The sequence below is a fragment of the Eucalyptus grandis genome, chromosome 5, assembly GCF_016545825.1.
Source record: "Eucalyptus grandis isolate ANBG69807.140 chromosome 5, ASM1654582v1, whole genome shotgun sequence".
NCBI lineage: Eukaryota > Viridiplantae > Streptophyta > Magnoliopsida > Myrtales > Myrtaceae > Eucalyptus > Eucalyptus grandis.
In genome coordinates this window covers 52,746,732-52,806,401 of record NC_052616.1, presented here as the reverse complement: position 1 = coordinate 52,806,401, position 59,670 = coordinate 52,746,732, and the positions used below count along the sequence as shown (strand labels likewise).

Here is a 59,670-nt window from a genome sequence, read left to right as displayed (position 1 = left end):
CTGAAGAGTTGTAGCTACTTATAGATAAGTTTGACGTGCAATCATAAATTATGGTCATAGAGCCTAAAATCGTGGAGATATAGTTGTAATCTTTAATTTGAAAATTAACCACTTAGATAGGGTGACATTTTGCAATACACTATATAAGCCACGTTGAATCATTCGAAGGAGGACACAATCAACCACGCAAACTATGCATCTTTTAGCTTATCCATGTATTTTTCAGTTCTAGAATTTACTTTGTTCTAAAGTAATTAGTTGTAGATCTTGGTTACACTTTCTACTTCCTGTGCCAAAGAACCCAATTCAATGATGTCGACACCTATTTTTAAACAACAACAAAAAAAAAAAAAAAAAAAGAGAACTCGAGGGAGGCTGGGTTGGGCCAAATCCGGCCTTGGCCCAACTTGCCTCTCCCTTTTCTTCTCTCACGCGCACACGGCCCAGCCCAACTTCCCTCTCCCTTCAGCCCGACCCGTGCCCCAGCCTTCTCCCTCCTCCAGCCATCTTCGCGCCCAAAAACCTCCAGAAAAAAATGAGTAGGAGAAAAGACAATAGCAGGAGCAAGGGAGCAAATGAGGAGCAGAAGATAGGGGTGGAAAAGACAAGAGTAGAAGAAGAGTAAGAGGAGCACAGATCACGGCAGAGAAGAAGGACCAGGGAGGAAACGAGAGAGAGAACAGCAAGGGAGAAGGGGAGAAACAGAGAAAAAAAGAGGAGGGAGACATAGCCTTTGGAGGTCAACCAAGGAGCCAAGAGCCCCTAGGATGCCTTGCCACTACCAAAGAGCTGCCCGTCAGTCACTAATCACCACCATTTCCTTTAGAGCTTCAGGTAGGCATTTTGTCAAATACCTAGTGTGCGTGTGCTTAACCAAACTGGCCAACGCTCACGTCAACTCTTTCGAGCGAGCTCTAACCCTCCTACTGTCCCCCTTTGTGTTTCCCACTATTCTGGTACGCCTCACTACCCCTTTCGACTCGCGCTCGAGTCTCGACCAAACTAGAAACCTCTTAGTCTGATCGTGCACACCACCTACTAGCACGATCAATAGGCCGCTAGAAGGGACGCCATCGTCTGGCCAGAGGACAAGCGTCGTCCTTCCCCTCATCCAAGGCGGCGCCATCGTGCTTGAGCTGGAGAACCGCCCAGGTACGATGTCACCTCTTGCGGACCAAAGGAGGGCAAGCTGAGTAAGGCCAGATCAAGGATCTCGCCCGCTCGACCGCTCTCACCCTGCAAGCCGATGGCCCAGAGACAGTCTAGGTTGTGGGCCTACAGGCAGCCCTTTTGTAAAAGGGGTTGGGCCCATCGATCAGGCCCAACCTGCAATTAAACATGGTCAAGCCTAGCCCATTTGGGCAGGCCGACCGGGCCCAAGCGAATATAATAAAAAAAATTACTTTTTAATTTTAAAAAAAAAGTTAAAAAAATTTCGAGAATTAAAAAAAAAAAATGTAGGGTTTTGTTAGGAATTGTCATATCTTGCCTTCTTTGTGTAATTAAGCCTTTATTTGCTCGTATGCTCATATATTGATTATATCGCATGTTTAATTTGTATATTTTATTATATTTAATTGCACGTATTAAAGTTTACTACAATTAGGATTTTGGTTGCAAATTGCTACTTTAATAATTGCGTACACGCATGATCACCTCATATGTTAGTAGATAGGTATAAAATCAATCAAAATGCTTGACAAAAATCTTTTCTTTTAAAATGAACAAGATTAGGTACCCAAATGGCACTAATTGGTTAATTAATATAATCAAGTCCTTGACCCTAAATTTTCTAGTTGTGTAGGAAGTGATGTACACTCTCATACCTCACTTGGTTTCTAGTCGATCCTAATGGGCTAATGGCGACTCTTTATTGCGAATTTCTTGAAAACAACCCAATGTCATGCGAGGCATGAGTTTGGGAGAGCCCAAGCCTAATCTTGGACCATAGGCTTGTCTTTTAGGCAATACCCCTACACCTATTCCTCCCCCCCGAGGGGTAGGTTACAACAGCTTGGCAACTCCGCTAAGGACTTGGTTTAAACATTAGAGGACTCAGGCCAAAATTTATCTTGTTCAAAAAATGTTTTTCTTTAACAGCGAGGATATCGGGTATATCCCTAACACGAGTGTTAAATGTTTTTACAGTTGGGAGTTATAAAGGGAGGAGTGATTGTTAACCCCTTGTCTTGCAGGTTGGGAGTTGGGAATAAATGTTTATGTTTTGAAATTATGAAGTGATGCTTGCTCATAAATTGTCATGTTTGCGTTCCCTGCATTGCACTACACCATGACACACTACTTGCCGCCAGACCTAGGCCGCATAGGATCACTTATAATGGTGTTGAAGTGGATAACACTCCGACTAAAACCATGTAGTACGAGTCGCCCATCTCAACCCTGAAATTTCTTTCTTGATGTCAAAGGTCCCTATCCTGGTCTGCAATCACGTGACACGGGTTGGTTCTTTGACGAAGCCAGAGTCATAGGAAACACGACCTAGCCGCAATCTTGTTGGTTCAGTCCAATAATCCTATGGGTCCATTTTAAGTCGTATAGAGTATAAATCGAACCACATCCCATGTGTATGTCTATGTAATAAAAAATAAAAAATAAAAATAGAAAGAGAGAGAGACGGATTTATTTACGAGAGAAGCCGTCCCCACCGTAAGTATCATTCTTCTTTTTATTCGCTTTTTTTAATTGAATTTTCATTTAGAAATTCGCGGAGACCAATCGAACGTCCTCAGTTATGTAGGCTCATAATTGAAAAAATTGGCAATTACTCTTGATAAGTGAACATTGAATGCAAGTTCTAAACATTTGATTTGACCCCGTTGAACACATAGTTTTGTTTAAATTTTTAGTTATGGACTCAAAATCACATCTTAAAAGAAAAAAAAACTTTCAAGATGTGATTATAATGGGGCACAAAAATTGAAATTGCATTTTTATTCAAATTCTCTCCTTCTCACATTTTGGGGCTAAAATGCAAATCACATTTTGTGTACAAATTTCTCAAAATTGAAGTCACTTCATTTTTCTAGGAGTAAAATCACAAATTAATCTTTCGAAAATCAATGCCACTTTTGCATATGAAACTTTTGGAAAAGAGTGGACATTCGATTGATAGCCGTTGATCGATCTTTTAATGATGCCCCTTCTCTTATGATTAATCTTGGTGACATACCAAAATCCCATAATAGGGACTATGGGGCATGAGTTGTTGTCTCGATTTTGCTATAAGAGGCGACCTCATTGAAATATCTATTTTTCATTCACATACTAACATTGTCATCTTTTTGCAGGTTAGGCGGGATGCTCCTTGACATTCTCGTGTTTGACCCCATAGAGAAGTGAATTCTAGAACTAGGACGAGTTGATTTTTACTGTAATCTATGCAAGAGTTTCTTGTATTTTATCGTTATTTTTATTCTTATTAAGAATCATGTTTTCCATTTTGAGTTTTGATTGTGAATCCAATTGATGCTTTGTAAATCATGCAACTCACATTTTTTAATGATGGAATTCAATTTTGTGAAAATCATTTAAAAAAAAAAAAAAGAACTTAGAAGTGTTTCAAACGAACCTTTATGTCTACCTTCAAAATGTTCTAAAAATGAATTTCAAGAAAGCTTTGCTTAAGGCCCTCTCTTCACGTGGTCACTTTCTCAGGTAGAATGAGGAGTTCATTTGAAATTGGCATCTGCCCCTTTTACAAGATAAGGGTGTAGGCTCATGGAACTCAAGGAGCAAGCATGTATCGAGGCTTTGTCGATGCCAATCTTCCAAGTTCTTGACTTGTAAACCCGATAAAAATAGCGACAAATGTTCCTTTTTTGGCCTTAAAGCAATAATCCATTTGTGTAAGCCCATGACCGAGCCTATATTGCGGTCCTTTTAAAAGACATTTTTGATCGATCAGATTGTGCTCATTGCAAATGTTTCTAGAAGCCTTCAACATAGTTTATGTGAGATACCCTCAAGAACCAATTATCTCCCATATGAATGGATAGGATCAAGCAACCATTTTATCGAAAGTATGTGAGCAATCCTTTCTGACTAAGAAGCTCTAGTTTGGCATGCTTAATTAGCCTTTTCATGAATAGAAATCGTTTTGATAAGAACTTGTCTCCTAGAGAATTTGATGATTAATGATGCATCCCCAAGCAAGATGACAACTTTGTGCCACATGATGCTAATTGACATCGAATGTTTCTCAAAACAATCAGACTTAGATTGATTAGCTTGTTCAATTAATATTGCAATATTAAAAATACATCTCTCAACGCCATCCCTAATGACATTTGCTCAAGTTGAGTTTGACGAGATTCCCCAGGGAAGCCAAGCAGTTTTCAAAGGATTAGTGGATGCTTCCCTAAAAACTGCAAGGTTCATGGTCAACCATAAACCATGTCATCTCCAAATATTCATTGTCAGCCTTAAACCATAACATCTCTAAAGGTTCATGGTCAACCTTAAACCATATCATATACAAAGGTTCATTGATTTTCCTCGAATCATGCATTTTCAACCCAGTCGAAACCCGTTGTTACATGGTGAGACTTCATTTCTTTCTTCTTCTTATAAAATGGTGTGCTTCTGTAGCATGAAGTTTATCTTTCCTATGACACGGCATGCTTCTATAGCCCAAGGTCTCTCTTTCTTCTTATGACACAGCATGCTTCCGTAGCCCGGGGTCTCTCCTCTCTTTCTTTTTTATGACACAGTGTACTTCTATAGCTTGGAGTCTCTCTTTCCTATGATACAGCGTGCTTTTGTAGCCCGGGGTCTCTCTTTCTTCTTATGACACGGTGTGCCTTTGTAGCCTGGGGTCTCTTCTCTCTTTCTTTTTTATGACACGGTGTGCTTCTATAGTCCAAAGTCTCTCTTTCCTATAATACGACATACTTCTGTAGCCCGGAGTCTCTTCTCTCTTTCTTCTTATGACACAACGTGCTTCTGTAGCTTAGGGTCTCTTCTCTCTTTCTTTTTATGACACGGCATGCTTCCGTAGTCCGAGGTCTCTTCTCTCTTTCTTCCTATGACATAGCGTACTTCTGTAACATGGGGTCTCCTCTCTCTTTCTTTTTTATAACACGGTGTGCTTATGTAACTCGGGGTCTCTCTTTCTTCTTATAACATGGCGTGCTTCTATAGTGTAAGGACTCTTCTCTCTTTCTTTTTATGACACGACGTATTTTTGTAGCTCGGAGTCTCTTCTCTCTTTCTTCCTATAACACGGCGTACTTCTGTAGCCTGGGATCTCTTCTCTCTTTCTTCCTATGACGCAGTGTACTTTTGTACCCTGGAGTCTCTCTTTCCTATGACATGATGTACTTATGTAGCCCAATGTCTCTTTTTCTTATGACACGGTGTGCTTCTGTAACCTGAAGATTCTCTTTTTTATATCATAGTGTGCTTCTGTAACCTAGAGTCTCTCTCTCCTCTTATGGCACGGTGTGTTTTTATAGCTCGAGGTCTTTCTTCCTCTTATTGACACAACGTGCTTCCATAGCTTGACCTGGTGTCAACCTATGCACCTAAGGTCTCTCTACCATCGAAATAATTTAAGTATCTTCTGTCTTTGAATACAACATCTTTGAGGTTATATTTAAAAAGGGACAGCTGTTGACACATATTTTACACAAAAAACAACCAAAAAAAAAAAAAAAACAGAGAGAGAGAGAGAGAGAGAACTCGAGGGGGACTAGGTTGGGCCAAATCCGGCCTCAACCCAACCTGCCTCTCCCTTTTCTTCTCTCACGGGCACACGGCCTAGCCCAGCTTCCCTCTCCCTTCAGCCTAGCTCATGCCTAGCCTTCTCCTTCATCCAACCATCTTCACGCCCAAAACCTACAAAAAAAAGGAGCAAGAGAAAAGACAACAGAAGGAGCAGAGGAGGAGCAAAAGATAAGGGCGGAAAAGACAGGAGCGAAGAAGAGCAGGAGGAGCACAGATTACGGCAAAGAAGCGGGATCGGAAAAAGGAGCGACCAGGGAAGAACAGAGAGGGTGAGAGAGAGGAAACAAGAGGGAGAACAACAATGGAGAAAGGGAGAAACGAGAAAAAAAAATGAGAAAAACAGAGCCTTTGGAGGTCGACCAAGGAGCCAAGAGCCCCCGGAACGCCTTGCCACCCTTGAAAAGCTGCCCGTCAATCGCCGATCGCCGCCATTTCCTCCTCGGAGCTTCAGGTGCAGGCATTCCGTCGAACGCCCGGTGTGCGTGTGCTTAACCAAACCAGCTGGAGCTCGCGTCGACTCTTTCTAGCAGACTTCGACCCTCCTTCCGTCCCCCTTTACGTTTCCTACTATGCTGGTATGCCTCGCTACCCCTTTCGACTCGCGCTTGAGTCTCGACCAAGCCGAAAACCTCTCAATCCAATCGTGCCCACCACCTACTCGCCTAAATGCTCAGTCGAAAGTTAGTTTTTGTTTCCTTCATTTAAAGATCCAGGGCAATCAATAGGCCGTTGGAAGGGACGCCATCGTTTGGCCGGAGGACGAGCGTCATCCTTCCCCATCCAAGGCGACATTGTCGTGCTTGAGCCAGAGAACCACCCAGACATGGCGTCACCTCCTCTCGGTTGCGACCGGGAAGTCACAAACCGAGGAGAGCAGGTTGAGCCGAGCCAAATCAGGGGTCCGGCCCACTCGGCCCCTTTCGCCCCGCAGCCGATGGCCTAGAGACGGTCTGGGTTGTGGGCTGCGGGCAGCCCTTTTGCAAAAGGGGTTGGGCCTAATCGTTGGGCCCAACCCGTAATTAAACAAAGGCCCAACCAGCCATGGTCGAGCCTAGCCTATTCGAGCAAGCTAACCAGCCCGCCCCCAATGCCAAATCCGGGTGGGTTTGACCGACTCGCCTCGACCCGAGTCAAGCCCGAGTCGGGTCGACTTGACCCGACCCGGCCCAAGTAAAAATAATTATAAAAATATTGTTTTTAAATTTTTTTAAAAGAATTTTAAAAAATTCAAAAATTAAAAAACGTAAGGTTTTGTTAGAATTGTCATGTTTTGCCTTCTTAGCGTAATTAGGCATTTATTTGCATGTATATTGATTATATCGCATGTTTAATTTGCATATTTTATTATATTTAATTGCACGTACTAAAGTTTACTGCAATTAGAATTTTGGTTGCAAATTGTTACTTTAATGATTATGTATCCACATGATCACCTCACATGTTGGTGAATAGATATAAAATCAATCCAAACTGCCTAACAAAAATCTTTTCTTTTAAAATGAATAAGATTATGACCTAAGTCTTGACTAGGACGCTAATTCATCTTAAAGGTAGCCTAAACACACACCTCATACAAACTTACCTCGCTTTGGCACAACCGTGCATATTAGCATCTCTCACATGGCAATATTAATGCAACAAGCATAAATAATAATCAAAACACATTCTATAAATTTCGTATGCATTGCCAACACACGTGTTCCAATTATTATGACCTCTCGAGCCACGACCAACACAAGAGTCGATGGTCTTTCGGCATAATCGGGCTTTGTCTTGCCCTATTGGGCACGGCATCATCTAGAACTCCCGCCTAGATGACCTTCTATAAAGGAGCATTGGTCCGGCCTCAACCGTGGCTCGGCATCCGAACCCCAACGAGCATCCGATAAAAATCGAGCATTGCCCCCAAACTCCCGTTAGGTGACAAATATGATTAAATGAGTAGAATCGAGCATTGCCCCCAAACTCCCGTTGGGTGACGAGTTCAATTAAATGACTACTCAAGCACACCAACAATCAAGCCAATTTTAGCCCAGAACAAAAGAGTTTGTTTTCAAATAATCAACTTTGGCAAATTTTCGTACTTAAAATTCCAATAAAATACTTGTACACGATCACGTATTTGAAATCGGCCCGTCAAACTTTGTCTACTTTTATTTTAAAACTGCATTGCTCCATTTCACATGTAATTTCACATGTAAAACTCAGCCTCTCAACTCGATACCTCAAAATCCTCTATTTTTTTGCCCATAAAATCTTCTTTGAAAATAGTAATCAAAGCATATACATTAAATAGCCAATAACATGGCATAACAAGCTCAAATAATCAAAATTATGCATATATCCAATAAACAAGCATAGAATTCTACCTAACGGCTAATCTGTCATTAAATTACGCTAATCGTGATTAATCAAGCTAAGCATGATTACTTAGGCTAAGCATGATTAATTAAGATAATTGCAATTAATTAGGCTAAACTCAATTAATTAACATAAATATAATTAATTAAAAAATTAATCATAGTTAATTAAAATAATTATGATTAATTGAACAAATTATGGTTGTTGCGACCTTTTCCGAAGGTGAATTACCCAAAAGAAAGCTAATGGATTACTAAGTTCGAAGACTTAGCACAGATCCCCCAATCCTAACAATCGCAACTTGACACTAAGAAATTAATCCATTTAAATGTGCAATTATACTCAATTTGGAGCCACCACTAACCAATTAAGGTTGATTAGAAACCCAAGTAAAGTATGAGAGAATACTCTACCTTTGTGAACTAGAGATTCAATAGATCTAGGACATGGTTACACTAGATTAATCCAACGCCTTTTCGGTATCTTTTCATTTTAATTTCAAAAATATTTTTGCAAGTAATCTTGATTAATTTTAACCAAGCTACTAACATGCAAAGGGTGGTCATGCGGATGCACAATTAATAAAATAACATTCAATAAACCGAAGTGATAGATTGTAAGAAATTATAACTAACATTAAGCAAAATAAACTACAACTTTATTAAGGTTTACTCTCTAAAAACGTACAAAAAAAAAAAGCTGAATAAAAATGCATGCCATAAACATGAATTCTAAATGACATGACATCTATTTTTTATTTTTTTAAAATGTTAATTATATGCAATTTTAATCTAAATTTAATATGCATGATTTTAACTTTAATGATATGTGAGATGCAATTTATAGTACATAACTTGAACCATCACAATATGTGTGTAATCTAATTTACATAATCCCAAATATGCACATGCTACATGATATGGCATGGAAGATGTGGTAATTCTATATGCATGCATGTTCTTTCTATGATTTTTCTTTTTTAAAATAATGCAACTCCAATAAATTCTCTTTTCTCTTTATATATGCAACCTATGATAAATAATAATGACAAGAAATGGGATTAATTATGAATTAACCATATTAACTAACCAAGTAAATGACCTTTGTGTTTTCTTTTTATAAATAACTTAATATAAAAAAAATGACTTAATAATTTTTAGGGATAAATGCACCAAAAGTCCTCAAACTTGTCACGAAAATGCATTTAAGTCATAAAACTTGCAAAAGTGCAAATAAATCCTAAACTTGTCAAAATGTTTCATTTGAGTCCTAAAATCGACACCGTTAGCATTTTCCGTTAAAAATGCTGACGTGGCATTTAAAATTAATTTTTATTTCCCACGTGGCTTTTTTTAATGATTTTTTTATTCATTTAAAAATAGATTTAAAAACTAAAAATTAGATTTATTGATTTTATCTTATTTTCAACAAAAAAAGAAAAAAGAAAATTTATTTAAAAAAGAAAACAGTTTGAAAAAAAAAAAAAAAAATGGCAGCATCTCCGAAGGGGCCGGCGACCGTCGCCGGAGGGGTCGACGACGGTCGCCGACCCCGGGCGCGGGTGGCTAGCTCTTGCCCAACTGGGCGAGGCCTCGCCGGCCCCCGGGCGAGGGCCGGCGACCCTCACCAAGCTCGGGCAAGGGTGCCCCGATCCGGGGCACGCTGGCCCTCGTGGGGGATCGGTGGCCATCGCCCGGCCTAGGCAAGGCGTCGCTAGCCCTCACGGGGGCTGGGTGACGGTCGCCCGCCCGGGCGATGCCTCGTCGCCCTCGCCGAGGCCGGAAGCCTGCCCCCCCCAAGTGAGGGCCGAAAGCGCCGCCTAGCCCGGGCGAGGCATTGCCGACCCTCACCGGGGCCGGTGAGGCCTCGCCTTGGCTAGGCAAGAGCAGGCCCCTCCAACGAGGTTGCCATTTTTTTTTTAAATAAATTTTCTTTTTTCTTTTTTGTTGAAAATAAGATAAAATCAATAAATCTAATTTTTTAGTTTTTAAATATATTTTTTTAATAATAATAAAAATCATTTAAAAAAAGCCACGTGGAAAAATTGATTTTAAATGCCACGTCAGCATTTTTAACGGAAAATGCTAACGGCGTCGATTTTAGGACTCAAATGAAACATATTGACAAGTTTTATGACTTATTTGCACTTTTTGCAAGTTTTAGGACTCAAATGCATTTTGGTAACAAATTTTAGGACTTCTGGTGCATTAATGATGCAACGCTAATCTTTTGGCATTTTCTTTTTTTTATTAAAAAAAAACTACATGATGGGAATGCTAAGACATTAAACCTCAAACATATGACTCACTAACTAAAGCACAATATATGGCATGCATATTAAGAAATCTATATGACCTAAATAACTTTTTTTGTTCTTTTTTTTTGTTTTATTAAAGGAAAATTACCCTGACATTATATGAATATTAAAAATCAAGTGCGTTGCTTTAAGCATGAAATGTGTATGGACCTAAATTCTAGATATGGCATATGATGCATGATATGTGATGTGCACGTAACAATGAAGCATCGAAATATATGTCCTATTGATAATACACCAATGCAAATCAATGACATATTATTTTAATGCGAATAAATTACACAAAGCAATCTATAAATTTGCCATAAAAAGTCAATAATCAAAAATCTAACACGATATCTCGTGGCTCAATATTTTTTATTATTATGATTTAATATGACAAATTTCCTAATTAGATAACGATTAAATATGACAAAACAAATCAAGTCAGAATTACAAAATATGAAACTGAATATTTGAATTGAATTTAGTCTAAAGAGGTTACCTAGTCCAGGGCACGGCTTACACGAAGGCAATAGATCACACGGTAGGGGCCCCTCGGGTCGTTAATTGGCTTGCTGCAACGGTGTCTCCCCAATGACCGGCGTGGCTGGGCTAGAGTAGTGGTGAGAAAGCGCCACCGGATGGTGAGGCTGCTAAATCGTTGCTGGGAGAACGCTGAGATAAACTGCTGGTTCACCGTGAATTCGCAAGCACGACAAAGCTCTTCGTTAAAGAACCTTGACCTTTGACCGTGTTATCTTGTCAGGGCTGCTCCCAGAGAAATTATTGTTGTTCGTCCACCTGTTTGTCTATCGAAGTGGGCTATTACTTTGCTGAGTGATGGTCAGCAAACTTCTCGTGAGCAAGAACGTCGGTCTCCGTGTCAACGAGGAAGTGATAGCAGGAACTGGTCGTAGCGCTGGGTCTTCATTAGTGCAGGTCGGCTTGAGGCAAGACGAAACGGCCGGGGTGCTCGACGAAGGACAGGAACCGCAAGGAAGGGACTAAGCCTTGAACCTTCTCTAGATGTTCTCCTTTCTTCTCAACGCGGCCGCCTCCCTCTATAGTCTATCGTGTGCAGCCCTCGAAACCACAAAAACCCTTTCGCCAATTTCTTCCACCCAAAATGAAAACCTTTCACTCTCTATTTATAGACAATAATTGTATATATTCACTCAACCATCGACAATCATATTTCAAAAAGATGGGATACGCTCTACAAGAAAATGGTTCCAAAATCTAAAATCTCCTATGAAGATTTTCTAAGATAATTCACTCAACCATTGAAGATCATCTTTTGAAAATGCTCCATTATCCAAAATCTAGGTCCATTTGTTTTGTGGAAAATATCATGTTTCCGAAAAACATTTTTCCGGAAGTCATTTTTTAGGAAAATAACTCTATTTTCCGGTGTTTGGCTGAAACATAAACTTTGAATGGAAAATATTTTCCACCGTTCATTAGCTAATTTAATTTTTGAGAAAAATTATCAAAAATTGAATTTTAATATTTTTAATTGACCAAAAAATTATTTTTATTTTATATATATTTTTAAAAATGATTTTTTAATTATTTGTATTTTTTTAAAAATCTATATTTTTATTTTTTATTATTTTCTTTCTTTCTTTTTCTTTTTCTTTCTTTTTCTTTTTCTTTTTTTCTTTTTCTTTTTCTTTTTCTTTTCCTTCCTCCTTCCTCCTCCTTCCTCCACTCGCCACCTCCTTCCTCCCGCCTCTTCCTCCTCCTTCCTCCGCCGCCGCATGCCTGACGCAACCCAACGGCCGACCAAGACCCGATCGCCGAGATCCGGCGAGCTCGCTAGAGTTTCGCCAAGCTGGCGAGCCACAAGCTCATCGGATCGGCGACGGCTCAAGCTCGCCCGGATCGGGAGCCCGAGCTCGCCGCCCATCCGGCTAGCTCGCGGCTCGCCAAAGCCCAAAGAAACCTCCGGCAAGCTCGGGCGAGGCCCAAGCCACACCCAACTTGCCGGATTTGGTGAGGCTAGAGCTCCGCCCCATGCCAACAAGGCTTTGCTTCCCCAGATCGAGCTAGGTGGAACCTCGCCGACCTGGGGCGAAGCCTCACCTAGCTCGTGGCTGCTTGTCAACCTGGGGTGGAGCCTCGCCTAGCTTGTGGCCGGTTGCCCGCCACCATCGAAGAAAGATGAAAAGAAAAAATGAAAAGGAAAAAAAAAAGCATAAAAATAAAACAAAAATGTGTTGGTGAAAAGAAATAAGGTGGAAGAAGTTATGGAAAATGTTTTCCACCACCATTATCCTTAACTAATCTACCCAATGTACTTAACACCCTAATTTATGATTAGGAAGTCAACTTATGGGTTTCCGGCGACAGCGATGAAAACATGAGGCTTGCGGCCGAACGGCAACACTAGGACATGGCGGCGGTGACTCCTCAAAAATCCATCCCCAAGCTTGGGTTAGTTTGAGTAGTGGTGAACCAGCGGTGGTGGTTTGGTGGTGCGACCGGCAAGGCAACACAACGGTGGCGGCTCCTCCAAGTCCATGGCTTCCTTGGGCTCGGTTTGGGTGAAGACGGAGGTGGTGGTGGCTTGCGGTGGAGGGACGGTGGTGACAAGATGGCGCGGTGGTGGTGATGGAGTGGTGTGGTGGTGGTGGGTGGCAAGTGATGGTGGAGGTGGCGGTGAAAATGGTGGATGAGGATGGTGGTGAGTACGGGTGAGGGTCGTGTAGGCGGGCGGTAAGAAAAGGAAGGTTTTTTTTTTTGAACGGAACCAACATAGTATTAAGATGAAAAGGCCTTACATCCCGCGGCTAGAGCATCCGCGCATAATAAGTTCAAGAGAGCGGGGGGAGTTAAGGGCCCAATTACACTTCAAAGAGGTGGGATGATGGGCCTTACAAGCCCAATCGGCAACAGCATTCGCCTCTCTTCGGCAAAACCCTAGCTCGAGATTGGGGAATAGGGTTAGGAGAAAGGCTGCTTCGGCGAACAGGGAACGTTCCATCCATGGTGGCTGAGAGTGGCTGTTGAGAGTTTCGACCAGCGTTAGGCTGTCTGATTCAACGGCGATAGTTGCTGATTGGAGTCCTTGGTGCAGAAGATGTCGAAGCGATAAAGATAGGGCTTGAATCTCGACCTGAAGAGCCGAGACCGCGGCTACCCCTTCGGAGAACCCATCGGTAAGTCGTCCTTGATGATCCCCGCAAATACAAGCAATCGATCCTTTGTTGCCGCCTTGGTGAAATGATCCGTCGATATTGACTTTCAACACCCCAAGATCCGGAGGACGCCATTGATGGGATCGATTAATGACAGAACCTTGTTCCTGGTGCGGTTTGAGGTTGAGGATGATCGGTCCGCTTGAGCACCAGTTAGAGCTGCTTCTACTACTTGAAGGGATTTGGGATACGTACCTCGGAAGACGTAGGCGTTTCGAGCACGCCAGATCTGCCACAAAATGTGAGAAATAAAGGCTAGCCGAGGTAAACGATTCTCTGTCCCGACCAGTGAAGTGATCCATGAATCCATACGGGTGATATTACTGGGAAGGACAGAAAGCCGAATCTGAGGATGATTCCAAACCTGTCGAGTCCATGAGCAGAGTAATAGTAAGTGCTCTATAGTTTCTGGTGTTTTCCTTTTACACAGCGTGCAGCAGGGACTGTCTAAGATATGTCGTCGATGCAGGTTCACTCGCGTTGCCAAGGCATCATTGCAGATAGACCAAAGAAATACTCGGATTTTGGGAGCTGCAGGCATTTTCCAGATAGAGCGCCATAACCAGGTAGGGGTTTGATATGATGTTGATGCAGATGAGGTTGTGCTGGTCGATTGAGTGTGAATAAGTGCATGGTATGCTGATTTGACCGTAAATATGCCTTGCTTTGTTGCTGACCAAATGAGTGTATCTGTGGTAAAGTGAGGTCTGAGTTGAATGTCTCTGATCTGATTAATAATAGGCATATCAAAAAATTTCGATAACAAATCAATTCTCCATGAACTGGCAGATTGATCCATGAGATCAGCTACGTAGATAGGTTCTTCAGGGGCTTTAGGTCCTACTAAAATTCCCATAGGAAGCCATCTGTCTTCTCTGATTTTGATGCATGATCCATCTCCCACAGACCAGCTAATATGAGGTAATATTGCATCCCTGCCACATAATAAACTTTGCCAGCCCCATGAGGGGCGAGAACCCTTGTTTGCTTTTAAAAAAGTGGAAGAATGGAAATATAAACCCCTAAAAAGCTTACTCCACAAAGATGATGGTTGATTCAGTAGATGCCATGCTTGCTTACCGAGCATGGCGAGATTAAAACTCACTAAATCCCTGAATCCTAATCCACCAAGTTCTTTTCGAGTTTGTAGACGATTCCAGCTTTGCCAGTGCACACCAGACCTGCTTGTATCATTACTCCACCAGAATTTAGCCATTCTTTTCTCAATAACTCTACATAAAGATACCGGAATCTTGAACACAGACATTGCATACTGAGGGATAGATTGAATAACCGCCTTTAGGAGAACTTCTTTCCCCCCCTTAGATATAAGCTCCTCCTTCCATCCTTCTAGTTTGGCTTGGACTCTACTCAGCAGCCAAGAAAACATATCTCGTTTAGATCTTCCCCAATCAGTAGGTATCCCTAGGTACTTCCCACAACGCTGTAAGACTGGAACTCGCAATTCAGCAGCTAAATTTTCCTGAAGAGCAATAGGGCAAGAGGAACTGAAAAAAATTCCAGATTTATTTCGGTTGATCATTTGTCCTGATGCTAGGCAATATTGATTTAGAATGTTAGAGAGGTGCTGACACTCCAAGAGGGTACCATCCATAAAAAACACAGCGTCATCGGCGAAAAACAGATGTGATAGAGTAGGACACGATTGGTTCAATTTTATTCCCTTGAGAGAGCCCATATTCACAGCATTTCTAATTAGGATGGATAAGAGGTTTGCAATAATAATGAACAAGTAAGGGGATAAGGGATCTCCCTGCCTCAGTCCACGTGAAGGTTGAAATCTTGGTGAGAACTCCCCATTCATTTTAATAGAGAAAGAAGGCGTTGAGATACACTGCATTATGAGATGGACCCACTGTGAATGAAATCCCAATCGAAGTAGATAATCTCGGAGAAAGTCTCACTCAACACGGTCATAAGCTTTCTGCATGTCTACTTTTAGAATGGCTTTAAAATGACGCTTCCGTTGCCTTGTTTTGAGCTGGTGAATGAGTTCTTGTACTATTAGAACATTGTCCTGAATCTGTCGGCCAGCAACAAAGGCGCTCTGTTCTTCGGTGATCAGTAGAGGCAACAAAGGTTTCAATCTATTAGCAAGCAGCTTAGCGAAAATTTTGTAGATAAAGTTGCAGAGGCTAATAGGGCGGTACTGATCTAGGCTTTCCGGGTGAGGAGTTTTGGGAATCAAGGTTATAGCTGTGTTGTTTAGGGATGGGGGTAGCGTGCCACTTTGAAAAAATTGCTGTACTGCCTTGTGAATGTCTGTTTTAATGATTTCCCAATGCGTTCGGTAGAATAATCCGTTTAAACCATCGGGTCCTGGTGCCTTTGAAGCGCCTAGTTGAAAGGTAGCAACGCGGACCTCTTCAGGAGTAGGAGGAGCAAGTAGGCCAGCATTCATTTCTGCATCCACCATTCTTGGACATTGATCTAATATCTGTGCATAAGGTCTGGACCCGGAAGTGGTGTATAACTGTGAGTAATAAAGGGTAGTCATATGTTTGATCTGGTCACGATCCCTCACCCATTGCTGATTCTCATCTTTCAATATAACAATCTGATTTCGTTGCCTTCGTTGAAGAGTAGAAGCATGGAAAAACTTAGTATTGCGGTCGCCCCATTGTAACCAGTTTATTCTCGATCGCATTGCCCAATATTGCTCTTCCCTCTGCCACGCTTGTTGAAGTTCTTCTTTAATCCTCTGTTGCTGCAATTGATTCTGAGAAGTAGGTTGCTGATTTGATAAATATAGTAACTGTTGTTCTAATTCTGTTGCCTTCTGCTTGTTGTGGGAGAAAACCTGGCGACTCCACCGAGATAAAGCACTGACAACTGCACGAAGTTTGATTGGGAGAGGAGATTCCCTTCGTGAGATAGAATTCCAGGAGGACTCAATCACTGATTTACAGCCAGGATCCTGATTCCAGAATGCCTCAAAGGTAAAGATTCTCTGTCTCCGAGTTATGCTAGGATTTGTGTGAATAACCAGAGGGCTGTGATCTGAACCTACTGCAGGTAGAGCTGTCACGTCGGCGTTGGGGTAAGAGACACGCCATTCAGAAGTACATACAGCTCGATCCAAGCATTCCTTGACCAAGGCTTCGGCATCTCTGTTGTTTGACCACGTAAAGGCACAACCATGAGAGGGCAAATCCATCAGTCTACAGTCATTGAGGACTTCTCGAAAAGAAGAAAGGCGGTAAGAATCCGCTGGTCTGGAGCCTACTTTCTCCCATCGGTGTAAAATTTCGTTAAAATCACCGAAGCACACCCAAGGTAAGACATTGAAATTGCTAAAGTGGCGCAAGGTCTGCCAAAGATACTGACGTTCTTGATAGACTGCAGGGGCATGAATACAAGAAATCCGCATTGATGTGGCTTCAGAGATGTCAAAACAGGTAAAATCCAGAATATGCGGAGAGGAGATGAAATCTGACAGAGAGAGCCCTGCATTCCAAAAAAGAGCTAAACCACCAGCTAATCCAACAGGGGTGACTAGCTTGTGATGCAAAAAACCCGAAGACCTTTTCAACCGAAGGAGAACGTCATCAGCATTTTTCGTCTCCATCAAAAATAAGAGGTCAGGCTTTTCCTTAGCCAAAAGGGCTTTTAAAGATAGGACTGTCAGGGGATTGCCCAAACCCTGACAGTTCCATCCTATAAGTTTCATCTTTGATCTGGTGACTGTTTAGGGCCAGCCACCGTCGCCCGGAGTACTTCTTCAGACGCCTCCAAAATTGGTGTGTCCAACAAAAGCGAATCATCATAGCCCCCCAAATATCCTTCTGGTAGATCATAGGGATTATAGCGCCCGAGTTTCTTTGAAGGACTGATGGAGGGTGTGGGAAAATGGGGGAGGGATGATCTGCAAAAGGGGGATGGCGTGAGGGGAAGGGAGAGAGAGAGGGAGATTTTTCTCTAAAAATCTCAACATTTTCTTCTCTTCACCAAATGTTCCTGAAAACCCTCTATACCAAGTATTTTGTCCCTTCTTTTTCTTTTTATTTCCTTTTATCTTTAAAGCCAAAATTTTGGTCAACAAATTGCAACTTTGCCACTAGCTCTGGTTTATCCTTTTCCAATCTCAAATTTCCATCCGATAATTCAATGGACGATGAGACAATGTTTAATAAATTAGTTTTGAAACCCTTGAAAGTTCTCGAATAAAATTTTATGGTAAAAAATCTATCAAACGAATAAAATTTTAGAAATTTTTCACGTGGTTTACCCGCAGTGTGATGTAATCGTAAGGTATCAATTACGTTCCTTAATATAAGATCAATAGAAAAATCAGCTTACTATCATTTGATGCAAATATCGTAATCATGCAGAACCACCCACGAACCGACTATGTACTTCCGTCGAATCAAATTTATAACCGTTCGCTAATTGACTTATAATAGTTTAGTATTGACCATTATTGACCCTTATAATCGAATGGTTTATTTCTAATCAAATTCTCTTGTCTTTCGCATTTTAACCATTTACAACCTCATCCAATAGTTAGTTAACTCATAAATAATTAGTTCATAGTAAAATAACTATAAATGCATCAATGAAATAACAATTTCATATATTTCGAAATATGGGCCAAATTTCTTTCCCTTCTCGATATCTAATTCAAAATTGGTTTTCCTTTCTTATGGAACCTTAACATTAACCGCGGATGTTCTGTGGATCCTTAGTTGTGGTTAAGATTTACCTCACCATTGAACAGGAGCCCGAGAGCCCCGTTGAGGGCCACCCCACCTACTAGATAATCCCGATGGGCCTATAGGATGCGTTTCTTCTTTTAATATATCAGCGCTCAAACGCCTTAGCTCCCAGTTGGGGAAAATATATTTTCTTCCCCTTCCCCCAAAGGAACTCTCAGATTTGCAAAGCAATTTAAGATCATACTCTGGACCTGACACCCCATATAAAAGCTTATTATAAACCATTTTCAATTAAGAGAATTTTTTTCTATCTTTTATCACTTTCTTAGACCTTGTTTTCATTACCGCTAATCTTGACCCGAGTAAAACTAGCCTAGTAAAAATATTCTTACAAAAATAATAAAAATAATTTTATATTTAAAAAAAAAAAAAAAATAAAGTCCCAATCATAGGAAGCAACTTCTCCGCTAAGATGTCATGCACAGTACACTGCTTTTTAAGATATAAAAACAAACAGAAGTGACCTTCAAAAGACGAACAAGCCACAAAACAAGCACATTCAAAGAAAAGAAACTTAGAAGATGAAGCGGCACGTTGATCTTCTCTCGCAAGATGATCTCCTCTTGTCATCCCTGTTTGGCGAACGTGAAGATGATCGGAAAAAGAAGAAGGCCACTCCTGAAGTTACAGATCCTGAATTTGCTCAGGAATTGCAGTTTCAGGAGGTTTTAGAAGTCTCCCGTGAGATGAATATAAAACCTTCAGAAACAACTATTGGGTCTTCTTCTTCTTCAGTGGATGTAACTGAGGCAAATCCAAACCCAAATCAAATGCAAATCATAGACCCGGTTGAGATGGGTGTTCAAAAAGATGATGGTGACTCGTCAGAGAGCTTCTGTGAAATCTGTGCAGAGAGAAAAGAGGCCAAAGAGATGTTCAGCATCAGGACCATGTGTTCTCACACCTTTTGCTCTCTCTGCATAAGCAGGCATGTGGAGACCAAAGTCCTGGACAATGTCACCACCATCAAATGCCCAGGTTTGGAGTGTGAGGGTGTCCTACAGATTGATTCCTGCAGGCAAATCCTCCCCGAGAATGTTCTCTACATGTGGGAGAAATCGATGAGCGAGGCGATGCTTCTCGAGTCGCAAAGCTTCTATTGCCCTTTCAATAACTGCTCGGCCCTTTTGATCAAGGACAATGATGATGGGCAGGTGATTAGGGAGTGTGAGTGCCCATATTGCCATAGGTTATTCTGCGCCGAGTGCTCCGTGCCGTGGCACGCTGGCGTGTCGTGCGAGGAGTTTCGTTCACTGAATGAGGATGAGAGAGGGAGCGAGGATCTCATGGTGAGGGAGCTTGCGAAGGAGAAGAAATGGAAGAGATGCCCCAACTGCAAATTTTATGTGGAGAGGACACAGGGTTGTGCTCACATCACCTGCAGGTTTGTGATACGTTCACTGAAATCTTCACTTGGTAACGAATTATTTATCAAGTAAAAATCAAGAAGCTTGAAAAGATTAGTTTCTTTGTTGAGATTTTTCTGAAAACCTATAGAAGCTGCGGAGGCGTTGCTCATGTGTAATAATGAAATAGAAATTACAGGGATCCTCCATTTTTTAGAGGAACTGTTATTGATTGTGGCTCTTAATCACATGGCAAATGAACACATGATAATGAAATTCAAGTACATGGTCTCAGTGTATTTCATCATATTGTAGTGGTTAAATACGGAGTGTCAAAGCTTCATGATTAGGCAATTCTGTATGTAGTCTCATAATTAACCGTAAAATGTTTGATATAGCCTTACCAGTGATATACAAAGGTACACCGTCTCTCTCTTAGAAGCACTGTGACCACTTTGCTTAATCCTGTTGATCACTAGTACTGAAACTTGCTCTGATTAGTGCTTTATTTTGAATCCCACGCAAAGTTAGTGGTACCTAATTTTTAATGTTCCATTCTTCCTACTTTTCTACTGTTTTCGTGCTAAATGGTTTTAAGAATGGGAGTAAATATATGATGGCCAATCATCAGAATATAGGTTGTCAAATTATCGTGGTAAATGAACGGTTGTTCCTTGGGCTTGCAATTGCAGGTGCCAGTTTCAGTTTTGCTATGGATGTGGATCAGAATGGACTCAAACTCATGGTGGTTGCGGAAGAAACTAAGGAGCAGAAGGTACAGGAAAGAAGACCTAAACATGTATATGATCAATTGCATCTGAATTTACCCGTCAATTTGGAATCCAATTCGGGATTTTCCTTGGGAGGTATCGGGAAGGAATTGGAATAGAATAATAAAGCTTGTTATACAGTGTAGTAATGATGTGATCGACATTTTATGGTGAAGCAATATATGGTCAGTAAACGTGCTCTATGTTATTTTCTGGTGTGCTTTGTTCATGTTTGAGCTTTCAGTCACCTGTCCATCTCTTTTTCAAGAATTTCACTGAAGATCATTCAATACAAGTCACTGTAGCAAATATAGATCAATTTCACAGCGGATGCGTCACTTCCATTTGGTTCTAGAATGCCTTCCCATTTCAATCTTGTGGCTTGTTTGAATTTCTCTGAAATAACAAAAAAATTGACTGTGCCTTATGCTTTTTACGAGTTTATTTGGTCGCTTAAAATGCTTCTATAAGCACAGAGTAGAACTATTTTTTCTTCCATGAAGCAGCAGAAGTGACTGGGAGTGTGGACACCTCGCCAGCATTTCTAAGATCTGCCATTGCGTCTGCCTATACATAAGAATTGTGCTCTCTCCCCGAAACTTGTCGATCCTAATTTCCTGGTCAGGGTTTGAACCAGAGTCTTTTCGACCCCGCCTCAACATCTTGTCTCCAGTGCACATTGTTTTTACTGGTTTTAAGTGAGCAAATACCTCTCAGCTGAAGTTGCTGAGATTATGCCATCTGTTGACTACTGGGCAAAAAAAGTGAACTATAATATTACCATTTCACACTGGCAATTGCTTATGCCTCCTCTTTTCGCCTAGTCAAATTTGCTTCATGTTCCTATATCTCAAGACAAAGGTAGACCAGAAAGAGCATCAGTTAGATGGGTTTTCATTCTTCCCCTATCTCAGAAGAACAACTTTGCCGATACTGCGTTACAAGGTACTCGCACAAAATTGCTTATAAACTCGGATATGTGTTTATCATCAGTCAAGAACATGAAGAATCCAAACTAAACATACTTTAATATTTGAAGGAGGTATGCAAGATGTTGAAATTTTGTTCTAGTTTCGCAGGTTCAATGCTAAACGCTTGTGATATTCGATAGATGAAGATACATATATGTTAGAAACAAATGGTATACCCTGTCCTTTGAGAGAGCGATGTGTATAGTGGTCTTCATGTCTTGATGACATGAGCTAAAAACAAGTGCTCTTCATAAAGTTGAGGGACGTGATAAAAAGCAAAAGGTGTGGTCACGGACATTGCTTGTGCTTTGTCTTGTTCCAGCATTGTAAGTAAGAGCGTCTATCTTTCCATGTCACGATTCATGAATTTCCAAGGAATAGGAATCTTTTCCATGTAACTTTCTTGTTTAGGTCGCCTTTCTTCCTTTTCCGACACTAGAACGCTTCCGGGTGAAGCTAAGACTTTTCTTTTTCTCCTCCAATCTCTTTCATTTTAGCACTATCATGACCGATACAAGTTAGGAATCACAGTGCTCGTCTAACTAACAGGATCTGAATTGTGATTCTTGTACCAAATGGGCTTAAATAAATTAACGGAAAATAAGCCCAATTGGAAATCTCAATTAAGCTTTCTTTTTCAATGTGGCCCCCACTCCATATTCATCCCACATATAAAGCTTTCTTTTTCAATGTGCAAATCAGAGAGAGAAACCAAAGAAAGAAGGCAAGGGGGTTTTACACATACACGCTTTGGAGACCTCATCGAATCAGATTAATGCAATTTCGTAGTGCTCAGTAAGGATTCATACTCTTTGTTCATCTCATCGAATGAATTTTCACAGTTGAGCCCTGCATTCAGATCCATGTGAATTCTAAGTTTCTGACTCCAGTCTAGGAGTTATTTTGTTGTGAAATTATGTGGAAATGATAGATTGGGGTACTGTGGAGTCGTGATTTTACAGAAGTGGATATGAGTTATGATTTGGTCAAAATGAATTTATAAAGTTTTGCACCCATTGCTGTCCAGTTCCAAATTTGTATTTTTGGCCATCTTTTGCTCGTCTTTGGCCATCTCTTGAGTCAATGAAGTTTAGGATATTTTAGTACTTAAAAGGGCAATCTTTACTTTGCATACTTGAATTGGAGTTCGATAGAGAGATATGGCGTGAGAAAGATTATTACACAAAACTTTAAAATTTCATTCTGGCCAAATGGGAACTCATAATCAAATTCTATAAAATCCCTCAGCTCCACTGTACCCAAATCTATCATTCGACATAAGTTCCTAACCAACCAACTCCTAGATTGGACCCAGAAACTTGGTATCCACATGAATCCGAATTTACGGCTTAACTTCGAAAATTTCTCCAATTAGATTAACAAAGAGCACAAATCCCTATTGGGCGCTACGAAACAGCGTTAATTTGACTCATTGAGGTCTCCAAAGCGTGTATGCGTGAAACCCATTTCTCTTCTTTCTTTGGTTTTTTTTCTCTCTTCTTTTTCACCACCGGGTTCTGCACAACAAGAAAGAAGAAAGCTTATATATGGGCTGAGGATGGAGTGGACCGAAGGCTTTGAGCTTGAGCGAGACTGGCAACTAGCCATATATTTCTTTAACTTGTCGCAGTTGTAGTTCTGCCTTTAACTCTTGAAGTTTTTCCTTAAATATGAATTATGTCGATCGCATCGGCTAGGAAGATGTGACCAATAAGTGGTGAAAAATCAATAATTACCACTGTTTTTTTTTTTTTTGTTTTTTCCCTGCAACAATGATGTAATAATTCCACCATATTCTCTTTTGGAGACTAACAGAATTATAAGCAGACAGAAAAACATTGTCCATCCTGCAAGAGTTATATAGAAGTATTAGAACAGCAAAAGATCATCCGCCGGATGGAGTTTATCATTAGAAACTACATTTTTAATGTCCCTTTAAATTGTAAAATATTATGCAAATTTCAAAATATTATTAGAATGTTGTAAATATTGAAACTATATGTCAACCATTATTTAACATGAATACCCCACATGTTTAGTGCTAAAAAAAAAAAAAATCAAAGCGCGAATCCGACGGGACTTAGAAGTAAACAATAAAATCCTATCCCGAGGTGGCATCAGTTATTAAAAATGAAAAAGTCACATGTTCAGAAGTGCTACTTCATGCGTAAGAAATAGATTTGGTCAAATAGACAAAGCCTTGTCTTGCATGAAAATGCATGGTGGAGTACACGTAAAGCTCATTTGCATTCTAGAGCATTGGCTAGTGGACGCATTTTATCTGACCAAGCTTATCTTAAGAGACTTAAAAGAGATTGATTTATGTGTTATGCTTCATTCGACAATCAGAGCGAATCGACTCTTCTTGAAATTGAGGAAGTGACCAAGGGAGAGAATCGATGAGGAGAAGAAAGATCGATTTAGCCATGGTTGGGAAAACATGAATATATGATGAACCTAGACTTGTGATTTTGGAAGGAATCGTTAGAAGCACAAACATTTGAAGTGTCAAAACTTAACACAGGAAGACACTTAAATACCAAAAGTTCGGAAAAGAACACCTAAATGTCAAAATCGGAGCAAAATTAATCGATTAAGTTCCAATGGCAAGAAAATCTATCCAAAATGCTGATGTAGCATTTTTCTAGCAAGACAAGTACAAAACGATATTGTTTGCACACTAACTTGGCTAGATAAACCAAAAACAATGTCATTTTGCCTTAAATTTGAATTTTAATATAAATATTTATTAATTTAATTTAAAATTAAATCATATTTACTTATTTTAAAAAAAGCAAGAAGAAGATTGCAATTTGGCAAAGGCTATGCAAGCCCTCACCACACCTCCCCACCCTCACCGAAAAGGGCCAGTGATGGTGGGGAAAGGGTCAACCGAGGTCATCGGGCCTTAGCTAGGGGTCATCGGGCCCTAGCCAGGGGTCAGAGGCCCTTGGCTCAGTTGGCAAGGGTTGGCAACCTTGTCGGATTTGGGGGAGGGCCTCATTGAACTGACTGCAAGTTAAAAAAAAAAAAATCAAATAAGAGACAAAATGACATCATTTTGGCTCTTCTTTGATAACTTAGCTTTCCAGAGAGCCACATTAGATCTCCAACACCCTTTGCTGGAGTTGGTATTTAAAGAGAGTGCCACTTAAGTGTGCATTTTGAAACTTTTGGCATTGAAGTGTCCTCTCATGCCAAATTTTGACACTTGTACTATATTTCGGCCAAAATCATTACTATAAGCCATTTACCCCCAATCTAACCTTTGTCTAAATGTATATCATATTTTAAATATATAACCGGATCATCTGCGTTAACATGTGTTCATTGTGTGTGGTGGCGATCATCAAAACGAAATATGTGATTGAATGATATCACTTGCATTAAACATTGACCGATATCTGTGCACAACGAGAACCTAAGTGACACACGGGACAAAATGCAACTCTGTGGCAGCCACCTCTAAAGTCATGCGTTTTCGACCATCTATATATATCAACGGGATTAGCTATACGGTATACATCATTCCATAGAAAATACTGATCTATCAGTATTAGCTTTTTATATCTCTAGCAGAAGTGGTGGATTACATGCACAGTCGGTGATGTGTTTACTTAGTGTTGTTAAGGTTGATTTACTGACGGTACGTGCGGCTTCATCAAGATTTGGGAGGAAATGTAAGAGTTTTCCTAATGTGGACTACATTAATTGATATTGTAATTTACTGTTTTTACGGTTATCGTAAAATGGAGTTGATCTAAGGTGAGATAGAAGATTTCTTAATTAGTCTAATATGGGACTAGCTAGTATGGGCCAAATTGAGCCTGGCCCGTAATGAGGGGGCATGGCTGGAAACTCTATAAATAGTGCTCAAGTCTCTCATTTAACATTAATTCTCACATGTATACTCACATAAGGAGCGTTTACCTAACGCTAAACGTAAGGGGAGCCACCTCATTGAGTCAGTGATACGGAGGGTAATAGAGGAGAAGGACTTACACATGGAATATTGTGTTTTCGCTTCCGCTTCAAGAATGATGAATCCCAAAATAGGTGCATTAATCTTTCTACTCAATTATACTTGTTCTTGTTCTGATTATGGAAATCTTGGGATTACGCAATTTGCATCCAATAGAAAAATCCTGAAATAGGAGTTTGCAACATAAGCTAAGTGCAATTCGAGATGTCATACGAGAACTCTTGATGCACTAGACATCATATACTTTCAAATCTATAGGGTTTTTTACTTTATATGAGCGTAAGTTTCAATATATATTGTAGAGAAGAGGAAGCTTCTCACATGAGTAACTAAATCAGGCGTAAATGATAACTATCACATTCTAGAAATCAATTTCTATTCCATAAATAGGTTTTTTTATTTCTATTCCCATACGAGTTTTTGAAAAAAAATGCAGATTAGGTAATGACACAAAATTTTTGTTCTCGAAATAAAAACTCATTTGATAATGACACAAAATTTTCCTCTCTTAAGCAATGGCGGTGAATGAAGGTCAACGACAAGCAGTCGATAGATGGGGGCCAGCAGATGGGCGGCCAACCACCACCAGCAGAGGGTGATCAATGGTGGCAGATGGTGAGCAACAATAGAGGGGCAGCCAACTAGTAGCAAAGACGAGCGATAAGAAGAATTTTTGTTTCTCATTTATAGTCAAAAAAAGAAGTAGAAATTTTTTACTACTCATTTATGTTCTAAACCTATTTTTGTACTAAAAATTTGTTTCAAAAATAGGAAAATGAAATTGTGTTACCAAAGGGATTTATATTCCAAACCCGTCCCCAAAAAAAAAAAAATAGTTCTTATCAAAAATAAAATGGTTATCATGTGCACCCTAACTGTCCCTAGGTAAAACTTTCTGAGCGAGCTTCTTTGCCTTTACCATGTATGATCAAATGTTGGATCTATAGCCTCTCTTAAACGAATGTACCGTCTTAAAAGCAAAAAAAAAAAAAAAAAAAAAAAAAAATGCATCTTAAAGACTTCGTACCTTAACCCTAAACTTTTATCTTTAGTGGTTAATAGCCAATCGGATTGAACCCTTCATTTATGTTGAATTCTGGCCAAGGGGAAGGAGAATTCAAGAACAAAGTCATGTTAATAGCTAGGCTGCTACATAGGAGCTTGGTCAAGCTCCAAGGTTTCTGTTTGGAAGGAGTCAAATGACTTCTCATTTGCAAGTTTGTGCTCAATTCAAGCCTCGATGAGTTCATCTTTGGTATGTTTCTTGAGTTGTCGTTCCTGAAATCAAATCCCACAAAATGATTAAGGGACGTCTTATAGAAGGCGATTTTACCAAAATGTATATATACCCTAAAGTGTGTAGATCTCAACTAGAATCGATGTCACAAGATAATAATGGGCGTCATTCTTAAATTGTCATTCCTGAATCAAATCCCCATAAAAATGTGATTTTATCTAACTATGTAGATCCCATAAACTATGTGAGTATAAGAACATACCTTCTCATTTAGCATAATGTTGTGGAGATCAATCTGCTCAATGTATGTCAAATGTTTGCAGCTTTGGAAGAATTGGAGGGAATGAGCAATATCAGACATCATCAATGCCTTTGTAACTTCTGGTTTGAGTACAAATCGCGAGGTGCATCTACATTGGTCTGCTACGCAACTATGCATCCAAGAAAACGTGGCTAAGCGGCCGATAATGGCCTCTTCTCATGCTTGACAGCCATTCCATCACTCTCTCAAGTGCTGTGGCAACCTCCATTCTTGATGCATAGTGTCATTGAATCTGATATGTCATCTAAGCAAGATTACAGTTCGAGGGTGTTTGAGGTCGACAAACCAAGAAGCAAATCAAACCAGTTCTTGAAAAACGAGACCTTTGTAACCAAGTCATATTCATGGTAGCCTTGAAAAACGGGAGATTAGTGAGCCCTACACATTAATTTTGGGTTTGTTGTGGTTTTCGTATCACCAAAATTACATATTCATGATTTAATTATTTCTCTAGATTATAAGGATGGAGAACACCATAAATGCCAAAACTTGACATGGGTGAACACATAAGTGTCAAAACTTCAAAAAAATACACTTAAATGCCAAAAGCGAAGAAAAATAAACACTTAAATGTTAATGGCGAAAATTTCCGACCAAACAACTAATGTAATATTTTCTGACAAGAAATTTTAATGATGTGGCATTTCTTTAAAATTTATCCACATGACTAGATAAGCTCAAAACGATATCGTTTTGGTCCAAATTTTATTTTTAATATAAATATGAATTGAATTAAATTACAAAAACTAAATTTAAAAAGAAAAAAAAAAGTAGCAAATCAGCAATGGCCTCCACGACCCTCACTGTCGACCCATGCCCATCATCGGAAAGGGCCGGCGATGGTGGGTGATTTGGGGGCAAGGGGTCACAGCCTTCTCCCAAATTGAGCAAGGGTCACCAGCCCTTAGCCCAATCTAGGTAAGGGCCACCCTCACCCCATCTAAGGGAGGGTCGTGATCCCATGTGCCAAATCTAGATGAGGGCATGTAGGACCTCGCCTGCAGTTAGCCAAGGTCATCAGCCACTGGCCGAGGGCCAACAACCCTGACCAACCCTCAACCCACTATCGCCAACCCTTTTCGGTGATGATGGGCAGTGGCAGCGAGGGCCGTGGAGGCACTAGCTAATTTGCAACTTTTTTAATTTAATTTAATTAATATTTATATTAAAAATCAAATTTGTGGCCAAATCAATGTCGTTTTGGGACAAAGATTGCTAAGTGGATATTCTTACAAATCACGTAGACCATTTTAATTATTAAAATAATGCCATATTGAATTTTAGCAAATCTCACTAAAGTTGGCATTTAAATGTCCAATTTTTTTTTAAAAAAGGCACTAAAATATACCTTTTAAACCAACCAAAAAGAAGTATACATTTTAAAAGTTTTGGCACTTATATATCTATTCGTGTCAAGTTTTGATACTTGAGATATTCTTCTCCAGAATTATTGAGTGTATGGTTTCATTGGCTTGGGATCAAATCCACTCAGGGTGTAAGCGAAGGATTCTGATAAAAAACTCATGCCTCACGCTACTTGGGTAAAAGACAAGAACAGTTCGCTCTTACAAAATTCGTGTTGGGCCATAATCGAGCTAGAGTGGTTTTTTGGGGCCGACTACTTTTCGTGTTTTGTCAATAGGTCTGATTATAGACATGAGGATTCATGTCACATGTCCAGGCCCTGCGGCTGCCCGGCTGCGGTTAAACCTTTGTCAAATTTTGATGTCTAGGCAGTTTCGTGTCATCGGTAGTCCACAAGTTCATTGATTTTGTGTGCCGACATACACATTACAAACTGACATGTTGACATTTTGGCGCTGCATTTTTGTTGGTTCGGTCGTGGTTAATTAGGGGATCAGAAAAAAAAAAATTCTTCAATTGTATCATGCCATAATCGCATCTCATCTCGTAATTTCTAAATGAATAGACGCAACATAATACATGAAAAAAAAAAAAATAATATATATATGATCAACAACCTTGATCCAATAACCACCATCTTCAAAGAATCGATGTAAATCCTCGAGAATTTATTAATTCCTCAATCAATTAATTCTGGTCTAGTCAAGCATTTGCCCTTTTTCTTATATCTGTAAATTTCATGAACTGAATTCGTCAACGTCCCGTCCCATTTAATGGGACTACTTCTTTCCTTAAAATGGTCGTCTTGATCAATCAAATTTACTTTTGTCAAAAAAAAAAAAGATCAATCAAATTTACTTCATTTCTACTTTTTTTTCTTTAATTAGCTTGTCATAGGAGCATTTATTTTCTGAGAAAAGATAAACTACTATTTTCTCTATCTGAAGCCTCCTCTCTTGATGAATCAAAAAGTACATCATCCTCTACTTAATGCTTGGATTTAAATAATTGTTATGGATAAAGGTGCGTCTTCTTTCTTCTTTTAAACATATACTTTGAGTGGTCCTAAGCAAGACCTTAAAAGGCTTCCCATTTCAATGGATTCCTTTTCGGGTGAAAAGGGGTTGATCCCACAGGGCTCTCCGCCACAACCTCCTTCGGGGGGTTAGGATCCCACCCTAAATTCCCGCAACGCCTTCCCTAATGAAATACCTGGGCGTGGACCGTGGTACAGGAAAATCATAAACTTTAAATCAGTTTGTTTTCTTGCATACTTGTTGGGTAGGCTTAAAGCTACTATTTATTCAATCTAACCAATAACAAAACAAACTAATAAAAGATCACGTTTTTCCAATTGAAAATCGAAATTGTTATAGTTTGAGTTGAAAATGGGTCACAAATCAGATCAAATCATCCTATAGATACTCTTAGATTTCGATTTAGTCAAAGGCATATCTTTTATATGTATGTTGATACAAGAAGATTTTGTAAGGTATTACGTTTTGAAGACAACTCAAAATAGTTACATTAAGCGAATCCAACCTCAAATCGGCAGTTTCCCGATACACAACTTCTCAATTATTTTATCAGTTTAAGGTTCTCTTAGGCCTGGCAATTACTCAAACATGGATTGTTCATGAGACTTGAGAATGACTATATAATCATCACCACTTCAAGTGAGACAACTATATGAAGTCACGAATTAAATCAAATAAAAAAGAACATGAGTATAATCTTTCACTGAGCAAAAATTGATAGGTACATGATGCCATACCCATAGGAAAAAATCAGGTTAGGATGTCAAGTCCAAAATCATGAAATCTCAACTCTTTTTTTTTTTTAAATATTTAGTATGTTTAGTACAAATGTGGCTGTGTTATAGTTCTATTGTGCTACGTCAAAACATATGCGTCTCTAATTGTATGATTGAGTTATTATGATTTTATTTCTTTTCTTTTTTTCTCTTCACCCTGAAGTAAGTAAAAGGACAAGAAGGCTTAACTGATGTAAAAACAGATAAAGGTTTAAAAACACAAATTTATTCAAACATATCTCACTTTTGACCCAATAGCTACTTACATACCTCTATCTGAATGAATATTATTCACATACCTCTAAGTAAAAGCCCACATTAAAATAACCAAATTTCTCTTCTTGCATACTCATTTTAGCATTTTATACAGGGTTTCGGTAATTTGGTTTTTAAATTGGTTTTGAGTGCTATGGGTGAGCGTGAGAATTTCGCATTTGGGATGGACATAGGGACTAGGGTTTAATTAATGCAAAGGTGCAAAGTGGCCTTCAAAAGTAAAATTCAGATATGTACGTGATATTTGTAATAGTAGAGGTGTGAAAGTGGTTCTTGGGTAAAAAATGAGGTGTGGTGTAGCTATTTTCCACATAAGAATTTAGGTAATTATTAAACAAAAACAGGACGGTATCTACATCAAATCATCAAATCATTTCAAATTCCAATAAAATTCGACCTTAGATTGTCAAGATCATGGAGAAGTTTAACCGTGAGATTTTCCTTCTCGAGATCTTTTTCAAAATTGATTTTCCTTTTTCTTTCTAAACTGACACCATATAAAACTATTTCCCTAAAGCGATTTTTTTTTTTTTTTTTCGCTTATCTTTTGCCGGCATATTTATCTTTTGATCACTTTCTTTATTTTAGTTCTCAACACCGCCAATGAATAGTTTCTTGACGTGACCCAAGTAAAGCTAGCATAGTCAAAAAAAAACCCTTTTAAAAAAAAATGATAGCACTATCCAAGAAAATTATATTTGGAAGAAGAAAGTACTTCAAGAAGAAGGAGTTAAAGTCCCAGTCAAAGGAAAGAGAGCAGCTTCTCCCATAAGATTTGATGCCCTTGTGCCCTGCTCTCCGATAAGATTTTGATGCACGGTACACTGCATCTTTAAATATGGAAGCAAACAAACCGACCTTCAAAAGACAAAAAACAAGCCGCAAAACCAGGACATTTTAAGGTAGGAAACTTGAAACGAGTGTTGCCATAAATACAGTCCATTAGGAGTAGCATAGCATGGGATATGGAGCAGCGTTTGATCTTCTCTCGCAAGACGATCTCTTATTGTCATCGCTGTTCGACGAAAGCGAAGACCATCGGCATCAGAAGACGGTGACTCCTCAAGTATCGGACCCTGAGTATGCCCAGGAGCTGCAGTTTCAGGAGGTTTTAGAACTCTCCTGTGTGATGAGCATGAATCCTGCAAAAAGAGATACTGGGTCTTCTAGTTCTTCAGTGGTCGTGACTGAGGCGAACCTTAACCCAGGTCAAGTGAAAATCATAGACCCGGTTGAGATGGGTGTTCGAGAAGATGGTGGTGAGTCGTCAGAGAGCTTCTGTGAGATTTGTGCAGAGAGAAAAGAGGCCGATGAGATGTTCAGGATCAGGACCGCGTGTTCTCACGCCTTTTGCTCTCTCTGCATAAGCAGGCATGTGGAGACCAAAGTCCTGGACAACGTGACCACCATCAAATGCCCAGGATTGGAGTGTGAGGGTGTCCTAGAAATTGATTCCTGCAGGCAAATCCTCCCTGAGAATGTTCTCTCCGTGTGGGAGAAATCGCTGTGCGAGGCGATGTTTCACGAGTTGGAGAAGTTCTATTGCCCTTTCAAGAACTGCTCGGCCCTTCTGATCAAGGACTGTGATGATGGGAAGGTGATTAGGGAGTGCGAGTGCCCATATTGCCATAGGCTGTTCTGTGCCGAGTGTTCCGTGCCGTGGCACGCCGGCGTGTCGTGTGAGGAGTTTCAGTCGCTGAATGAGGATGAGAGAGGGAGGGAGGATCTCATTGTGAGGGAGCTTGCGAAGGAGAAGAAATGGGGGAGATGCCCCAAATGCAAATTTTACGTGGAGAGGACTCAGGGTTGTCCTCACATCACTTGCAGGTTTGTGATACTGTTCCCTGGAAAAATAATCACTGGGGTAGCGAACTATTTATCTAGGAAATATCAAGAAGCTTGACACAGTATATAGCTTCTTGGTCGAGATTTTTCTGAAAACCTAGAGATGTCACAGAGCTGTTGCTTGTGCGTGATTGATGAAATGGAGATAACGGGGGATCCTCCATTTTTCAGAGGAATTGTATTTGATTGTGGCTTTCAAAATTGAAATGACTTAAAAGGCAAATGAACACTGATAATGTGTGCAAGGTCTCAGCGTTTTTATCAAATTGTTTTGGTTAAAATGCTTTTGAATACAGAGTGTGAAAGCTTCATGACTAGGCAATGTTCAGTCTGTAGTTTGATAATCAGGCATGAGATGTTTGATATATCATCAAGCACCGTCTTGGTTCTAAGTCTTTCTATTAGAAGCACTGTGGCCACTTTGCTTAATTTGGTACTGATTATTTTGCAGGTTAGTTTTTCATTATGAATCCTGCGGCAGAGTTAGCGGTACCTAATTTTGTGAATGTTCAATTGTTCTGTTGTGGGCTATATAGTTTTAAGAATAGAAATCATTATACTATGGGCAGTTACCAGATTGTGGGTCCTCAATTATTTATGGTAAATGAACAGTTGTTCCATGTTGGCTTGCAATTACAGGTGCCAGTTTCAGTTTTGCTATGGATGTGGATCAGAATGGACTCAATCTCATGGTGGTTGCGCAAGAAACTAAGGAGCAAAAGGCATGGAATAGAAGGCCTAACCATGTAGTGTGATCAATTGCATTTGAATTTATGGTTGATTAGAACTTATGGTACAGAAGAGAAACAACATGATCAAGGTTTTTGGTGAAGCTCCATATAGTATATGGGTTGCACCTACTCTGCGCTTTTTCTTTTGGTATGCTTTCTTCAAGTTTGAGCTTCCGGTTATCTGATGATATTTTTTTTTAGGAATATCACTGAACGATCATTCGATACAACTCACAGTGACAAATGTTGATCAATTTATCAGCAGATATGTCTAATCCAAACGGTTCTAGTTTGCTTTCCCACTTCAACCTTGTGGCTTGTTTGAATTTTTCCTTATTTTCAACAAAAGTGACTGTGCCTTGTGCTTTTTATGAGTTTATTTTGCTGCTTGATGTTTCCATGCACACAAAGTAGAATCATTTGCTCTTCCATAAAGCACTAGAAGTAACTGAAGGTGTGGTCACTTGGACAGGCTTTCCTGAGATCTGTCTGTCTGGGTTTTTATAAGAATTGTGCCATCTCTCCAAAATTTGTTGGCGTTTTTGCCTATTGTCAGGGTTTGGACCATGCTCTTTGCAGCCCTGCCTCAATATCTCGTCTCCAATAGACATTGTTCGTACTAAAGTTTGTTACTCATTGATAGAGAAAACTGTTTTTCATTCACTAGAGCCTACCCAAAAAAAGAAAATTATAAATTAGCTACTCCTTTCAGCAGAAGATGCTGAGCTAATATCTTATGTTGACAGCTTGAAAAAGAATCACTTTCTTGACTAAAATATTACCTTTTCACACTGCTAATTGCTTATGCCTCCTCTTTTTGCCTATTCAAGTTGTATCATATATCAATTTCTCAAGACCAAAGTAGATCAGAAAGAGAATGAGTTAGATAGGTCTGCATCCTTCCCCATTCTCAGAAGAACAACTTTATCGATAGTGTTAAAGGCTCTTGCACATTGTTACTTATAAACCAAGATGTGTGTATATCATCAGTCCAAAACATCAAGAATCCAAACTCATGATAGTTTAATACTTGCTCGTGGCATGAAAGAAGTTGAAGTTTGGCATGTCTCAGGTTTCAATGCTAAACATGCATATGATATTCGATAGATGATGGTGCGAATATGTTGGAAACTAATGGTGTAAGCTGGCCTCTAAGAGACTGATGTGTGTAGTGGTCCTCATATTCTGATAGCAAAAGCTGAAAACAGTTGCTCTTCATATAGCTGAGGGAGATGACAAAAGGAAAATGTCAGCTCGCAATATTGCTTATGCTTTGTCTTCTTTTGACTTTGCAAGTGCGTCTTTCCTTTGCATGATTCGTAAATTTCAAAGGACTAGGAATCTTTATGTGTCCGCTACTGCATTTAATAATAATTTTTAGATCGATTTTTCCTTTTTCCGACACTAGAATGCTTCTGGGTGAATCTAAAGACTTGTTTTATTTTCTTCCTTATAGCTTCAATCCTTCTCATTTTAGCGTTCTTATGACCTGTCCAATTAAAAAATCACAGTGCTCACCGGAATAACGGGAAATGAGTTGTCAGTACCGGTTTTTGCTCGTAATTTTTTTTCTTGAATATGAATTATGTTCATCCCATCCACCAAGAATTGGTAGACATGATTACCAGTTTCACTAAGCAACGTTCTTTACCATGTTACGACCGATAAGTGGTGACAAACGAACCACCAAGAAAAGGAGCAAAAAAATTACTACAATAATATCAGAAGGGTTGATACTACAACGGTCATGCTCGTTGCGTCCTTGCTAGTTGGGCATCTTTAATCACCTGCACAGAAACTCATATGATCGGTAATCATATGAGTTTTGTGATGTATGTTGTTATTCACACTTTTCAATTATGTAAATCTAGCTATGATACCTTTAGCGAATTCAAGGTTAATTAATAAGGGCCATTACTATTTGTACTTGCAAGATCGGCAATGTTTGAATAGAACTGATAATCACAGTACATCAAGTTGCAACCAGACCCAAAGATCTCCCGCCCTTTTTTGTTCCCAATCGAAGTAGAAAATGCCACCATTTGAATGTCGAAACACTTTGCACAATCGGACTTGCTTAGGTCTTTTCCTACTATTTCTAACATCCAGAATAGCAACTTGGAGCAACAGATGGGATTTCATAGTCAGTTTCATTGAACAACCCCATCGAAAGTCCATTAACTTTTCCAAAGAAAGTCTCATGTGAATAGCTCAGGAAACACCAACTGCATTTCAGAAAAGCATTTTCTGATTTAGTCGTAATTGAGTGGATTGACTGATATATCAGTTCTCAAGAAAAGACAAAAAAATAAAAAAATAAAAAAAGCGTGGACTACTGTGAAATATGTTGGTATCCCAGTCAAAAATCTTGGAGACTAAAACCTAAAACTCAAAAGCGACTGGACCATGTGAAATCGCAGCGTCAAAATGTTTCTGAAGAAGATATGCAACTCAGATTGCCAGGGGCTCGAGACTTAAGAGGGAGAAGTGACTTCAAGCGAGAGAGTGAATATATGGATATAGGACGAAATGAGTAAGAATTCGGAGTTGATCTCACATTACTTCTACTAGTCCCTACTAAGTTTACCTTTTCTTTCATCAAGTTTGCAAAGTATGTCAACAAAGTTGAAAATCAACCACACCTATGCCCGATGTGGTGACCTGTTTGCTCTTTAGACACTCGTGCTGTGCCTCTACAATGGCATTGTTGCTGCAGTTGGCACAATCATTCACTGAGAGATCGCCTCTACATTGGACAACGCCATAAACTTTGCTTGAGCCTTGTACGGCGGTGCTCTTGTAAAAGCTGCCATGAAGAGGCACATTTGCCGCCGGAGAAGTCAATGGATCGTTAAGACCAGTCCGGAAGGGCCTCTCACCGGTGGTTTTGTCAGATTGCAAGCAAGACTCACCCGCAATGTAATCCGAATTGGCATAGGAAAGACTATATGATCATGATAATATCAGAGCTGATGGTGAAATCTTGAGTATTGGTTGCACATTGAAAGTTCTCGTATTAGCTGGTGATTTTCAGATCATGAATATGACCCCGATGACGAATTGATCTTGAAATGGCTTCAGGTCAAGGAAGATCGTTCCCGGAATGTTTTGTTACACAATGTCTGAAGTCAACTCTATTCTAAGCATTATTAGTCTAATGGATTTTAAGCTTTCAACGGTTGAAGCTATGAAGGTTCCTGCTTTGACGAGTTAGGTGCGTGTGTAGTTGCTCAAAAGTCAACCCAACTGACTTGCAACTTCCTATTTTGCGCTAGCTGCCTATAATAGCACTGATCTATACAATCTGTATACAAAAGATCTTATTCGATAAACCCGTGAAAGTTTGCACATCATTTAGGACATCAGTGCTAAAAAGTTGAACTTGCTATACCCAACATTGTTGTTTTAGTATTGTTTTGGGAGGAGAGAGGGGGCAAAACTCTTGACTGTCTTTTCCCTTTACAAATGCAAAACATGTGGATGCGACAGTAACATTAGCAATTCATAATGACGTGATGCATGATACCATGAATATGGATCACTGATTTTTTGTCCCAAACCAACCCAACAATCTCTGATGTATAACTCATACCAACTCCAAGTCGAATAAGTTGCCTAATCAATCGAGAATATTTAATCTTAAAATGATATTTCATACATCACAATGTCCTGTTGCAAGAGGCAACCAAAGTATCCTAATCAGGATTTATCAGGAATAAATCAGTTTCTCTCAAAACATCATCCAATGCCCCAATGTCATTTCTTTCGTACACATTACAACATAGCCATGCTCCCCTATCCTGGGGAGAAATGAAGATGAAATTCCTCCAAATACAAATTCTTCTACTACAAGTTCTTCAATGTGGCACATCTAAAAGTTCAATGGCATTCAGCCATAACTCAATCGAGAATCTGCAGAACGTATGGCTGTATGGCGGCGAGGAACACCAATTTCACATGCATTTACTCTGGCCGCGAACCGAAGAGAACAAAGTGACTCACCAACGGAAGAAGACTCAGGAGAGATGTTAACAAACATCAACGTTTTGGAGTCTCCACCCAAACATGGCTGATTCAGACATAATTAGAATTTACAGTCTTAAGATATATCAAATCACAAGAAATTCATATGTATTGTGACAATGCAATATCAACACAGCAATTTATCATGATAGGCTGTTGCATTTTTTTTTTTTTTAAAGGTACAAGTGAGATCCAAATGATGAAGAGAAAAACGGGAAAAGAAAATATACCTGAAGAAGAGTTGTCAGCTTTGAGTTTCTAAAGGGAACATGGTCCTCTCTCTTTGCTAGGGCGAATATAACATCGCTCAGGCATGATAAACTTTTATTGATTGCCTAATTGGCATTTGGAAACAAAGAATTAGGCGCAACAATCAGGCAAAATAGGAAGCACCATAGTAAAAGCTACTACTATACAACCATACCTGAGTTTCTTTCAACCTGTCTCCCGTTGCCCCACTTCTTGAGAGCCGCTCACTTCCAGCAAGATCAATAAGGTTCAGCACACCTTGCACTTGTTGTTCAGTGTTCTAGAGACAAGTGCATAAATCAAAAATTTGGTGGTACAGCCGAAAGAACATATCAAAAATAGTGTAGTATAATAGGTGAACAAAACAACACAGTACCAAACTTATTTCTACCTCATTCACTCCAGATATCCGCAATGTAAAAACTGAGTGACTTCTTGATGACTGTTCATTCATTAGTGTCTTTCCCACAGACCTGAAGAAACAAAAGACCAATTTTACTTGGCATTGGAAGATAAAAAGCCATGTATAAAAGTGACAAAACAACGACAATTTGGGTAAGTTAAATGAGCTATCAAACTCGTTGAACCACATTAAGCTAAAAAAATGACAAATTCTAATACCATAGGATGTAGAAAATCTCTTGCTACTGCCTAATACCATCATTGACGTCTAAATCAACAAAAACTCACCTGCTTTGTGCAGCCTGCTCCAAAAGCAAGGTAATTTCTTGGATACTGCATACATCAACAATGGTGAGATCAGGTACATAGGCATTTCCATTTGCGTCATGTTTGATTGTGTACTGTTTTCCACTAACACCGCTTTCACCACGCGTCATATCCGAGGGATTACTTCGATTTGGCAACAGCAAATCACGAATGGTTTCATTGTATATCTCCAACATCGAAGCCTAAATTGCACCTCCATATTAGTCAATTTGCAAAAAAGATGCAAAAGAAAAAGAATATATAATAATCAGATATATACTTGTAATTTATACTTCCATCCTTGGGCTGAAAGAACTTGGCTAGTCTGAAATATTTGCTCCAAAGAACGCGGGATCAACCCTTTCTGTTTTGGAGCATCAGGTTTACCCAACATGGTATAGGTTTTACCTGAGCCTGTTTGACCATATGCAAATATACAAACCTGCGAAGTTAAGTGGAATTCTTTAAATGCAATACTACTCTTAAGATAGAGAGATTTCATTTATTTTTCAGCTATTGACTTTTAATTACCTAATTGAACTAAAGCACAATACTTACGACAGCCAAACATAGCTCCATTTGCAACAAATCAAGTAAAAGAAAGAAACTAGGAGAATGTGCAGTTAGGATAAATTCTGCATCTTTTTTTCAAAAGCTTCAAGAAAATTCTTCTCCACATAATCAAAGAAACTACACACAAATATCACCTTATAACCATCGAGGGCGCTCTGGACCAATTGTGATATCTCAACAAAAACATCTTGCTGAGAAGCCTCATGAGAGAAGACTTTGTCAAATGTAAATGGATACTTTTGTCCACCTTGTCATAACATGAATGGATATTAGATATTTATTCAAGTCAAACTAAAGAAGATTAAAGAGAAATTTATAGCCAGGAAAAATATTCAACATGCAGCTAGATTTGGTTCGTCAAGCAAACAGGATGTCGAATAAATCTTCTCTAGCTTATAGAAAATATTCTTTACCACTTTGAAGTAATTCAATCCCTCGACCAAGAGTTTCCGTCGATGTTGGATATGAAATGACTGTTTCTGTTCCAGAACCATCATCCGAGAACATTGGACGGACTCGGCAAAACACCCTAATATTCCCTTTTAGTTCCTGAAGTAACCAAAATCTTAGTACATAACTCCCATATATGTTATTATGTGCTATTAAAGAAGATGCTTACCAAAATGGTGTTATGTAATTTTTTTCTTAGCTGTTCTCCTTCACTAAGTTGAAGCTCTGCATTTTCTAAGCGTTCTTGCAATTCAACTATAGTCCTCTTCTGCTCATCAAACTGCACCTTTGTTTCTATACTGGATAAATCAGCCATCTGAAGGAAAGAGAACAAGTACCAATTTCTAAGATCTACTGATAGAGAAACACCACTCAGGAATATATTAGAAAATATTACCTTCAATTTTTCATTTGCAGCAGCAAGCTGGTGCTGCAAAATTCGTATTTGCTCCAGCTGAGAGGAACATGTTTCCTATAATAGATAAAGCAAAACTTACATCAATATCTTTTCAAAGAAAAGTACGAATCCAAATAGGAAACATGGTTTTCCAAAAACCTGCAACGCATTGGACTTTATCGTCAAGTTATCCAGCTCCATGAAAGATTTGCCCGTTTTTTCTCTAAATTTCAATAAGTCAGCTGTTAAGGCCTGAACTTCTGAAACCTGGCGATCACGATCTTCTCTCACCCTATGCAATTCTTCTCGAAGGCATTTGACTTCATTGACAAGTGATTCCTTTAGCCTAACAGCCTCATCCACTGAAGCCTGTAAGATATAAGAAAATTAGAGGCACTAACAATTATATGCTCAAAACGTATTCCCATTCATAAGAATTATTTGGTCCGCTCAGGAAAAGAAAATGGTAAAAAATACTTTAATGGTCTCTAGCAGCTGGCATTGACACAGTGAAAATGTCTTCACAAAAAGCAGCAAAGGTGCAGATTTTTCACTAGATTCTGCCGTATAAAAATATACATGCCTGGAAAAAATAATGAAGCTAGTCTAGTCCCAACAAAATGCACATGCATATTAGTATTCTTTTCCAAGTTGGACAAGCATGCATCCAAATAGAATATTAGCTTCAATACATTAACTATTGGTTTGTTGAGCAACAAGAAGAGGACCAAAAAAAAATGAAGTAAAGTCTATCCACATGGATTGCATTGACTCCATATTGCTACCATCTACCACGTAGTGACATTCAAGTTCCCAAAAGAATGACAAAAAAGCTAGGCATTCTATGCATCAAAGAGCAAATGAATAGCAAAATATAATTTGAAAAGTAGAAAGACAGTACTCTGGATGAAGTGAGTTGCTCTTGGAGTGTATTGTAATGACCCCTTAACGTACTAAGGTTTTCTACAATTGCCAATTTCTCCTTTTCCACTTTTTTTAGTGACTCATTGGCTGTTGACAATTCTGTTTGAAGTTTACTGTTGTACTGCTGTAAACTTGTGTTGTACTCTTGCAATCTCTTGTACATATCTTTCTGAGAAGCAATCTACATCATTTACAACAAATAAAACGAAATTAGTGGCTGATAGAACATAATTGACTGGACAGTGTAAGACAAATAGCATTCACTAAAAGCATTTGATCTTACCTGGTGATCAGCAGCCAATTTCTCTTGTTCAGCTTTCTTAAGATCTTCTGACAGCAAGCCCTGTACCTTTTCAGAAGCAATCCTTGCTTCCTTTTCTTTCATATGGCAATTAATTGCATCCTAACAGCCATAACCACGAAGAATTAGGGTAAGAAGTCGTGGACAACTATTGAAACATGTTTTAAGTCAGACAACTACATAAAAAGAAGCCTTACCATTTTCTCTGCTGATTCTTTTGCGAGTTTCTCTTGTAAAGAAGAGTTATCATTTCTTAATTGAGCAAGAACTTCATTAAGCTCACCCAGCTTCTTTTCCATCTCAAACTCTACACACATACAAATTTATCTATGTCAATAAGCATACTATAGTCACAAATGATCCACACGATAAGTGATCCACTATCGAATGCGACAGAACTTGCAACAACACTTTTATTTCATAATCAACATGACACTTGTGCATCATTCGATGAAGTTTATTGGCATGTGATGATGGAGCTTCCCATCACACAAGATAAAGACTTTTCCCAAACGGTAGCTACTCTAAATTACCATTATACAAAAGCAATGAAGGGAATTGACTAGAATAAGATACAGCAACAGATAGATATGTATTCTTTTGAATTGTTTCCATCCTCTATTGTTATATCGAGTGGCCATTTTCTAACTATAATCTCATAAACACTTCAAAATCATCTAAGCATGTCAGTATACTTACATATGTGTGGTTTAGCTATATTTTGAAACAATTTCTACATCAAAAATTATTTTAAAAGCAAGACATCAAGGTGCTCTGTAGTGTGCAAATTCATATGCAAATTTAAGGTAGTGGGTCCATAAGTTAATCAATTTAGTGTGAATTAGAGGTTGTTGAACCTCAAACCAATCAAACGCGTTCCAGTTGACAAACTGCTAATATCTTCTTCTATTCGATGTTAAAATTGTAAATAGTGCTGGTACCTTTGACAAGCACTGAACACATCTTGTCATGAATGTGCATACTTAAGAGGGAGTGTTCCTCTTGCATACACGGTCGACCAGAAAAAATTATGCAAGTTTCTTTTGTCAATAGTACCATATTTACTCCATGATGTGTAACTATCATGGAGTACATATGGTTCTGTGATTGTGGAAAATACATAAATCCATGTCAAAGTGTTACTTCAGCTCCAAGAAAATTAGTTTCATCAAAGGACAGAAAGAAATTAGAATCAAAGAAAAGAATTTTACCGGTATCCGTGCATTTCTTCTCTGCAGATTCCAATGAATTTCGCAATCTCTCCTGCTCGAGGAGGTGGCCTTCATCAACTCGTTGGAACCACTTAACACAAAGCCTTAGTCTCTTATTATGATCAGTCAGATATTCCAATTTACCCTGTCAAAGGAGAGAAAATAAGAAATTGAATACTTGGTAAGAAAAATTTTCAGAAGTGAACACAACCTTGAGGTCAAACTTCTTGGTCTTCGGCTTCTCGTTCAACAATGTCTCTACTTCTTCTTTCGTGAACTCCACAGGGATATTCTCTGAACCCTCTGCACTCGCCGTTTCTCCAGTGGAGGTTACATCTTGCCTGTTGCTCACCTCAGAGAAAGCCTGCCGTGCACGGCTAGAGCTTGTCGGACCAGTTGCTCTCGCCGCACCTATTCGCCTGCGTTTGTCCAAAGGGATTTCTACCAAAGCACCCTTCTTCTAGAAACCCAAAACACAGTTAAATTAACATACATCAAAAGCCAGAACAATCAAAACCGAGCATGTATCTTGTCAAATATAATTCTGTCAAGAGGGTTTTGGAGAGGCTTCATTGCATTTCAAGGGCATGTTACTCTCCGTTAGCATCCCACACAGCTGGATAATAACACATTTATGAAAATGTTCGGCGCACCTCAAAGCAATCCCTTATTCATGTTTCAATTGTTTATTTTCCGCAAGAGATTAGCATATCAAGCCGAACAATAGTCGTGGCAAGGCAAACCATGCTTCCATACATATAGAACACCGTAAATCAGACATGTGAACATACTCCCAATTACGTTGCATGAAGATGCAAATTAAGCACCTTATGAATGGACAAAAAAATTAGGACAGAGGATGCTTATGGACGAATTATAAGGCCGTGTTTTTCACTTCTAGACCAAGTTGCAGAAAAACCCATCATTCCGAGAGCAACATGTTGGTGTCGGGAAGAAACCCAACAGTGGCTACATAACGAAGATGCCGGTCAACCCAACAAAGCGCAAAACACATCAGAAACGCGTCCAATTTCGATGCGCCGTCGAGTCCGTAGATGAAACCACGATGGAAAAACAGAGAAAAGGGGCCGAATCAAAAACGGCCCCGAAAGCCGGGGGGGACCGATGCTTACGGCGTTGGGGCTGCGAGGCTGCCTGTTCTGGTTGCGCGACGACATCGAGCTCGATCGGAGAGCTCGAGGGCAGCCGGGTTCGATGCGGCCGGGGGGAGCCAACCGGGGAGCCGGATTCCGCCGACCCAGATGCTGGAACTGGAGCTCACACGGCGAGAGGTGGATTCCCGAGACGAATTCGAAGGTGGGTTTGGAGAACAGAGCGCTGCGCGCAGAGACACGGAGAGGGAGGGAGAGAGAGAGAGAGAGAGAGGGTAGGGACGAGGGGAGCGCGAGATTGAATTCGAAATTTTTTGAAATGAGATCGAGAGAGGTTAACGTTGGAGAGCGCGTTAGCCTCTATTTTGGGCCTGGTTGGGCCTGATTGGGCCTCCAATTTTCCGGATGGGCCCTCGGCCCAGACACGAGGCCCGTAAAGTTCGGGTCCACATCTTCGGTTTCCAGGTGATCTTGAAATCGGATCGAATTTAGGGGTGCCAAAACCAAAACCAAAACCAATCGAATTTAAGTGATCGATTCAGATCTGATATACTCTAGTGTATCCGACTCGAGAAAAAAATTCTTCTATTTGTTGATGAAATTATTGAACCGAAGGGCTTAGAATTTATCTTATAAACTAGACCGACTCATCAATAAATTGCAATTTCAAATGCCCTTTTTATTTCAATGGATAAAATGAAAGAAGTGGAATATGAGGTGGCGAGTCACTTTCACATGTTGGATGCATGGAAATGAAATTGGGCAGAAAGGAATTTATACGGTATGTAATCTAATGTGTATTCGACTTTATTTGGTTTCCTTAGTTTGATTCGGCATATAAAGAATGGAATGAGTGGATCCGAAACTATATATATCGTACATCCCTAATTTGCTGACTAAAATGAAATTGGAGGCGGTTTCAAACCTAAATGATCCACTTATATATATGACAACGAGTAACGACGAACTTGACAAATTTTATTGCCAGCTGATATTGTTTTGGAGCAACAAACCGACTGCGATGACCTGCAGCCGGAGGCAATGGAGTTACGTCCTTGATAATTTTGTGGCTGTGAAATTGGTGAAGTGGAATCTCAATAATAACTATAGTTAGGTAGTCCAATTCTGATTTTCTTAAGGATCCTATTTTACATGGAATTCAAATCCACATCACTTGGAGATATCATTGTTTTCAAATTATTAACTTTTCTATACTTGTAATAAATTTGTAAATTATTTAACGTGTCAAGAAGTTACTTGTTAAAAGCAAAGCATACTAAGATAGGTGAATTGAGTAAATAGTGACATCAACTTCTAGATAGCCAAACGTTTATACTAGCGATATCGAGTTATCAAAAGGTCAATGACATGCTCATAGATTCTTTTTTATTTAATTATGGTCAAATTCATGGTAAAATAAATTATCAAGTGACCTGCCAAGATCAAGATTTTGCATATGAATTGAGATAAACCTTTCTTTTAATAATTCGAAACATTTCAAAATTTCATCTCCGCCACCTTATGAAATTCCTGAATCGGTTTTTACATGTTGCTTTTTTTATATTTGTATGTTATTTTTTTAATAAATTTTAATTTCGTACATCTTTTAAACTGATTAAAAAGCATACTCGTGTGAAACGCAATATTTTGTAATTAAGGTAAAAGGTTTGTGAATTCTAACTCGAGCACAGCCCATAATTTCATCAACCAAAAACAAAAGGGCTTGCATATTTTTTTCTTTAAATTTTGCTAAGTGTGACCCTGGTTTTTCTTTCTAAAAGACAAATTATAACGGAATATATCTATAAAAGAGTTGACCAGGCAATTAAACCGCATAAACGCGATGCGACGGATCCCACATTCAAATTGCGTCTCACATGAAGAATTGGAAAAAATGTCTTTACTATTATATCATATATGTACCTAAAGTACAAGGTAGCGGACATTAGCTAGAATAAATGCAACAAAATGACATTCTTAAGCTACAGCCTTTATCATGGAAAGATAAAATCATCTATATATATAAAATAAAAATAAAAATGAGTATCAACTTTGGGAAATCTCGCCACACTAGAGTACAAGAATAGTTAGACTGTTCTTGATGTAATTAAGAGTGATTTTTAAAGTTGCTTTGATGTTGAGAAATATTTTCTCCAACATGCCACCACGAGAGAGGCACTCCATCACAAATACCAATTTTGGACCGTGATGAATAAACCATTGTTGTGCAAGAGCCTTTCTCGGTGCATCTACAAGGTGATCATGAGTAGAGATGTGAGACACTTTGTAATAGGCCTTTGTCAACCAGGTTGCAAACAAGGGATGATCAATGGCAATGTGTTTCTTCTTGAAGTGAAAAACAGGATTAGCGCACACATGAGTAGCACCAATGTTTTCACAATGAATACTAGGTATGGTCAAAGAAGATACTCCAATCTCATGCATGAGAAATTGAACCCATGTGAGCTTAGAAACTATTGCAAGAACAATGCTGTTCTCGGTTTCGATGAATGAAGAAGCAACATATTGTCATTTTCAAGAGCACCATGATATAGGATTTTGGCCAATATAAAATGCAAATGGTTGCAAACTTATAGTCATTTGGATTGCTTGCCCAATGAGTATTAGAGAATGCATGAAGTGATAGATGAGCTATTTTGCAAGCACAAGCCAAGATTGATAGTCCCTTTGAGATAACATAAGCCACATCTAATAGCATTCGAATGTAATTCGGTTGGTTGATGCATGCACTAAAAGAGTTAGTTGACCACATAACCGATATCATACCTTGTGAATGCAAGATAACGAGGAGCACCAAGAATCTTCATATATTTAGGGCGCGTTTGGTTGTGTTTATTTAAAAATTGTTCCAGGGGAACGTAAATAGAAAAAAGTATTTCTTCCTAACAATTTTTGAACAAAAATACGCGTTTGGTAAACTTGTTCCGGGAATAAAAAATAAACGAAACATGTTTGGTAAATTTGGATAATTTTTTTATTTCTTTTATTTTTTCTATTTTTTTCTTTTTTCTTTTCATTTTTTTTTTCTTCTTTTGGCGGCGACCGGCCGGGCGAGGGCCGAGCTCGCCCGGGCGGGCGGCGCGGCTCGCCGGGCCACCGCCCGGCGAGGCCGAGGCTCGCCGCCGGGGCGAGCTCGGCCTCGCCGCCCGGGCGAGCTCGAGGCCGGATCTGGGCGAGATCGAGCTCGCCCCGCCGGCGCGAGGTCGGCCTCGCCTTGATCCGGCGAGGCGCGGCCTCGCCGGCCACCGCCAGTGAGGCCGAGGCTCGCCGGCCGCCGGGCGAGCTCGACCTCGCCGGATCTGGGCGAGATCGAGCTCGCCCCCGTGTCGGCGCGAGGCCGACCCTCGCCCGCCTACGGCGAGCCTCGGCCTCGTCGGGACGGCGAGCGTCGGCCTCGCCGGGGGCCGCGAGCCTCGCCGTGGCCGGGCGAGGCCGCGCCCCTCGTCGGCCGGGTCGCCGACCATGGCCGAGGCCGGCGACCGGCCAAAAGAAAGAAGAACAAAAATAAGAGAAAAAAAAAAAAAAAAAAGTGTTTCGATTTGTGTTCGAAACAAGAAACACAAAATTTGTGTTTCTTGTTTCGTTTTTTTTTGTTCCCAGAACAAAAAAAGAAATTTCTGTTCCTGGGAACAAACAGGGTGCAACCATCCGGCCCTTAGTTGCATCTATATGAGATGATCAATTAACACCTCAACTCCCAATAAGTAATGTAGATCCCTAGACCCTTCAGTGAAAAATTAGCTACAAGAGCTTTCACAAACTTTTGCAAAAAAATTGCATCACTTCATCTACCTAAACTAAAAAATAAGCAATGATGTCATCATTCCTATATATAAAAAGTGAGGAAACTAATTTGAATGGATGAATCCAAAATGAGATGACAAAAAAATTGAGTGCTCAATACCACAAGAGAGATGCATGCTTAATACCATAAATAGCATTTTTCAATCAACATGTGTAATTAAGATGTGACTGATCGACAAAACCCGATGGTTGATGCATATAGACTTCATCAATAAGAGTGCCATGAGAAGCATCGTCAACATCCAATTGTAGAAGGGGCCAACTGTTTGGTAAAGTCAAACAAATGATGACTAGTATTATGGTAGTTTTAACAGCTGGACTAAACGAATGATCATAGATGTGTTATCATAGTCAAATTCCGACCTTTCATGGAATCCCTTGGTGATAAGTCGTGCCTTGTATCTAGTTATGGTACCATTTGCATTTCACTTGACTCAAAATATCTACTTGCAACCAATGATATATCACGAGGTTCAAGTGACACAAGTTGTCATGTATCATTTCGGAGAACTACATTAAATGCCCCTTGAGATTCATGATGCATGAACGTGTCCTGTTGGTAAATATATGCAAAAGTTTCTACCAAGCCCTGTGTGTTGTTTTGGTAGAAGCAATAAGAGGCACAATTAGTCCAAAGTCGAAGCTATGATTGCATTAAGTGATAGTTGATCTTGGTGTACCCAATGAGATCAATTAATGATTGTTTTGCCATCATTAGGAATGGTGCTAAATAGAGACTATATGGTCCTATCTACATATCCTATTATATCTTAGCCTTGGAACAGAGAATTAAACTAAGCCAGCCATGAAGGATAACGCATCGATATTAATTTGAGAGGTAGTTGCATAGCTACATTGATCAACACAAGCATGGTGGTCTTATTTGAAAATGGGCCATTGACTATCATGGAAGGTTTTTGAGGATTCTTCTACCATTGAAAAATAAAATATGCTTGTGAGTAGTAGACTCTAATACCATGAAGAGTTGGACAAGATGCCACGTATCGTTATATCTTCCGGGTAATTAATTATGTATAGAAAGACATTAGCTAGAATAGATGTAATAAAATAACTTTCCAAAGTCACAACTTCTATATTTGTTTAGATAAAATCTTCTATACAAAGATATATAAAATTAGTTTGTCATTTTGGAAGCTCTTGCTACATTTGCCAATAGTACAAGAATTGCTTAAATCGTCTTGATATGATTGAAAACAATTTTCGGAATTGCTTTGCTATCGAGAGATATTTTTCTCCACTATTGCAAAGTAGTAACATTTGCATATATATGAGGATTGGTCGAGTAAAAGTTTTGAGTATACTATACTATAAAAATATTGAGGAAATAAAGCTGTACACAAGCGACTCAATAAACATAAAATAAAAAAATAAAAAAATTGTAGAGATAAGTTTTTTTTTCCCCTCTTAAATATCCATTAAAAAAATAAATAAATAAGAGTGCCAAGTGATTTGTAACATATTTCCTGAAATATAAATACCCAAAGGGACAAACAATTCGATCGAAACTCGAACGCTCCCCTGCTCAACGCCGCCGGATCGCCCCATCTCTCCCTCCAATGGAGTCTCCGCCGGCGTCACCAGCGCCGGAAGACGAAGCATCTGAGGTGACACAAGCCCATGAAGAAGACAGAGATGCAGACCCAGAAGAAGAAGAAGAAGAAGAAGATTACGATGAAGAAGAGACGGCCAAATCCCGAGACGGGACGAGGGCCAAGAAGGGTCCCGATCTGATGAGGAAATACTGGAGCAAGGCCGACGAATTGCGGCTCCTGAGGCGACTGCTCGAGTTCTCCGCGCGGAAGAAGGAGAACCCAGTCTACGATTGGGGCGACATCTACAAATTCATTAGCCGCGACCTCGAGATCTTCTACACGAAGCATCAGGTGAGGAATAAAGTGTACACCTTGAAGAGCAAGTACAGGGACTGGGTCAGGCTGGGCAAGAAGAAGCAGGGCATGTCCCCGGATGAACTGGCCGCGTACAGATTGTCGAGGAAACTGTGGCGCGACGAGGTGAAGGGCGAGTCGAGCGGGAGAAGTAATGGCGATGGTAAGGCTGAGAGGGGTGATAGGACGGCTTTGGCTGCGCTGAAGGCGGAACTGCTCGTGTTCGACAGAATGCCTGAAGGAATGGGCTCTGGGTTCTTGAGCGAGGTTAAGAGGTTTGGTGCTGTTGGAGTCGATGAGGAATTTCTGAGGGCTGGGTTGGGCTTGATCGAGAGGGAGAAAAGGGCCGAGCTGGAGGAGAGATGGAGGAAGTTGCAAATGGCTGAACTGGCAGCTCTGGCGGAGCGGGCTGAATTGATCGGTCTTGTGGCGGAGGCGATTCTGGAGGCTTATGAATGAAGAAAGCGCTGAGTGTAATGCTCAGGTGGATTTTTTTTTTTTTTTTTTGGTGCTGCCTATGATGACCTAGAATGGAGAAAATTAGGGTAGAGAGAGAGATGTCATTTTTTGGGGTGAAGCTTGCGGTTGCTGTTGCTTCATTAGGTGTATATGAGTTGCCAACTTTGCCAGTAAATGCTTGTCTAATGGGACTTCTTTGGTGTCTTTAATCAGAGTCCTGGATATTGAGTTTATGTGGCGTGAAAGAGGCCTGCATAGTGCATGTTTTTGAAACTTATGCTGGTTCTTTGCCTGCTTTTGTATATACCCAATGCAGCAAGAACTTTGGTTGTCACCATCTTATTGATGATCAATTTGGTTTCCATGTTTTTCAGATACTGTTTTGCTTGACCAGGCATGACACAGAGTGCGGCATGATAGCTATAGTATCATTTAATCTGTTAATGTTCATATAAAGTACACGTTTGCTGGTTGCCAAATGTTATTTGCAGTCTTCCTCATTGCTTCTAGTTGACACTGACAGCTTGGCAAGCTAGTGTTATTTGAAGTTGCATCACCTTCCCATGAGTTCATAACCTCAAATTCGTAGTTGTTCCATGGTTCCATTTTCATGTTCGTTCTTAGCCCAAATTTGTTTGTTGCCCATAGAAGTGGAATGCATACTAATCTTGAAGTTTCACTCCGGTGCATCTGTTCTGGCAGACTTACTGTTTCACTTCCTGAAATGCATCTTCCTCCAATCTTTATTGGTTGACACACAGTTAAGTATATAGCTGCTCCGCGTCCTATGCGAAGAAACTAGGCAGTGAGGTTGCTAAGTTCACTTTTGGTTTGTTTTGTTCTTGAATTAAAAATGATTTCTTTTTCTGTTTAAGAGAGAGTTGAATTGAAATTGTCGACCTGCTTGGTTTTTATCCACATGCTGTCACAAACCAGATTTGCATTATCTTGATATTACTCCCAATTTTGATGAGATATATTAGCTGATGGGTTGATCTTTTCAATTATGTGAGAGAGGGTAAACATGATAAATTTTGTGAAATTTGAACTGCAAACAGCAAGTATCACAAATTGGGTTCTTAGATAGGATGACAGGCTGCTCCGTGTTGTGGACTTTTGAGTGGGTTGACTTTAAGTAAAAGCTTTAATGGTTTGGTCCTGCCTTCCCAGTTCCCAGCATCGATAATTTGTCGTTTAGTTAATCAACAAAACAGCTCTGGGTTTTCGTAGTGAAGGGTTTGGTACTCCATTGGAGCAGGCTGAAGTAAGAACTCAAATTGATTCGGGCTAGTAGTCACTGTAAATAATTTATGATGTCTCAAGTAAACTATGCTGGATCTTCTGCCAACAGAAAACTAGGCTAGAATTGCTGGATCAATGTTTTAGTAGAAGCGGTCAAATGAATTGTTTGAGCTCTGGATGGTCAGGGATTGTATTGATTTTCTCTCATAAAATTGGGAGATGGATTTTGAAAACAGTGCTAATAACTGATGGTTTTACCATCAGCAGTTTTCACTTCCTGAAATTTCTTATTTGGCTTCAGCTCTACTATATTTCCTTCCTCATTTCTCTTATATGTATAATGCCCAATCAATGGATATCAGCAGGAGACCTACTCGCCAAACAAGCACGTCTCTTTCACCGATGCCTAGGCGTGAGCACCCTTGTGAACTGAGCGGGCTTGGTTTGGGATGAGATTGTTTGTGTCTGTGTTTTTGACGACCAAAAAGAATAGTTTGCACTTTGCGCATTCAAGCTATTATAGGAACGCCGAAGGGCAAAAATGTGATGGAAAATCAGATATGCAGTGTCAACTGTGCTGCAACTTGAGCGCAGGAGGGCTATGAGAGTAGGATGAGGCAATGAGTAGAGATGGAAATTCTGCCTTGATCTGTTTTAGAGCCATTAGAGGAAAATTTTCTTCAAGTATACGTGGCGATTATGTTCCCTTTAGAAAGAGACTTAATAAGGAAACATTTCCACTTGAGGCTTGATGTCCCTTCAAAGATTCAACGAAATTGCACTAACATAAACGATGTTTCAGCTCACCGGTTATACTTGGGGAGAAGCTGTTGCTGTGAGATTTTCTTCTGGGATTTAGTGAGCCATTCCTAGTGTTGTCAAGACAATCTTGCCGAAACTCTTCGCCAGATCTATTTAGGCCTTCAAGAGGCTATTGCTTCGGAATCTTGGGGAAAGTCCGTGCAAAATTGCCCCGATAGAGAGCTGTGCCATGTTGCCGATTTGTGCTTACATCTCATGTTTTCTGCATAAATATTGAGTTGGTTCTGCAGGTGCGTTCCTTGGAAGTATGTGGTAACTGGGTTGAGGAAATTAGGACATTTGAGTATAGTTGTCTAGGCGAAGTGAGAATATTGAGTGATCTGCAACATGCATGCATAGTGGAAATGTACGGGCATCAGATTTCCTCTCCAGCGGGTCACTTCTGCGGATGCAAATCCTGAGCGTCGTATGTGGCGTTCTGCAATTCACATGGAATATGTGAAATTAATAACAGGTGTAAATTATAAGCAGAGGACAGAAATTCTGTTGTTAGATTTTCATCTGAGATTTTGCAAGCCATTCCTAGTGTTGTTAAGATGATCTTGCTGAAACTCTTTGCCGGTTCCATTAAGTCTTCAAGAGGCTATTGCTTCGGAATCTTGTCGATACCCATTATTCAGGGAAGTCTATGCGAAATTGCCCTGATAGAGAGCTGTGCTATGTCATGGTTTGTGGTTACAGGATTGAAATGCCATCTAGGAATTCAGTTCCCTGGTACAAATGCTCATTTTGTTTCAGGTTCATTCTAGGGAGGTGCTTGACAAGAGCTTCTTGGCGCAGCAAAATTTCTCATGACATCGTCCTTTTCCCTATCTTGGGTATGTAGTGGACAAAAACAAGGATGACAAAAGGAGGAGGAAACTGGAACTTGGCCAACTTAACGTAACAAGACAGTAACGCCATCAACAGTAGATTCCCTGGGGCAAATTACAATCAATTCGGATCATTTACTCTTAATGAAAGTAATATCGAAACCCAAAAAACATTCTCACATCCATGGAGGTCAGAGCATCGCTCGTGATGGTCGGAATGGTGGATGTGGCAGTGGAGACTGGAGAGTGAGGACTATTATACAATTTAATCCTAAACTTTTTTAAAGATTTCCCTTCTTCCCTCGACTGGCCATTGTCCGACCTTAGGTGAGGGTAGTCACTGGCCATCAACATGGCCTGACAATGACTGACAGAGGGAAAAAAGAAAAATGAGTTCATAAAATTAAAAAGAATTCTAAAACTTTTCCACGTCTAAGTTAACTATGCCACATAGTACGGTTGGTGCTAACTGGAATGCCATGTCAAAGAATTCCATCCAAAATTAATCAAAATGACTAAATTGACAAATTGTTAAGATGTTGATAACTAAATTGATAAATCATTAAAAGGTTTCCTCTTGGGAAAGGAGTGGGGTCAAACAAGCTCTTCCAACAAAAAAATTGGACACAATTGAAAGATTTAGAATTTAATTAGCAACTGTACAATAAGTTTAGAATTATTCAGGGAAATTTTTTTTCTTGAATAGTGTGGAGATGATAGACCATAGAGTTTAGATGGAGACTGGACATGTGAACTTGAAGAATAAAGATAAAAGTAGGGAAAATATCACCAAAAATCCAAAACTTTTTTTTTGTGACATGAAAAACTCCAAATTTTGCCAACTATGACACATTTACCAAAAAAAAAAATTTGTGATATAAAAAATTTGAACTTGTATTTGTGTGACACATTTATCTTTAAATTATATGGCATTTTGGTTTTTTGCTTTTCTTTTTCTTTTTTCTTTTTCTTCACTCTTCCCTCCGCTGGCCATGGCGAAGGGAAGTCGGAGTCAGGTAAGGGTTACCCTTGCCTGGTCTGGGGAGGGCCGCTTGATGCTTGCCCTTGCTAGATCTGGCAAGGGAGGCCCTTGCCTCGTCTAGGCAAGGGAAGTCGGAGTCAAAGTCGAGGGCAGCCCTCGCTTGACTCCGGCTTCCCTTTGCCATCGCTAGCGGAGGAAAGAGAGAAGAAGAAAAAAAAAGAAAAAGGAAAAGGAAAAACATAAAAAAAAATAAGACGAAAATGTCATTGATGGGGTAAATATGTTACACTTTGAGGTAAATTTATCACTTTAGATAAAGTTTGGGGTTTTTGGTGGTCTTTTCCCATAAAAGTAAACCCTTTCGATATCCTTTTTCCCCTTGCCTTGAAGGCAAATGCAAGGCATAGGCTTATTTATGAAATGAAAAAAAATTGAACACATAGTAAATGAATTTAAGAATAAGTTAAATCAAAGGATTTAAGATTAGATTTTTTTTTTTTTAAGCATGCAAGATTGATTGAAAGAAAACCTTGACAATATCCGACACAATTAGGTAATGGTAAATTTGAGTAACTACTTGTAAAATTTAAATGAAAGTTGGTAATCTGTCAATCAAATGGATAATTGAGTAATTGTCTGAAAAAAGGTGGTATGAGTAAATTCAAATACGAGTTGAGCAGTTGCTTGACATGTACTGATATCTAATTACTAAGAGATTTTTGAAAGCCTGCTTTAGAGGTGCTTGTTAAATAACAAATTAATGAATCTTTTTACTATTTCCAATGTTTTGACTTTTCTCGCCTTTCATGTTATTTCCTATGAAGTATGCTTAATAGCTATCTTATGCACACTACCTGACATGACTCACTACCATAACCATTTTTAAAGAGTGATCGATTTTAGAATGGATAAGTTCCTACCTTAAAATTGGAAATAGGATCAAATAGGGTCAATTCTTAGTCACTCTAAATCAGTGGTGTTTTTTTTTTTTTTTTTTTGTTTCTTCCACATTATAATACTTACACAGTGCATTATAATGGTGTATACTAGATACATAATTGCTTAAGTACACTAGAGGTTGTTATGATGTATAATAACAATTTGAACATTGCCTTTTTAATTGAATCCCATCTCCACAAGCACAAAATCTACATAGACTACTTGATACTTAACAAGACAAGCGTTTTTACAATTGTGGATGGAAAATTAGGATGAAGAATGGCTTATAGGTGTGAAAGTTTGAGAACTAAAAGGTGAGAGCGAGAGTTAAAAGAGGCTATTAGGATTTTGCTTTTGCCCCAAATGCAGCTTTAATTTTACAGAAAAAGTAAAAAAAATAAAGACAAGGCATACTAGCCCAATCTAGTTCTGCACAAGAACTTGGAACTGGACTAGTTATTTCCAATTTCCATGGTAACTACTTGAAACTGGTTAGTCCAATCCAATTCCCAAAGCTCAATTAAGATCAATGCTCACTCCTAACCATTTTTACCACCACAACTTATCATGCACTAGTATTGTTTATTGTGATTTTTATATAAAGTGTCATAACACATGAAAACTTAAATATATTTTCAATGAATGGCTAAAACTCAATATGTGAAAGTTAGCAATCACAAGTTACATGAGAAATGTTTTCTTGATGAATCGTGTAAAATCCCATCTATGGTGGACACTCACAACGAGTGTTTTTCCTCTTTTTAGTTTGGAGACTTGTGACGTTTTGATGCGATGGAATTGAGTAGAACAAAGAAATTAATTAAGATAGAGCAAAAGGAATAGGATATAATAGATTCCTATCTATTTGTTTAGCAAATTATGGGAAGAGAATGGAATAGGGATATTGTACTTATTTGTGAGAAAATATTGAATGAGTGGAATAATTTGATAAATTATATACAATCAATTATTATAATGATGATCACTGCATTGAAATATGATCATTTTAAAATTTAGCCATTATTATAAATCAATTAAAATATATAAAAAACTGAAGTTTAAAAAAAAATTATAATTACTCTTTCTCTCAAAGAAAGAATGCGCAAGGTCCATTTTGTAATTTTATTTTCACATTAACGGAATATATTAATATATTTTTTTTGGGTTGGAGAATATATTAATTTTTCTTGGAGAATTTGAAAAGGAGGCGCTATTCCTGTTCCGGCCATTTCAGACGGTTTTGGATTCGCCATTTGGAATTTCCCGCTAATTCCTCCCCATGTGGCGATCCGACACCAGCATCGCATCTCGCCCGTCCATTCCCCCAAATAACCAACGGCTACAGATCTCGATCCGCGTCCTCGCTCCCCATTGGCCAACCGCCTCACCCCATCTCCCCCCGAAAAACTACATAAGCTCCGCAACCAGCCGCAAGCTTCGTCGTCAAGCTCTCTCATCCTTCGCGCTCAAACTCAATCTCGACCGCCGGCGAAAAAACCCAGAGAAGATCTCCGCCGTTCGACCATGGCCGGAAGAGGGAAGGCGCTGAGTGGCTCCGCCGCGGCGAAGAAGCCGAGCTCCTCCCGCAGCTCGAAGGCCGGCCTCCAGTTCCCCGTCGGCCGCGTCGGCCGCTTCCTCAGGACCGGCAAGTACGCCGACCGCCTCGGCGCCGGCGCCCCGTCTACCTCGCCGCCGTGCTCGAGTACCTCGCCGCCGAGGTAAGCCGCCTCCGTCCGCCGTCCGCCGGTTCGGTCGCGGGCCCGAGTCCGATTTCGAGTTTTCTGATTTCTCGCCGGTTTCGAGTTGTGCAGGTTCTGGAGCTGGCCGGGAACGCGGCGAGGGACAACAAGAAGACGCGCGTCGTGCCGCGGCACATCCAGCTGGCGGTGCGCAACGACGAGGAGCTCGGGCGGCTGCTCGGCGCCGTCACCATCGCCAACGGCGGCGTCATGCCCAACATCCACAACACCCTGCTGCCCAAGAAGGCCGCCGCCGCCGGCGGTGCCCGGGCTCCGCCGCCGCCGCCGACGACGCCTGAGCGGCCCGACCGAACCCCTTTTCTTCTTCTTCTTCTTTTTCTTCTTTTCATGTTCAGCGTAGGAAGAATAGAGATTGTGGGTAGGAACGATAAGGAAAATGGGGAAGTGGGTTTTGATGTATCAAGCGATTAGGCATGTAAATTGAAATGGGATTGAACTTTGTCGTCGTTCTTGTTCCGACGAAAGCCGAAATCAAGAGCAGCAGATGTTTCTTCAAGCGAATTCCGTCAATTCTTGTTCTTACGATAGCAGAATACAAAGAGCGGCGAATGCTTCTTCAAGCGAATTCCGCGATGAAAGAATCAATTCAAGTTCAAAATGAAAATCAAATCTTGTTCTTTGGATCCGAATCCAAAACAATCAGCGAAAAACAGAGACGAAAAGCAGTGAACTTTAAGAACACGAAAGAATGAATGGAGCTGTCTGGGAATCCGACGTTATAGCTAAGCAGGTTCCTGTCTCGGCGGCTGAGGACGACCCGACCGGTCTTCTTTTCTTGCCGCCTTGGCCGACACGAAGTAGGCGACGGCGAAGAGGCCGTGGAAGAAGCACAGCACTCCCCCGATCAAGAGGAGCCGGTGGTGGGCGAGCCCGCAGGACCGCCGCGACTTGGAGTTGTGCAGCGTCCCCATGATCAGCATCAAGAAGGCGACCGCCAGGATGATCCTGAAAATCGCGGTAGCGCGACGTTAGTTTCAACTCGATTTTTCGTCACAAAACTCGGCATGGTACGATTTCCGGGGCTCGATCGGCCTAGCTAAGGCTCACCTAGGTCTTCAATCCTTCTATCAAAGATAAGATCAATGTGTTTTTAAGTTGTGGCGAGTTTGGAAAATAGCTTGTTAGGCTTAGTATTTGGCCCGGCTTGTCCGTTTGATTAATCAACCACTTATATCTCTAACTTTTTTGACGTGCAACTTGCAATTTTTTTATTTTATTGAGAGATACATTCTAGACTTACGAAGAAACTTACTTTTTCGTGCTCGAGAATACTGATCTACTCATTTTCCCAAAATGTGAGGATCATCGAGAACATCAAGATCCACCAAATTGGTATCTATGAATAGCATAACATGAACATGATACACAAATTTATGATGTGATAGTTGTTTGCTTAATTGATGTCAAGAGTTGAACATTTCAATAAGACCAACAAATGGAACTCTTGAAATTTGGATGGATGCTTATCTTTGTACACTCTTGACACATTTAAGCCAAATTAAATTAGGCATATCTACTCAACAATGTTATGTGTAAAAAGATAAAGGGGTTGGTATAGCAACAAGACATAGGATTCCATGTGTCCCATGCTACTCGGTAAGGGTCTCAATGGTTCACTTGGGTTCATATTTTTGGGAAATCCAAACCGAACAAAATTGAATTGTTTAGGTTTTTTGATTTTCCTTTTTGTGATATTAAGAAGAGGATTTTAGCGAAAAAGTAGAGAGAAGTAAATTGTAATGGATTCAGTTGAAAATATTTGAACTGAAATAAAAGCCAAATAAAAGCCGATTATTTTTTTATTATCCAAACCGAAACTGAAATCAACTAAAAATGCATGAAATTTCAGTTCAATTTTGACACTCTTACTACTCGGGTTAGAGCATCTCCGAAACTCAAAAGGAAAAAAAACATGCCTGGAATTCGAATATCCACGATAATTATTTTCTCGAGGAAAATTGAGAAAAAGAAAGAAAGAAAGAAAGTACCAGGAGAAAATGAGAGAGGCCACGGCCAATTGCTTGTTGGCGGTCACTCTATTCAAATCCTCCCTGGACCGGATCCAGACGCACCCGCCCATCCAGTTCCCTACGGCGTGAGCCAGCGCCAGCAGCACGCACGCGGCCAGCCCCAGCCCGAACGCCTCGCGGCTCGGCTCGCGGCACTCGAACACCCACGCCTTCACATGCTTCACCTGTCGATAGAGGAGGTGGTCAGTACGGTTAAACGCCGCCTAGGCTCGGGCGGGTCGCGACAGTGGCATCGCCCGATGATTGGTCTCACCTTGTTCTGAGCTATCTCGGCCTCGATGCCCATGATCCCAGCAACTACGTCCATGGCCACGATCAGCAAGCAGATCAAGAATCCCGTGTTCTTCGCCATCTCCGGTCGGCGGATCAGAATGTATCGGGCAGGAAACGGATTGAGGGCGGCCGCGGCAGGCCGAGTGTTATATCCGGAACTCGCGAGCTATGGAATCCGAACAAAGCAGGGACAGTTCAGCTGTGATCGATCTGGTATGGGGGAAAAGCTTCCCTTTATTTTCTTCCCTTTTCACTTCTTCTTCTTCTTCTTTATTCCTGCCTTGCAGCAGCCTTTCAGCGTAAAAGTGAAAATTCGGATTCCTTGCATGGAGGAGAAGAAAAGCAAGCACAACTTCAGTATTGGCGATCTTGCTCGAACAGCAAAAAAATAATTAGTGACGAATAACCCATCTTTTAAAATTTCTCTAGTGAATTTCACTATACAAAAAACGGGTAATGTTCGACTAATACATTATTTGAATGGGTTTTTTAGTATGTTGGATCTCTTCCGTCATGTAACTGGTAGAAATGAAATTATGCATATAATTCTATTCAGATGGGAGAGTAGATCCATAATAATAAAAAGAAAGTTGAGAAATAAAGTATTTGTGTTTCTTGTAAGAGTTTTAGTAAAATTGGTTTGAGAGTGATGTTGACATTTTCGGATTAAATTGTTTTAGTTGATCGATAATTAAGTAGTTTCTTGAGAACCCCCTCGCTATAACGAGAATAGCCTTGACTTTGACTTGATCGAGGAGGACTTAGGGTTTGAAACTTTCGTGCAATTGAGGACCATACTTAGAGATCGGATGAAAGAGAAGGAAATGAAGGAAAGGTCATGAGTCATACCATAATTTACGTCATTGTCATGTGTAGTTAAATGATTTGAAATGTATTTTCTTGATAATGATTATTTGTATCACTTCTTATCAAAACGGACAAAAATATCCTGTCATCTACAAAAATGCTTATAAATGAATTGTAGTCATGATGAAAATATTTTCATCAATTAATTATTTCAAGTGATATAGGCAATTATCTTTAAGAAAGTGTTTTCTAAATCACTCATATTTTGCAAATAAAATATCGTGCGATTTATGTTAAATTACTATTGCGAAAATGCAATTACAATAATCTCCACTTTCTCATTTCTTGAGAATAATTCCACATGAACCCAAGAGCATAAAGAATCCGGACAGAATTACCCAAATAAAGAAGTAATTGATGTGTAGAATTAGCAATTCCAATATTAGATGAGTCACGCCTTGATGGCATTGGATTCGACGAGTTGGTGTATAGACTTTTTTTATTTTTTTATTTTTATGTAATTATCTTTTTTGCCAAGCTTTGTAATATTCTTTATACAGTTAGGTGGGCTTGAACACGACATTCTTTTAGCCCTGACGTGACCATTAAACAGTAAAAAAAAATAAAAATGTAGTCCGATCATACATTGTCTCGTGAATTTTCCGTGCACCCAAATTGAAGAAAGGCCTAAAGCATCTGGAAAAATACTAGATTCATGATAACCATATTTTAAGAGATTTGAGTTTTGATATATAGGTATCACCTTTAAATTTCAAGAGCACAAAGAATCTGAAAAGACTTACCCAAATAAAGAAGGAATCGATGTGAAGAATTAGCCATTAGGCAGTTCCAATTTTAGACGAGT

The 59,670-nt window shown here is 39.8% G+C and overlaps 6 protein-coding genes across 8 annotated transcripts; 4 read left to right on the top strand and 2 right to left on the bottom strand.

Annotated features, from left to right (window-relative positions):
- The first annotated feature begins 18,805 nt into the window (after window positions 1–18,805).
- LOC104445154 (probable E3 ubiquitin-protein ligase RNF144A-B) lies at window positions 18,806–20,786 on the top strand. Of its 2 annotated transcripts, XM_010058977.3 has the most exons (3): window positions 18,806–19,411; window positions 19,496–19,725; window positions 20,380–20,786. In XM_010058977.3, the coding sequence occupies exons 1-3, from the start codon at window positions 18,863–18,865 to the stop codon at window positions 20,450–20,452; spliced, it is 852 nt and encodes a 283-aa protein (XP_010057279.2). In that variant the 5' UTR covers window positions 18,806–18,862; the 3' UTR covers window positions 20,453–20,786. The 2 variants fall into 2 exon arrangements, with proteins under 2 accessions (XP_010057279.2, XP_010057278.2); XM_010058976.3 differs by having other exon boundaries at window positions 18,806–19,725.
- Window positions 20,787–31,173: 10,387 nt separating this feature from the next.
- On the top strand, window positions 31,174–33,378 carry LOC104445474 (probable E3 ubiquitin-protein ligase RNF217). Of its 2 annotated transcripts, XM_039312454.1 has the most exons (3): window positions 31,174–32,250; window positions 32,908–33,014; window positions 33,201–33,378. In XM_039312454.1, exons 1-2 carry the CDS (start codon window positions 31,382–31,384, stop codon window positions 32,978–32,980), a joined length of 942 nt encoding a protein of 313 aa, XP_039168388.1. In that variant the 5' UTR covers window positions 31,174–31,381; the 3' UTR covers window positions 32,981–33,014; window positions 33,201–33,378. The 2 variants fall into 2 exon arrangements, with proteins under 2 accessions (XP_039168388.1, XP_010057683.2); XM_010059381.3 differs by having other exon boundaries at window positions 32,908–33,378.
- Window positions 33,379–36,610: 3,232 nt separating this feature from the next.
- On the bottom strand, window positions 36,611–43,251 carry LOC104445475 (kinesin-like protein KIN-14C). Its single transcript, XM_010059382.3, has 17 exons — window positions 42,969–43,251; window positions 42,047–42,295; window positions 41,836–41,980; window positions 40,822–40,931; window positions 40,607–40,726; window positions 40,301–40,504; window positions 39,559–39,768; window positions 39,400–39,474; window positions 39,172–39,318; window positions 38,966–39,101; window positions 38,687–38,799; window positions 38,260–38,421; window positions 37,962–38,182; window positions 37,663–37,744; window positions 37,447–37,551; window positions 37,253–37,357; window positions 36,611–37,068 (listed from the first exon to the last, which is right to left on the bottom strand). The coding sequence occupies exons 1-17, from the start codon at window positions 43,011–43,013 to the stop codon at window positions 36,889–36,891; spliced, it is 2,409 nt and encodes an 802-aa protein (XP_010057684.2). The 5' UTR covers window positions 43,014–43,251; the 3' UTR covers window positions 36,611–36,888.
- A 5,098-nt stretch (window positions 43,252–48,349) lies between these two features.
- Window positions 48,350–49,138, top strand: LOC104447391 (probable transcription factor At1g61730). The gene has a single exon (XM_010061130.2). It carries the CDS (start codon window positions 48,350–48,352, stop codon window positions 49,136–49,138), a length of 789 nt encoding a protein of 262 aa, XP_010059432.2.
- Window positions 49,139–55,359: 6,221 nt separating this feature from the next.
- Window positions 55,360–56,170, top strand: LOC104445477 (probable histone H2A.3). The gene is given in 3 exon segments (XM_010059384.3): window positions 55,360–55,607; window positions 55,610–55,653; window positions 55,747–56,170. Coding segments are annotated over 3 exon segments (552 nt in total). The 5' UTR covers window positions 55,360–55,459; the 3' UTR covers window positions 56,107–56,170.
- A 60-nt stretch (window positions 56,171–56,230) lies between these two features.
- On the bottom strand, window positions 56,231–58,223 carry LOC104445476. Its single transcript, XM_010059383.3, has 3 exons — window positions 57,979–58,223; window positions 57,684–57,889; window positions 56,231–56,640 (listed from the first exon to the last, which is right to left on the bottom strand). Exons 1-3 carry the CDS (start codon window positions 58,075–58,077, stop codon window positions 56,418–56,420), a joined length of 528 nt encoding a protein of 175 aa, XP_010057685.2. The 5' UTR covers window positions 58,078–58,223; the 3' UTR covers window positions 56,231–56,417.
- Between the last annotated feature and the right edge of the window lie 1,447 nt (window positions 58,224–59,670).

Coding starts and splice junctions, on each gene's coding strand:
- LOC104445154 (XM_010058976.3), top strand. CDS start 18,863: ATGAAGCGGCACGTTGATCTTCTCTCGCAAGATGATCTCCTCTTGTCA. Junction 19,726..20,379: donor TGTGCTCACATCACCTGCAG/GTTTGTGATACG, acceptor TTGCAATTGCAG/GTGCCAGTTTCAGTTTTGCT.
- LOC104445474 (XM_039312454.1), top strand. CDS start 31,382: ATGGGATATGGAGCAGCGTTTGATCTTCTCTCGCAAGACGATCTCTTA. Junction 32,251..32,907: donor TGTCCTCACATCACTTGCAG/GTTTGTGATACT, acceptor TTGCAATTACAG/GTGCCAGTTTCAGTTTTGCT.
- LOC104445475 (XM_010059382.3), bottom strand. CDS start 43,013: ATGTCGTCGCGCAACCAGAACAGGCAGCCTCGCAGCCCCAACGCC. Junction 40,505..40,606: donor AATTGGCTGCTGATCACCAG/GTAAGATCAAAT, acceptor TAAATGATGTAG/ATTGCTTCTCAGAAAGATAT. Junction 37,552..37,662: donor GGATATCTGGAGTGAATGAG/GTAGAAATAAGT, acceptor ACTTGTCTCTAG/AACACTGAACAACAAGTGCA.
- LOC104447391 (XM_010061130.2), top strand. CDS start 48,350: ATGGAGTCTCCGCCGGCGTCACCAGCGCCGGAAGACGAAGCATCTGAG.
- LOC104445476 (XM_010059383.3), bottom strand. CDS start 58,077: ATGGCGAAGAACACGGGATTCTTGATCTGCTTGCTGATCGTGGCCATG. Junction 57,890..57,978: donor CCGAGATAGCTCAGAACAAG/GTGAGACCAATC, acceptor CTCTATCGACAG/GTGAAGCATGTGAAGGCGTG. Junction 56,641..57,683: donor GCCTCTCTCATTTTCTCCTG/GTACTTTCTTTC, acceptor CGCGATTTTCAG/GATCATCCTGGCGGTCGCCT.